Raw genomic sequence first — 71,808 nt, forward strand, 5'->3', positions numbered from 1 at the left:
AATTTTAAGAACTTTATAATCTTGCCCTTAAGCCAGTGACTAGAATAATTATTTTCATTGGGTTTTATCCCTCAAAAGTGTAAAATAGTTTTGATTGTTCTCTCAAGAAAATAGGGGCAGTAGACATGGTGTTAAAATGCAATGAATAAAGTCTAATCAGATCCTGGAAACACAGAGATGTTTCTCAGGTAGACTTAAGGATCCTGCCTGGGTCCCTCAGCTGTGAGCCCTGGCTTCAGTGAAAGAGTATACTCCCAGCAAAAGTGGCGAGGAGAAATCTAAGTAGTCTGCGAGAGGAAAATACTCCATTACAGTCATCTTTGACTCTTTTAATTCCCTTTGCCATTCTAGGTCAGCAAAATTTCAGCTCTACCACCATGGCCTTAGGTCATCCTTATCCAAAAAATCTCTCCATTTCAACCAAATAAGGATAACAGTGACTAAATATATACTGTAGGGAAAGTGCATTCTGTGGTGCAACACTAAGCCTTAGCTGCATCCTGGGAGCGTTTTGGGATGAAGCTTCTAAACAGAGGACAGATGTAGCAGTGGCAGGCTGTCTGGTTGAGGGATTAGGACTGCAGGTTGGTTGTGGAAGACTTGTCTGCCTTGCTGTCTGGAGAAAGTGTAATCTCTTCTGCAATGGGAAAGGAGACTTAAGTTACACGGGTACCAAGTTTATCCATTCTCTGCGTATCAAATGGGAGTTTTGCATTGGTCGTTCAGAGTTTTACATGAAATGATGGAAAAATCATAGAATTTTAGAGAATCCATTTTTCATGAAGAAAAGTTTTAGTAGACCGATCTTAAATAAGCAGCACTAATAAGATGAGAGGCATAACTTGCCCCCTGGGAAACTCTTTCTAATCAGTGCCGCAAGTATAGAAAATTACAAGCCTGGGATTCACAGCCTGAGATGATTCTTATGCTGTCTGCAGAGCTAGTAAAGACTCTAGATAATTTAACATATGTGGATTTGGAAAGGTGTGAAGGGATAGAATTTCTGAGTCGTGGAGGACTTTGCACCACAAGTTTACTGAGGAGAATTTTGTATTTGGAAGATGCGTTCTTAGCTGAATTTATTGCCAGTAGCAGTGTAGGTGGAAGGGAAACATCTTCTCTTTTCTTACCTTGATTAGGTATGATTTAGAAGTGATGTTTAGACTAGAAGGGTGACTCCTGCTAGTAACATGAGATTATATAATGAATGGGTCACGTCTACCTTTCAGGTGGAATAGGCAACTAGTTTGACTTTGACCTCATAATAAAGGGAATTTGTTGGACTTTGCCAGGCCTCGATAAGGAAGTAGTCTATCAAGATCATTCTTTAATGTTTTTGCACCACAAAGATTTTCCTGTCTTTTTTTTCAGGGGAGAAAAAGAAAAAAGCATGAACTGTAAAAAATTATTTGTTACTTCACTGGCATCTGAGTCAGGTGAAGGTATAAAGACAGAGAATGAAATAGTCTTTCATTGGGCAAAGAAGAAAAGATTTACGTACTTACAGAGCAATGAATTCCATCAGTACTATGGAGGTATTTTTATCTTGTTAGGATTAGTTAGCTTAACTTTAGACATGATCTGCATTTTAAATACAATTAAACTTAGAACAATATTTTGTCTCCTTTCTCTACAGGTTTGCTGGTCCTCTGATACATTTCAGGATGCCACTGGTAAAAAGGAACATAGACCCCAGGCACCTGTGCCACACAGCTCTGCCCCGAGGTATCAAGAATGAATTGGAATGTGTCACCAATATCTCCTTGGCAAATATAATCAGACAACTGAGTAGCCTAAGTAAGTACATTGTCTTAATAGCTGTATTTGGAACTAATATATTTTACAGTCAAAGTTTTTGTGGCCGAAGTAGGAACGCCTTTTCAAATTCTCAGTAGAAAATTGTGGCTGAGCCTTGAAGGTACTCCTTTTGTGGGTAATGACTAGCGTGGACTTGTGTGAAAGAAAGCTAGGAATTTTTCCAGCAGCACATTTAAAGCTGTTCAGCCATATACTTCTGTTACCAGTGGAACATGAGAGAAAAAGATAGCTGGTAGTTAATGAAGTCAGTAACTGCTAACCTTAGAGCAATTCTTGAGTAGGGAATATGACATAATGAGGAATATATCACTGGTTGCTTAATTATCTTAACTTAAACCCTTGGTCATGTGATCATTCAGAAAAAAAAGTAGTTGCCTTTTAAAATGATAAACCCTGACATGTAATTGTTACATAGTATTTCAAACAGCTAAAGATTTTTCTTCCTCCTTCTCCCTTCTGTCAACGGTTTTTCCCTTGGTGCGCTTGAGGAGAGTGCGTACTTCTCAAGCTCTAGAACTTTGAAGGAGTTTTTCTGAAAAGGCTGGTTTTTGGGTTGTTTTTTCATTAAGTTACAGCAATTTTAAAAAACTGTCAGATGAACCAGCATGATAGCATTTTGAATTTCCAATACTACAGGCGCTTTTTAACCACTAGGCCATTAGTAAGACTACGAGCACATTAAATATTAAGATGTGCAAGTATATACATACACAATGTGAAAAGCTCCGTCAGTATCTTGGGGTCCTAGGTGATGTAGTCTAATTTGTTAATTAGATTGATTTAGTTATTGGTTTGATGGTATACTGTATGGTGACTCTGTTTTGGCAGCCTTTCAAAGCTGTTAGGGTGCTATTAAGTTGAAGACTTTAATTGAGGACATTGAATTACGCAATTGAGACAGGAATGCTTACAGCACATAAATATGAACATTATTAGTATAGCTGCTGCAACAGCAAGGAAAATTAACTTAACTGTTTAAATTCTTTTCAGTGAACCAAGAGCATATCAGATTAGGATGTAGAATATGATAACCATCAGTGGTCTTTCTTCATTCTGCCAAAAGCCCTTCTCAGACTAGCCACTCGTATACTAGCCTCCCTTTCCAAGTCACTCTTATTAATATTGTATTAATTTATTTTGATTTGCTTGTTTTAAAAATTCTTACTTGATTATATACTCCATCTATTTCTTTGTGTAGCTGGCATACTAAGTTTACATTTATTATTTACATTTGATATTTTCATTTGACCTTAAAAAAACCCCAGCAAATCATTTGGGTTTCAGTTTTAAAGAACACCAACTTCTCACTCAACATCATGGTTTCTGTACTCACTTATTGAGGTTCAGCTGCCTTTGCTGTTTTCTTGGTCAGGCTTATGCCTGACATGGTGTGTACAACTGCTCAGGAGGTCAGGGTGAAGCAATACCAGCACAGAAAGAACTCAATTAAGGGAGGGGAAAAAAAGTATTGAAGAATATCCATTAAATGCTCCCGCATTTGTTATATGGCTTGCCTAATGTATAGCACAGTTAGAGAGATGCTTTCAAGGGAATGTAACCATAATTATATACTTTTAATATATTTTATATATATGAAATATATATATATTATATAAAAAGTAAACTCCTTTTCTGTAAAAGGAATGCGGTTCTATATGAAGCAGAGTTGCATAGGGATGAGCCCTAAATTAGCTGTTTCCACTTGACAGGCATTTCTGTCATGAACTTGTGACTCACTAGAGGTCAAAAAGGCATGTAATGTTGGAAATGACAAGGAAGATAAGAGAGGAGGGAAAATGCACTAGTTTGCTCTGCAACAGCAAGCCCAGAATAGGTAATTCAGAATTTTTAAAAGTTAAACTGATGAGCAGGACCTGTTACCTTGATCTTTTGTTCTTCCCTCCAAATATGTCATGGTGTTTGTAGGTTTTCTTGGAGCAGTGTTTATACCAACTGAACTAAGTTTTTGGTTTGTACTGTGTATAGTTTTAACAAAAAAAAAATTTTCCTACGATTAAATAGAACATGTTTTGCAAAATAATCCTTATTTTGCAGCAACGTTAAGGATTGCTCTATAAAAATGGAGATCGCGTTACAAAGGTATGAGTACCTGTGAAAGTATTTTGTTCCCAAATCCTTTTAGCTTTTCTGCCTGTTTGTGCTAGTAGCAATACAACTCAGAAAGATTTGGGAGTTCTGGCATTGGAATTTTGTCTCTCATGTGCTTAAACCCAAATAACCAGTCTTCACTTGGTCTGTCAGTGTTCCTGGTGTACAGCGAGGCCTGCTGACATGCAGATAAATTTTAGTAGTTGCCTGTGAGTCACAGCCAGCAGGCATGGTTTCGCAGCACTCCCCTGGCAACCAGCTTCTCTGCAGTCCTTCCCTTTTTATTTTCTGTGGATAATGTGTATGTTTGAGAATCAGCCTTTAAGTTGTAGAGTAAACGAGGCTTTATTCTGAGAGGGAAAACGAGTGTTCTGGTGGGATTTCATTTCCTTTAAACTAAAGCTGCTTTTGCTTTTGAGGGTAAAGTTATGCAAATTTAAATGAATGGTCTTTGACCTGATTAGCACTTAGTCATTTCTGCCTCTAAGATTTTTTCAGTTACTGGCCCTCAAATGGAAGATTAGTCTTCTGCCATTATGACTCTCAAGAGTAACCATTCTTAACCTTTCTTCTGATACTATATGGACAAAGAGCGCTGTGATGGAATTAGAGCCTCCAGTACTTTAAATGATACCAAAAAACATCATTTAGAAAAGCTAAGTGTAGAGATTTTTCATGTATACTGTTAGATCTCCATTCTTGGAGATATTAGTAACTCGACTAGATTAGTCAAGCAACTGGATCTAATTAGATCTGCTTTGAGCAGAGTGTTGGACTAGATGACTTCTGGAAGTCTTTTCAACCTGAACAGGACTGTGTTTCTATGATCTTGGATACTATGTGTAAGTAGGACATACATGCAGAAACAGTACCTCTTAAAAGCCAGGAATTCTGTTTTCCAGTGTTTCAATATAAAATGAAAAGAGCTTTACATCAGTGTGTCAGCAATAGCTGCTATGTGCCTCTATACAAATTCTCAATCCTTTCATAGTTTATTTGATGTGTTGCTTTTAATTGTTCAGCTTGAGAAATTTTTTGACCTTTAAAAGAAGCTGAGATGAAAGGACAAAATACTTATTTCTGCTTTGAGTGATAGTCCATGCCTTTCTCCCTGGAGCATGAAAACACACTAGTCTGTCTTGATACAACCTACAAAATTGCCAGTAAGTAATTTTTTTTTCCCCTGTCTATTCTCAGTCTTCTCTAACTTCATAACGGGATCTGGCTTCTGACAGCTTTTCTTAGCACTGTGGCAACAGAAACTCTTTGGACAAGAGCAACAGCTGTTTCAGTTTCCTAGCCATTCTTCCCTGTATTTCTTGCTTTTTGACTATATCTGCTTTGAAGGAAAGCTTACCTATTTTTTTCATCAATATTGCAGATAAATTAGTACTGCAGTACTGCCTGAGTTCTTGTGTGTTGGTGTATGTCAGGCTATATAGCATTCCCGCATATGTGAAACACAACCAATAGCACTGTGCAGCTGTGCCATTGTTAGAAGATGGATAAATAGTTCTTTTGTTTGCGTGTAACCTCCTCATTTTTTCACGGCTGTTGACCAATCTTGTTTTTCCTTTTATGCAGCTGTTCCCTGTACACAGAATCTCAGTACCACATAAGAAACCTAACTGATGGGGTTTGTTCTTGGCCCTGGTCTCTGACACCTCCATCAGGGGAGGAGGACATTTCTCCTTTTAAGTGTGTTCCTTTAATTTACATTGCAGTCATTCAGACCAGAACTTTTAATGAATCATAGCAAGATGTCATTTCCCTTTTTTCCTTCTACCTCTGTATAGAGACTGCTGCATAACTCTGCTAAGATGGAGTGCCTTTTATGTTAGTGAAAAAATATTTCAATTAACATTGAACCTTCAGTACCTTTCCCCTCTTTCTGTCTTTTCTTTGTACTATTTCCTGGTTTTGCCATGTTCTCCTAGTTAGTTATTTCTTCCCCTCACCCCTTATTTGTTAGCTTTCAGGAATGAAACCCTGACTTTCGAGCATATTATTTCGCTCCCTTTTTTCCCCCTCTCAGACACTTTTAACTCTTCTTCCTTATTTTTTGCTTGCTATGCCATCCCCTAGAGGGTTTTAAACAGTGCTCATCTTGTGAGAGACATTTTCTCACCTCAGGAAAACCTTCACTTTGCCATGGCTTAAGGTGTTAACATTCAATAAGTGGGAAATGTTTCTCCAGAAATACTTAGCAGCAAGGTCTCTGGACTGCAACTAATCTTTAGAATCAGGCCTCTTCAGCTCAAAGACAAGCCTCTCTCTCTTCATCCTGTCTGGACAAAATCTTCGGCACATGGTGAGGCCCCTGCGTGTTGCTTGATTGGAGGTGGGTCTCTGCAGATCTGCACCTAGAGCTTCAGTCAGTATTCCAGAACCAGCAGAATCCCTGCAGCAGGTCCTGCCCCAGGAGTCCTCCTTCTCACTGTGCTCGTAAGCATATTGAGTATTCTCTGTGAATTTTCTTCATTAGTCACCCTTCTGTCTTCATTATTACTATGATTGCCAGGGAATGCTAGAGAAAATGTTCTTATGCACATGGGGTAAGGGAACTGATGGACTTGAAAACTAAAGGCTTACTCAGCTTTTCAGAGACCTCCATTCTCTCAGTGTCTAATTTCTTGATGTTGCCTCCCCAGCAGTGTCAGTATTGCCAATGTGATGCTGTTTCATGTCCACCTCGAGTGATAATGAGGGGATGAGCCAATGGTCAGTAATTTCTCATTGAAAACAACTATGTATTAGCTGAAAAAGGTCCTATCTGTCATTAATTCCTTGCCTACATAGAGCAGTGAATTTAGGTGATATTAAAAAAGGAAAGGAAGAGCAAGGCTTACCTGTGAAATTATCTTTAGGACTGGTGCCTTCAGCATCAGGTTCAGCTCTCAGCAGTCTTTTTCACAGATTTCTGAATACCTAATGGATAATCTCAGCCGGTTTACTTGGTGGTGTCCTCAGTGGGCAATAAGAAATGCTATCTCATACCTTCATGACTGGACATTTTTGAAGGCTGACTTTTTTCTTCTTCAATGTCAACAGAAGGCATCAGACCTCCTCCAGAGATGGTCTTTAACAGAGTTAGTTCAATACTTTTGATACTCTGATCAGTTGTCTGAGAAATGCCTCGTTCAATTTTGGTGGCTAAAGGAACCAAGTAGTTTCTTCAGTACTCTGATATTCCTGTTAGCAATCTTTAAATCCAGTCCTTGTGGACTGCCCTTACAGCTTCATAATGATAGGTTCCTAATTACCGTCACTGAACTAAATTTAGTACATCGTTTTTCAGACCTTGCTCAGCCATAGCCACTGAAGTTCTGAAGGATCTACCAAGGTTCTTATCTCAAAGCCTGGGAAGACTGTTCAGTCTCCTAGTTTTCAGTCCGTCTCCTAGCCACTGAGCTGTGAGATTGAAGACATCCTAATGAGAAACAAGCCTAGGGTTTCAAGGGAAACTCAGATATACCTTGTTTTTTGCTAAAACAGTCTATTAAGTAAAATCAATGTAGTGAAGATCTGAAGCTGAATCAACAGGCAATAGATATGTTAAATTATGTGTCAGAATTAAGGGAGGAGGAAAAATGTATTAATAGCCTTAGAATAACTTTCTTGTTTTGCTTTATAAAGGGACCGTGGTTATATATTTTTATATTTGGCTTATGCGATAACTTATTATCCTGAAAGAATATTTTCTAAGATATACACGATATTGTATAGGAAGGAACTATTCAGTAGTGAATAATGTAATTTTGCATAGTGTAAGTATATTGGGAAGGGATTGTGCACTAGGACATCAGACAGGTTTTACAGCTGCTTCTGTTTATGCTTTTCTTTTTTAGAAAATGTACTGGGCAAAAATATTGTTTAGTGTGTGAATGGGATTGAAATAATAGAAATCAAAGAATGGTAGCATATAGGTGGGAAACAGACCGAATTATTTGCTTGTTTTTTCTGATATTTTATCAATTTCTACATATTTTTAAAAAATCAAATTGCCAAACCTATATTTTTTAACCGTAATAATATTTTGAAGTTTGTATGTTTCAATATATCAACATATTTACTATTTTAATATTAAAATAAAATGTAATAATATTAAATTTGATTATGTAACACCTCGTTATACGTTGCCTTTAATAATGTCATGAGATATTTAACATATTAAATATTTGTATCATTTAATTCCACAGCACCCCCACCCCACCAAGCTCCAGAAGTTTGACAGATTAGTTAAGGCTAAATTAATTAAGATTAATACTTTTGGCAACATTGAATAATTGTCTCATTTTGATTGTCGCGCTTGATGCATCTTGCATTGACCTGGGATTTACCAGTCATCCTCTTGAATTTCCCAAAATGATACTGTTTTATGGTGTTATGCACTTTAAGTGCTCAATTTATTTATCCTGATGGCTACTTGAAATGGAGACCATGGTTCCTAGAGGCTGCTGATGCCATAACCGATCTGCGGGATGCTGTTTCAGGTTTAAATGCAGTTGAAGGGTTTGGTACTCTTTTTCTTAAAAATTGCAAAAGGATAGTAAAGAAGTGGCTTCTTCCACAAGTCCTGCTTCAGGACTCATGTCCCACTCCTTGCCTGAGAGCCTGTAACTAAATCTGTTGGTAACTGATCTGGTGTTGTAGAATGATTAATTTAAATGTCCTTTCCTTAAGGTTTGCTAACGGATACAGCATAGAGAATGCCATAGTTCAGGTGAATTTGAGGGACTGGAGGGGGCTGCTAATTTATGCCCTGAGCTTGCAACGTGTTGGTGTGGTTCTAGGAATTTGTTCAACACAATATATAAGCCTTGTAAGACGTCTTTTTGCCACACTTTGTTTAATTAGCCTGAAATAAGGCTCAGAACCTTATGTGGTGATTGTAGTCGAGTTCAGTTCGTCTGATAAATACCCAGACCCACAAAACAAGACAAAATTAATATTTCTTCTGCCTTAGTATCGCTTCATATCCGTGTATTGGATAGTTAGAAATTATTCGTTTGTGCACAGAAGCCAATGCTGGACAAATGTTTAAGAAACTATGGGGGAAGATTTAGAGATAAAACAAATTAAGAGAAACAAATGGTGAAAGAGGAGAACTGTGAAATTGATCAGTTGTTTTTTCAGATTTTATAAGCCACTATACACTTACTGCCGTGGTAATGAACAAGAGTGGATGATACATGTTTTGGTGGTTTTAATGTTTTTAAAAATGAGAAAGGTAGAGAGCAGTATTATTTTTATTCTATTTTCAGCTAGTAACTACTAGCTAGTATTCTGGTTTAGCTCATAGGTCTGTTTTAAGTGTCAGGAAAAGAGTTGTTCAAAAAAGGCTATCAAAACACACACACGTTCTTGCGGATGGGAAGGACAACAGGTCACTTCCAAGACATTTTATTTGGCTGTCACAAAAAAGGACATTGACTGACACCAGAGGGAGCTGCATTCCTGTATCCCTTTCTTGTTGAAGGGTTAATTGTGAATAGAGCCCTTTGAGACAAGAGAAAAAGTTGGGAGAATAAGAATAAGCTGAATAGTCCATTCCCTAATTGAAAATAAATAATAAAGAATTCTCTTATTTAAATGAAAAAACTTGTGTACCGTTAATAAAAATAAGTGCCAGTATGATGGGCTGAGAAGAACAGCTAGTAATAATTGGAGGGAATGTGGCTTGCCTTTTGAAAATGACAACTTTTGGTGTATTTCTCGTCAATTAACCAAGTTGTGCAAATACAGTGAAATAAGCTTTTCACAGGTGTTGAAATAATTTATTTGCAGAAGTCTATATTGTAATTTAATCAAATAGGCAAACAAGATCACTGGTCTTTCTAATCTGGTATTATGTATCCAGCTGTGGCCAAGATCCTAAGGCGTTATTATTTTAATTGTCATAGTCATAGTCATCTGTCACTCTCTTTATCGTATTGCATGAAACAAGAGTAGAGTTTTTCATCAAGCAGTCCCATAATTATGAAAATTTTCTGAAGTGTTAATAATACTCTGGAATATTCATTCTCTGTAATGGAATTAATTTTGATTCCTTATTCTTCTAACATATTACTTATAAATCAAGTGGAATGAGATCAGCTTTGTTTACTAATGTAATTTTTTCTCGTAAGATTTTTTTATTTATTTGAGTTTTTGTGACACTTAGGTCAGTGTTATCACTTGTAATTGTATCTTTTGTAGTCCATTCAAAATTCAAGAGATATTCATCTGGAATACTCACAGAGAGAGCAACATAAATAGTGGATTATAAATGTTGTATACATATATATATTCACACATAGTATTCTTTTGAAGGGAAGTTTTACATTTCACTAAAAGCAAACATTTTGCTTTGCTTGAAAAAGCGTTTAGTTAAATATACTTCAAGCTAAATAAAGAGGCTGCCAACAGGCATGTAGGTAGAGACATTGTGGTTGGCATACCACTTCAAATGTGACAGGTTGTTTTTAATGTATTTCCCATTTGAAGATTAGTGTTCATAAGCATAGGCAAATTATTCCGTGCAATATGTTTGTGGCTGTATGCAACATAATGAAAAGATTTTTGAGACAGATTATTTGCAATTGGAGCTCACTAATGAGATAGATGAATTGTAAGCCTGATGAAATGATACAGATAAAACAAACTGCAGCCTTAAAATACACCTATAAAAGGGAAGTTGTTGGATTTTAGAGCCCTGCAATTTACTTTTTATTGTATGTATGAAATTTTACAATTTATTTTAATTTTAATTTGCATGTCTGAATGTTATGTGAGTTGTCTAATTAAGATGAATAATATGTCTGAATATATTATCTGAAATACATTAAATTTAGAGTAAATGTGTATTAAAAGTTTAGTAATCCTGCTTTTAGTGGATCATATTTTTAAGTAATTTCTCTTGCTTTAGGTACAGGTTAAAGAACATAAACTTTTCAGAGTTTCAAGACATGTATTAGAAAGTCTTATGTTAGGTGAGTTGCCGGCTAAGAAGACTTTGCTGACTTTCCATCTCTTTTACTGTGGCCTGGTACTTAAAGACAGAGGTTCCCAGAATGGCTGCATCTTTGATCTACTTCTCAGTGTGGCTAATAGCAGATGCTCCAAGAGTATCATGTATGATACTCCTACTAATCTCCCAGCCTCCAACTCTTTCCAGTGTGGATGCCTCTTCAACCAGCTGAGGTTTCTGCGTATTTATTAATGCTTAGCGTCTTTCTTTTGCATGCATTAGTATCATTGACAAACTTTAATATCTTTTTTTTTTCAGATCACTTACAGATTATCTTTAATAGTGTAGGTCCCAGTACAGAAACCTATGAAAACTCACCTTTCTCAACTGTGAAGACAGTTATTTATTCCTTCCTATCCTCTGTTTGGTACCTTTTGAGGAATTATTTATCTGTGCCATGTCTTGTCTTTTTTTATGATCTGGCTGTTAAGTATTCCTAAAAAGCTTTATTTAGAGCCTTTCAAAACTCTTGGAAATCTAACTAGATGATAGCTCTCCATCCATGTGCTTATAAACATTTCGGAGGTGTATTGGGTTTGCATGGCAAGGTTTTGGTAGTGGGGGGGCTACAGGGGTGGCTTCTGTGAGAAGCTGCTAGAAACTTCTCCTATGTCCAATACAGCCAATGCCAGACGGACCCAAGATGGACCTGCCGCTGGCCAAGGCTGAGCCCATCAGTGACAGTGGTAGCACCTCTGGGATAACATGTTTATGAAGGGGGGAAAAACACCTGTGAAACTGCAGCAACAGTCAGAAGACACTAGTGAGAATATGTGAGAGAAACAACGCTGCAGACACCAAGGTCGGTGAAGAAGGAGGGGGAGGAGGTGCTCCAGGCACTGGAGCAGAGATTGCTCTGCAGCCCATAAAGACCATGGTGAGGCAGGCTGTCCCCCCGCAGTCTGTGAAGCTTAACAGTGGAGCAGGTATCCACCTGCAGCCCATGGAGGACCCCATATTGGAGCAGGTGGATGCCCAAAGGATGCGGTGACCCTGTGGGAAGCCTGTGCTGGAGCAGACTCCTGGCAGGACCTGTGGAGAGAGGAGCCCATGCTGGAGCAGGTTTGCTGACAGGAGTTGTGACCCCGTGGGGGACTAGTGCTGGAGCAGTCCATGAAGAACCGTAGCCTGTGGGAAGGACTCATGTTGGAGAAGTTCATGGAGAACTGTCTCCTGTGGGAGGGACCCTGTGCTGGAGCAGGGGAAGAGTGTGAGGAGGAAGGGGCGGCAGAGACAATGTGTGATGAACTGACTGCAACCCCCATTCCCCATCCCCTTGCGCCACTGAGGTGGGAGGAGGTAGAGCAAATTGGGAGTGAAGTTGAGCCTGGGAACAAGGGAGGGGAAGGGGGAAGGTGTTTTAAGATTTGGTTTTATGTCTCATTACCCTACTCTGACTTTTGATTCGCAATAGATTAAATTAATTTCCCTAAGTTGAGTCAGGTTTTTGCCAGTGGCAGTAGTTGGTGAGTGATCTCTCCCTGTCCTTATCTTGACCCACAAGTCTTTCATTATATTTTCTCTCCCCTGTCCAGCTGAAGAGGGAATTGATAGAGTGGCTTTGGTGGGTACCTGTTGTCCATCCAGGGTCAACCCACCACAAGAGATTTCACTTTACAAAAGCTGTGTTGTCTCTTCAACAAGTCATTCAGGTGTCTGCTAATACAGTTCTTCCTAACGATTTATACTAATTTGTCTGGATGTCAGGCTTGTAGCTCTCAAGATGTTCCATGAGAAAATTTTTGGACCTTCCTGCTGTACTTACCACCTTTCAGCATGTATTAAGGAGATTTACAAATTGTTACTAACATTTTACTGGCCGTTTTGTCGATTTAGTTTTGTAATTTTTGTATAGTTACTTCAGTTTCTTTGAGCCTTCCACAAAGAAGAGTTGTGGCATGAGGATCTCTCCAGTTCCTTTCACTGAACACCAATGGAAAGTGTCAATTTAGCTTATCTGAAGTGATCTTGTCTTCTCTGAGTACTCCTCTATACCTTCGTTACCAGCTGGTTCTACAGACTCCCTGGCAGGCTTTCTTGTTTCTCATGTCTTTAAAGAAATATTTATTATTAGTTTGGTAGTTGTTCCTCAGACTAGTTAGTTTTTGGGGTTTATGTTTAATATGTCAGAATTTATGATCCTTTCTATTTTCTTCATTTGTACATTTCTTCTGATATCCCCTTTTATAGCCTGTTGTTGAGAGTCGTGCTGGTTTTCTGTTGTCATTACCTAAGTCTTAATAAATGGTATGTGCCAGCCTTGTGCTACCCACGTGGTAGCTTTTGATGTCTTTATTTAAAAGTGTCCTCATTTTTATGTATACTTCCAGATTTATTATGCACCAAAGGCAAAGTTTTCATAACTATCCTTTCCTTTTGTACCTGTCAGAACTTGTATGCAAGCCAGGTGGTTAGAAATTTGTGAGATTTATACTTCCAAACCCAAAGTAAGTGCACAAACAGTTAAGAAATTACGTACACACAGTATGGTAGAAAGTTTTAAAAGCTATCATGTGGTATTTCAGAATGTGGCTACAAATTTTGCTAGGCAGTCTGGTGGGTTTTTTCAGTGTCCCTGGCAGACTGCCCAAGTTGAGTCTGGAATGCATTAGAAGCACTGCATGGAGTACTCGGTCTGTGGAAGAGAAACTTGTTACAAGTCCTTTCCTCGTGGTACCTGAATCTCCTGCTCTTAGGGGCTAAATGTGTGATGCCCATTGAAGTGAACAAAGGAGATTTTTATTTTATTTCAGTATAAATTAATCAGTTACTAGATTTTTGATCCTTCAAAGTAGAATTTATTATTTTAGTCTGTGTTTTTGAATAAGCTGTTCTAAGTAACCTAGATGTAAGTATCATCTTCCATTTTTGAAAGGTCCTCTGAACAGTAGGAGTGCAAACTGTCCTTCGTTTTGAGAAATATTGAGGTAAATTCCACTTGGAAAGATTAGTTATTGCTCATACAGGAGCAGCTTAAGGTGCTGGAAATCATCCTTTTATATATATATCCAAGAAACTAAACAGTCTAGTTCGTTGCCTATCAGCATAGTTAAATCAATTTATACTAGCTGAATATCTGTCCTGGAATGTATTACATAATTTCATTTCTGATAAATAAATTACAAATTAAGTATTTAGTTTTTATTTACTTTTCTGAAGCATTCTTAATGAGCTCAGTAAGTACAGGTTGTTACAAGTGATACTCAGGCATCTTAGATGTCCTGTCTTAAAAAAAAAAGTTAGAAATCTTTTTCAAGGCAAACTTACTTGGCTGTCTTGTGATATGCTTGAATTTTTTTTTCTTATTTCAGGTAAATATGCTGAAGATATATTTGGTGAACTTTTCAATGAAGCACACAGTTTCTCGTTTAGAGTCAACTCCTTACAAGAACGTGTAGATCGCTTATCTGTCAGTGTTACACAACTTGATCCAAAGGAAGAGGAATGTAAGTTAACTCCTGCATTGAAGATTTCTGATTTTGTCACCCAGACACTATTGATACAGGAAATGAAAAAAATAATAGTTTATAAGGACACAGAGCAAAGCATCGTGAGAGGGAGGTCCATTTCTTTATCTGCTACAGCTTTCTTTTATAGCCTTAAGCAGCTTTCTGAGCTCAGCATTTGCATGGTTACTGAACAGTACTGTTACCAATGAATTTGCGTAAGAACTGCTACAGGAGCATGTATCACTTCAGTAGTGTTATATATCAGTGTTAACTATTAATAATAGGCAATATTATGTGAATACTTGGAGATAAGTCTTTACTGTCTTTTAAATCTTCCTGCTAATTCCCATGGAATGTTAACTATTTGTCCAAGTAGGGGTTTTGCATGTAACTTGTTACCATCTTACTTTTTGTGTGAAGTTACAGTTCTATAGCTCCATTTATTGACGCTATATATCCCCTTGGATTCTTCCTAAATAGCTTTAAGTACTCTAAATATTGGTTAGCACTGAGAAAACAAGTACTTCCTAATGTTGATAGGATATGGCTTGTGCCTATAAGATAGAATTTGTATGGGATTTAAATGATGCGTAGGCTTTGTGATGACCACAAGAACACTGACCACCTAATATGTAAATACCGTGAAGCTTTTTTGCCTTCCTGGATATCTTTTGGGTTATAGGTGGAACTATGAAAGGTCTTGTAATGCCAAGGAGTTTTAGAGTGTTCTAGGCTGTATGGCTAAGACCTAGAAAGCAGAGCCACGTCCTGTCATGAAAAATAGCTTCAGATTGCTTGTGGGATCCAATTTTAAAATATAGAAAGCTGTTTCAGTTCTGATTCTCTAGGTATAGTAGTTGTTTCAAAAGACAGCTGTTCAGAGCTAGTAGCAGATTTTCCATGAAATCATGACTTGCCTAGGGGAATTCTTACATTAATGGGATTTTCCAAGTTTCTTGGCAACTCAGCATGAATCGTACACATACACCTCTTTTTCCGATAAAATACCATGTTTGCTATGACTGGATAATGACAAAAATCCTTCTGAGTACAGTAACAAACTCTTGTAAGAGCTGTAATACTCCAGAGTTTTAATGTCATTTCTGCATTTACCTTTCACGGCCTAGGTTTTGGTTTAAATCAGACTGGGATATATGTTGATGGGGCATATCTAGTATGACAACCGTTTGCACTTCAGGAAAGTGGAGAGATCATTTAAGTCATTGAGTTAAAGCATCTAAGGCTGTTACAGGATAGCAAGATGGAAAATTGTACTTTCCTGTGTAAATGGCCTTTGACAAGTTTGGCTGTAGGTTTTGGTACTAAATATCCATAACTATGTGATGTTAGAGAGTTGCTAGAAATATTTTTAAATAGTATGTAGTCCCAACTGCACCAGATCAATAACTTTTTACGGTACTGTGTATACTGTAGCATTTGCTAAAGTGTATAGCTAAAGTAAGGGACAGACACTCCAATTAAAGAAAACAGGGCTGGAAAGAAGTCTATTTGGTCAAGACTAGGGTGGCTAAACGTGACTCGAATCTGATACTCTGGATTTGTCTCTCACGCCGTAGAATAACAGTGACTGCTAGTACTTCAGAGGAACACATGCAGTCCTCTATGTCAGGAACTATTAAATTACTATTTTTATTAACCTAAGAATATCCAGTCCTTGAGCCATATGACTCAAGGTGTTCCTTATTCACAAATGTCTGCCCAGAATGAGTCAGCAGATGAGGATAAAGTTGATGAGAGGAAATTCGATTTATTTCCTTAAAAATTAGGGGTCAGGAAACTGTTTCTCCTTCAGTATCCTCTTTTGGGCTTGAAATTTAGAAATTCATCACAAATAGTTTTGTTTTAGGCCTGATCTAGGCTAGAATAGCTGGGGGATGTTAACGCATGAAGGTGTGGGGAAAACATTTGGATTTACCTTTCTTAACCCTCTGCAAGAATTAAGCAAATTTCAGTACTTCTGCGCAGCTAAGAGCATGTGTAAAATGGGCTGTACTTGTAAAATGAGTCTCATTTGCTAGTTCTTTGCCAGCAGGCAGTAATAGAAGATTTAATGTGTTCCTTTGGGCCTATGCTATTACACAAGAGGAAGAAATTAAGATTAATTTAAAGCTAAGTGGCATGAACAAATCCAGCCCAAGTCAGATTCATTGAACGAGGAGCAGATACTTGACAAGATGTTTCTGGCAGAATCAAAGTAATAAAAAGCTCTGATTTTTTTTTAATAGTCTGTGTGTTTTCTCATTTTTAATTATTACAGTATCTCTGTGAAAGAATAAAACCAAATGAAACCAGTGTCAGGATTGTATCTTGAAGGAACTAACTGCGGGTGCACAATCTTTCTGTCACAGAAGAATCGCTATGAACTTGGTTCAGTTTTAAAATTACTACACTGTTTTCAAATACTTGATTTATCAGAATTATTAATTTTATATTGCAATAGATTTTTTTTACATAATTTATTCTTTTTACGTATGTGTGGGGTTTTTTCCCCTCAGAAGAGGTACTGAACTTGCATACAGACAAAAAGAAATCCTCTGCTTTCCTTCAGTAAACTGAACTTTATTTCAATTGTATGGGAAAATAGCCTATATGTATTCAAGAGTTATCATATCTGAAGTCTTTTTAGGACTGGGAAAACACCGGTTTTCCCACCAAAAAACCTTGCTATGGAGGTGAAGTAAGGTTGACAGTTTCAGTAGCCCTGTAATATAAGATAGCCTCATAGGTCAGAAAATAAACCCTAAGAGTATGGTTTCTTTGCAACTATTTTTAATTTCAGTATTTAATTTATAAATAACATTACAACTCTCTCCATATACATGCAAGTTTTATAATAGATTTTTGTTATTTTACCACATTTTTGTGAATTTATTTGTGCTATTAAGCTTGAAGTACTACTACAAGTAAATAATTTAATATCTGTAGAAATCTGTCAGTTTTTAAAAGAACGTTCATTTCAGCTTTTATTTTCTTTTTTGAAATGGTGATACACAGTACAGCTCTATGTACAGTGTAATGAAGTATTAGAAAATAATTGTGTATCACTCAGAAATAAATGGTATCATGGCAGAAGGAGGATTTATAAACTAAGTTTATCTGCATATTTTGGTATTAATTTAGTGGTTCTTTAAATGAACTGCCTAATTCTATTTAAGTCTCAAACTGGAGAGGATTTTAATCTCAAAGGCAATGTATCAAATCCTTCATTTCTACAGTGTATCTGTTAAAACTGTGACAAGCAACTTAAAAAGCTTAATGGCAGAAGTGCTATGGGTGAGCAGCCTGGCATGCTTCAGGAAAGGAATCAAACAATGTTGTGAATTGTATTTCAGTAGGTTTCTGGCTTTCAATAGGTGTGGTGGTTGTTTTTTCCTAAACATTCTAGAAATACTGCCTTGTCCTAAAAAGCATAGTTATTCAGAAATTCTGCTGGGTTAATGCTAAAGAGAGATTTGACGTTTTGCTATAGACAGAAAAGGTGGCGTCTGGTGGGGAGAAACCTAAAAAGCTTGACAGCTAATTGTGGTCTGTGTGCTTCTGAAAATGGGAGACTCGGTCATCTTTCAAGTCAGGATACTCAGACCACTGTGAGACTTAAAAGGGTAGGGTAGTAAATCCCATTTTAAGGGGCAGCTTGCTCACCATCTCTAGCCTCTGAAGAGGAATTTGGTGACTTGAGTGTAACTGTAATCAAAGTTAAGATCAGGGAGCACATGAAAATTCGGTCGTGACCTGCATGTGTGATATGTTAACGTGGAGAATAACACTATCGTCAATTCATTCATAAGAATTTTTACCCCCAAAGTCAAATAAAGAAAAAGACTGTTAAATTAAATTGTATAGCAGATCACTTTTCCTGGCACATCTCCACTTAATGAAAGTTGGATTTGAATGCATCTCCCTCTCAAAGGTCTATGCAGATGGGCTGAGCTCCCACTGCTCTCTGTGCTTTTTCTCCAATTTTCTTAGCCCTCGATTCAATTTATGGGTTATTTAGTAAGTAAATCAGTTTTAAATTAGTGTGTCCAAGGCTTAATAGTTCAGTGGTAAAGCCATGATACTGCATAATTTGTGTTTTGTATATAAAAAGAGGGATCTGGACAAAATGTCGTTTGCTAAATAATGGGGTGGTTCTGTTGAGACTCACCAGCAGATTCAGTGCTTGATGCAGCTGGGTGATTTACATCTTCCCTAACGGGCAGCTCAGGGCTCCCTGGTTCTACACGCGCTGCATTTAAAGCAGCTTCTGAGTCCTCTTAAAAAGATTACTCTAACATTAATGTCTTTGTTTACCCATAGTAGTTAAGCTACATACGTTCTCTACCTGAAGAGTGCTTGAGCTGTTTTGGATTATTTTTAAGTCAGTATTTCAGAAAATTTGAAATTCTTGTGTTGGGGACAAGCCCAAAGGAGAGTAGTTTCTGCTCTGCAGAAGTAGTCTCTGCCTAGCGACTATTAAACCTGCAGTGACCAGTCAGAAGTATTCTGATGGCAGAGAAACCCAATATGAGTGCAATTCTAAGCGAAGTGGATAATCATTACAAATATAAAATACATAAAGTAAAAATCAGACTTCAACATTGCAGCATCTTTAGGAACTGAATCACACAAATCTTTATCTGAAAGGAATTTTCAAACCCCCTCCAATTAATTACCTGTTATCAGAATCTTATGACTAAGTTATTCGTTTGATATGGTCATTCATTCTTCCCTGCACTTTTCAAGTCGCTGGGTAAGATATTGAACAGAGAAAGGGAGTTGTGGCAACGTGAGTCCATTGATTTGTGTATAGTTTCCCATGGTCATTCAGATGTGCAAGGAGTCATAGCTGTGGCATTCAAGAGTTCGTGGCCTTAAAAGTTGTCAGGATGAAATTCTGCAGAAAGTATTGAGAGGGAAAGTTTTTAAAAATAATATCTATTATTTATGTATTTATTTATTTACCACCTTTAGGAGAACGGTATTTTTTGGCCTAGAACCTCGTTGTAAATTGTACGTTGGAGTGAGTGTAAAAGAATAAAAAAAAAAATCTACTAACTTTTTTTCTTCTAGTAAGGTAAAATAAAATGTAATATTTGATATCTTTGAAATGTAAATGTAGCTACTTTCTGTCAGTATACTGATGTGCTCCATACCTGACTTTTGCTACAAATTGAGGATTGCGGTTTAATGAGAGGCTTAACAGCAGGTAAAATGTTGTTGTATGTGTGTGTGTGTATATATATATTACTGTTGTATTCTTTTATTTAATTTGTAGTCCAGCCCAAAAGAAGCACAGTTAGTGGGGTGGGGGTTTTCTTAATTTTTTTTTAGGGTGCAATTTAAATACCTTTTTTTTCCTAGTTCATTGTTGATTATAAATAAAAATGGAGTGGCATCTCTTTTTTGAAACCAATGTACAAAAGGTTGGCAGCTTAGCTTTCTGACAGAGATAATTTTTAAATTATGTGGAAAACATTGTTGTGTACAGAAAGACTGGCTGATATAATAGGTCTTTTTGTACAATCCAAACAACAGACACAGTAAAGGTAAACTGGCATTTGTTCAGATTGTTGAATGAATGTTTAACTTAAATTGTGAACATCTCAACATTTAAGGGAATTATTTAAAACCCCATTTTATGTTCATTGCAGTAAACACAAGTGGTATAGCAGATGGACTTTCAGGAAAATATCCATATGAAACTTAGGATCTTGGGCTATATGAAGGTTCTGGTGCTAGTTAGGACTTGGGCAACTGGAAGCTTAAATTTATCAGCATCAAGTCAAATGCCTGCAGCACTTCCAGCTCCTGCTTCAGTGTCTCATCTCTTCTTAGCAATTTGTTTGACCTGTCCTCTTGCTGTGCCAGTTTGTCAATCAGCCAAAGCTAAGTGGCTGGATGACCAGCCAGATTTTCATGTATTCTCCCCCCTGAGATGGCAAGCCACACAGGGCTTCTGTTTCTTAGCCAGCTGGCAAGCTAAACAGGTGGCTTTGTAAGCCAAACCATGCACAGCCCAGGATTACGCTGTGCTTGCAACATGGGATTTACCTGATCCCTGTCTGTAGGTGAGTTGTATCAGTGTTGTGATTCTCAGTATTTTCCATGCCATGTCCTTTCATTTCCTTAGTAATGTTGTCCTAATGTAGTCAGTTGTTTTGAATACTGGCATGCTTTTCAGTGAGTGCCGGTCATTGGATATCAGCGCTAGAAATGCTCTTAGCTGTTTGAAATTCCCCTGTGTTCTCTATCAAGACCTTTGCTGTGTAGCTTAGTTTTAGAGAGCAAGTAATCTATGCTTATTGTTGGGGACTGATTGAGTATCAGGTGTGTTATCCCCTTGTACAAGTTTACAAAAAGTGGAGATGTAAATGAGAAAATGGAGATTATAAATTAGACCAACTGTATTTGCTCACTGAAGAGATTAAGGAATGAAGAGTTTATAGAACATTGTACATCTCAATAATATGATGTCACATACTCTGTGAGCATTTTAACATTAAAACAAAACTGTATTTATTTATTGGAATAAATTAATTTACTTCATTGCTTTCAGAATGTACACAGGTTCAAAGAGAAGTATGCTAACTTTTATTTTTGTTGGTATAGTCTCTGGTAAGTGACAGACAGTTTAAAGAATTGCAGGATTGCCAAGCAGCTCTGAACAAGTACATGTGGTGAGATTTGTAAAACCAAACAGCTGAAGTATAAAAGAATCTAAGACTAGGTTTTTAGATGAGGTAAGCCCAGTTCTTCTAATTGTGAACTTTTGCCAGCACGTAACAACCTGTATTTCATGACAGGTACAAAATATATAGGGCTTTTTATGAGTGCAAAAATACCTGCAGAAATTGAGGCTCCTAGCTGACATTCATACATTATAGTACTTCTTTCACACACTTAAAAAGGCTTCTCAGCAGCTAATTAAATGCATTAAAAAGAATAAAAGAGTGTAATGAAAAAGAACCTAAGGGTAAAACAGAGGAAACTTTTCCAGGAGCACGCAAGCTTGCCAACTGTAATAAACTTCAAAAGCTAAACTGAAAATCAAATAAATCCCATCTTTAGCCTCACAAAGGATGTTGACAATATACTTAGGTAGGAAGACAGAACATTCCAGGAATTGCAAGCCCTCTGGAAAAAATCCTGCCTTCTGCCCCTTTGCAATCAATAGAAATCCAGCTCTGTGTGTGTGTGTACGTATGTGTTAACAGGAACTAGAGTAAAATGCAGCTTTCAGCTGAAACAGATTCGCTCTTTTAAAAAATTGCTGCCGAAGGCCCTGGTGATGTGGGAGGGGGTTGTTCTCTCATCTTGAGTAAATGGTCATTACTATTAACCTGTTCATATAAAATACACATAATTACCTGAAGATCAGGGAGGGAGAGAAATATGAGACTGGACAGGTGCACCGTTTCCACAATTAAAAGTGCAAGTTTCAGCAGTTGTGGTCACATTTCCATTACTCTTTTTCTAAATTTTAATGATTGTGAAATAGAAAAAGATATATGGGCTTTAAAAGCAGTAAGTCAAATATATTTCAAACCACTGTTTAATCTATTGTGTTCACCTAGTGTTGTTTTCCTTTGAATCTTACATAAAGATAATTGATTATTCCTAACTATTGTGCTTAAAACTCAAGGTGTCTCATTTGAACAGACTTGAAGTCTCGTCTTGATTAAATAGTCTCATTAAAAAATAACTGATTAAAAAATTTGACTAGTTTCAATTGTTGGAACATAGTATCACCTCCCATTAAAACTCACTGATTTCAGTAGCATAAGCTTAAGTTATTTGCTGGTTTGGCATCTCAGTGGGCATTCAGGGGAACTGCTACCTACATGCAAGGAATGCAGTTTGGCTTTCTGGTAGTATAAAGGTAAAATCTGTACATCAAGATAGAGAGTAATTTTTTAGTACCAAAAGGGCTGTGAAATGGAATTGGTAAATGTTATTAGGTACTTCTGAACTACAGAATGATATTTTATAGCTACAGTAAGCGATTTGTTGAACTGCTTTAGAGAGACAGAGTTCTGATATCTGTCCAGAAGAGCGAAAATTTCCTGTGAAGCTAAATGGAGGATAATGTACTAGAACATCACAAGCATGTTTTTCACGTAATCTGACAGTATCTTGCCGTGGCAGTATTGCTAGGTGAATTTATATTTGCTGCAAAATGCGTAAGATTCTAGTAGTAATGCTTAACATTTATATTCTAACCAGCATTAAGCAATTCTAGATTAATCCAAATAAACTACCTGTGGTGTTTGTCTTTTTTAAATGGCAATATCCCCTTTCAGTGTCACTGCAGGACATTACAATGAGGAAAGCTTTCCGGAGTTCCACAATTCAAGATCAGCAATTGTTTGACCGCAAAACTCTGCCTATTCCTCTGCAAGAAACTTACGACATTTGTGAACAGCCTCCTCCACTTAACATTCTCACCCCTTACAGGTTAGTAAAATAAAATTAAAAACCAGTTTCTAGGTTATTTTATGTAATAGAGATGCTGTATCCAAGCACCTTGCTCATGGTGAGTAGCACTTGGATATTTAAGGAGCCACACTAGAAAACTGTGAAGCTGCTGGAGGAATACAGGCAGCAGAAGACATTATAAGCATTAAAACTTTACTCACTTTACTCAAATTTTACACCAGTGTAACAATGGTAAGAAAAGGCCATTTTTATTATCTGTATTTATTAAACTATGTAATGCTCTTGGATGAGAAGTGAAGAAAATAAGCGGTTAAGTATGTAGAAGGAAAGGTCTTTAATGGAAGTGAATGTCATTTGCTGTCCCGAAGTCAACTTGAATCAGTACGTGAACACGAGCAGCCGTACAAATTTACTCATTATTTTAAGAGCAAGATTTGAGTCATTGGAATGGGAGTTCTCTGATTTATGATACTCTTTTTTTATCTACAGCCTGCGTTAAAATTACTTTTCTAAAATCAGGACCTTGAATGCAAGGAAAGATAGTAAAGAATGATGGCACAGGAGGTCAATGTTCATCTTTTTAATGTTCTTCAGTAAAATATTTCAGGGTCTGAGATCCTAGGCATTTTGTAATACGCTTTTCCTCTGCCTTAATGTTTGGATTCATGTGTTGTCAAATAAATAATATGCTCTCTGTGTGTCATTGTATTTCAGGGATGATGGAAAAGAGGGTTTGAAGTTTTATACCAATCCTTCATACTTCTTTGATCTGTGGAAGGAAAAAATGCTGCAGGACACCGAGGACAAAAGAAAAGAAAAGAGGAAGCAGAAGGTAAATATGTTAGCTTTGTATAGTTTCTGGTTGTTTTTTCCTGGAAAGGGTTTGCTTGCAGATAGGGTACTTTTTTTTTGGTTATGCAATTAATAACAATCGAAACTGTACAGAGTCATCTTCATTCAACTAAAACTGCTTGTATTCTTTCAATTCCATCAACTTTAACAAATAAATATATAATAACAACAATATAGAAGGGCCTAGAGCTTTCATGCTGTCTTAATGTAACTAACAGCAGGTTTGCCAAAACTTGTAAGTCTTCTAGCAATGTCTCAAAAAGGAGAAAAAAGGAGGAATACAGCAAGAATAAAGAATTTCCCTGGTAGACTTTTATAATACAAAATTCTGACAGTCTTACAGGTGGAAAAGCTTGAATGACATTCTAATAGATATGTTTACTCTAGACTAGAAGGAAATTAGTAGGAATAGAGCACTTTGTTTATGCTTTCTTAAAATTAAACACTTTTAATGCTACTTTTTTGTTTCACCATTATTCTGTATATTTCATAGATAGAGACAGTAAATATAAGTGTCAGATTCAAAATTTCATTTCAGACTTAGAGAAAAAAAGCTACTTATACAGTTCTCTGTATTATTCAACTAATTATCCACTAGATAATGAAGATGAATAAGGGGGTGGAACATCTCCCTTATGATGAAAGGCTGAGGGAGCTGGGTCTCTTTAGCTTGGAGAAGAGGAGGCTGAGGGGTGACCTCATCAATGTTTATAAATATGTAAAGGGTGAGTGTCAGGAGGATGGAGCTGGGCTCTTCCCACTGATGGCCAATGACAGGACAAGGGGCAACGGATGCAAGCTGGAGCACAGGAGGTTCCACATTAACATAAGGAAAAACTTTTTCACTGTGAGGGTGACAGAGCACTGGAACAGGCTGCCCAGAGAGGTTGTGGAGTCTCCTTCTCTGGAGACATTCAAAACACGCCTGGACGTGTTCCTGTGTGATCTGTTCTAGGTGGTCCTGCTCTGGCAGGGGGGTTGGACTAGATGAGCTTTCAAGGTCCCTTCCAACCCCTAACATTCTGTGATTCTGCCTCTTATGGTTTACATATCATATTTAGACCGAGAGTAGATTTTTCCTGCACTTGAGTTGGGATTGGTTTTCATTATTTTGGGACTGATGTTTAAATGCAACTAATTAAAAAACACCGTCTTAGTTGTCAAGTTTTGTTTGCACAACTCTCCTACAGCAGAAAAATCTAGATCGCCCTCATGAACCCGAAAAAGTGCCAAGGGCACCTCATGACAGACGGAGAGAGTGGCAGAAGTTAGCCCAAGGTCCGGAGCTCGCAGAAGATGATGCTAACCTCTTACATAAGCACATTGAAGTTGCTAATGGCCCAGCTTCACATTTTGAATCAAGGTTTCTTTTCATTTTTTCTCTCCTTTATTAAGTATGGATATTCATACTACATAGTGAACATGCTTGACAAATGGTAAATGATGAGATGCTACTGATATTCTTGAAATGCACTAGAAATCATTGATTTAGCTTAATCAAAACTCAGTTTTAACATACTTGGTCAGTGTGTCCTTAAAGGAGTAGTTGTTATCTTGTTATTTTTAAGAGTGGTATGTATCCTTGGAATTCATTGTATCCTTGAGGACATGTTGTTGTCTGCAACTTGAAGAAGGTGTAGTGTCACCATTGCAAGCTTGCATCCAGGTGTGTCACTACATTCCAATCATGACCTACATAATCCCTATTATTCCAGTCTCTTGATTTTTCTCAAGCAGACACTGCCAAGACTATATGGTGGGTGTGATGCCAACAAATGTCCACTTGGAAGTCAAATGAGAACCCTGAGCTTCCCTTTACTCCTGAGCAGATCCAAGATTTGATTGACGTTTCTGGTTATAGTCGATTACAAAATTCAACCTGTTGGATTCTCATTTCACAGCACGTATTTGCTGGTGGCTAAAAGCAGCATTTCACATGGTAAACACCTGCTGCATTTATGCTTCTGGTTTTGTGCAAAACCAAGTCCATTTGACCAGCCAAAAAATATCTGATAGGAAAGAGGGCTGACGAGCAATGTTAGGAGTTTTGGGGGTATGTTTTTTGGGTGTTGGGTTTTTTTTTTTAATTAAAAAGTATTCATTGTCCTCCAAAAAATAGTTTTCCCCTATCCTTCGCTGGCCAAAAGTGCACCGTAAGAGATTATTTTGTTTAGCTTTGTAAGGCTTTCAGACAAACTTGGTAGTGACAGTGGATAATTATGACAACTCTAGGAAATAGTGCTTGCTGTCTGAAAAATGGAAAAACCTCCTTGTAGAAAACTTATCTCAGTTCAGAAAGCAAAACTGGTCTCAGTGCATTTCACTCAGTAGGGTACAACTCAAGTTATGGTGATTAGCATTTTTCTGGGAACAACTTTATAGTATCTTATCTTTGTAAACTGCTCTGTCAAGTCGTTGGCAGAAACATCTGCTTTCCTGCTGTCCTTCTGTGGTCTTGTGCATCAGATTCCACATTAGACACACTTGTTGCAGGACTCCTTTTATACCCTGGCCTAAACCTTGATTATCTCTGTACCAGTAATGCAATTATGAGTAATGCTGTAGCACTTGGGAGCACTGCAGGTGCAGAGCATGTTATTCAGATACAGAACAGCACTGTGCTTTTGAATAACAGAGTAAGAACTTCACCTCCAAAGAATTTGATGGGTGTTCCATGAATGTTATAAAACAATATGGTCGCATATATGTAGGGATAGAGGATCAGAAACGATTACTGAGCATAATGTCTGTTTCATAATACACTCTGATATACGTGTATTTTTGATTGTATTGCTACGTTTACTTAACTCAGAATAATGTGACTCATAAACACTAAGATCACACACATACTGTAGAAATTGTCTGATATACCTGTCAACATCATTAAACCCTTGAGCTGCCAGAAGCAATGGCATGGAAAGTGGGATAAATTACTAAAAAAATATGAAGTACAATGGGCAGCATTGGTGCAGAGAAGATGCTTGAGTTCAGAAATCACACTGAAGTATAGAACAGTAGCTGAGGGCACTAATATTTACTTTTACAAGGTTGCATTGGATCATTTTTCACTGTTTTCCTACAGATCTCAAGCATATGTGGACCATATGGATGGATCATATTCACTTTCTGCATTACCCTATAGCCAGATGTCTGAACTCCTGAACAGAGCCGAGGAGCGAGTGTTGGTCAGACCACACGAACCACCACCGCCACCTCCAATGCATGGAGCAGCAGATGTGAAACCTGTGCCTCCTTGTGTTAGGTATGAAGTGGTCGAGCCTCATGCAGATTTATTGGGGAGTTTTAGTTTTCCACCACCCCACTAATAGTCATTAGTATTATTTCCACGCAGCCCAGGCAGTACACACATCCTAGGGGCTGTGTCAGTCCACAGCCCTGACACTTCTGCAGCTGCAGGGCCACGCAGGAGCTGGAGAGAAAGGTCGGTGTCTGAGCCCCAGAGGGTGCCATTGTGGAGGCAGGCCTCAGCTTGCCATTTATGTCTCCTTCTGAGTTAAATTGGCAAGACAAATAACTGTATGGAAAACAGTTTATGTGAAAGATGTTGCAGTCTCAGGATTTTTGGACATTTGCAAATCTGAAATTCGTGCAACTGAGCTGTGTTTTGAGCCTACATGAAAGGGAGAATGTATCACAGTAAGACAGTCAGCTGTCAAAACTATATGTATTGCAAGTGCTTTTTTTTTTTTTCCTTCCCCCAAGTGTTTTTATTTTCTATTTCTCTATGCCTTTCCAGAACTGGATGTGCAGACTGTTTTCTAGAGTATGGCTCTTGTCATTCCCCTGTTGTTTTATAGCCAAAATTTTACCTTATGGTCAGGTGCATACAAGTTGGAATAGAGGACAGAGGACAGTTAATTCAGACGCAGTTGTTACATCAGCAAGATGTTAGTCTCTTGAAAAGGATGTCTTTTTACTGTTCAGAAGATTATACACAGAAATGCATAACTCTTTAATTTTCCACAACAGCTGACAGAAATTCTCTAGTGGTCTTTCAGGAAAATAATTTTACTGGTCCCTTTTGTTTTCTTCAATTCATCTATTCATTGCACAACGAGTATCTAGCATATAAGTATAGCTCTCTGTACATAGAATTGATGACCTTTGATATTAGCCTCACTCTTCTTGTTCATCAAACCTTAAATACGTATTTCAAACATAACATCCTCATTGCTTGTACTGTTTGTTTTGTTTTTAAAGTTCTGTGAATTGAAGTACTTAATCAACTGCTAGTTCCCTTCCTTCAGAAAAATAATTTGGATTTACTTAGGGATGGGAGTGGAGAATTATACTAGTATAGGAAACCTTTGATAAAGATGTAGGTTTGTATAAGAGCACAAACTCGGTTAATAGCTGTATTTGAGCAAAGGTCTGTTGGAAGACTGATGCATACTCTGTACTGAGAATTAGATTTCCTTGTATATGAGGTATGGATACCTTGAAGTCATCATAGTACACAATGCTTTTTAATGCCCAGCTTCCAGTATTCCTAAGTTGCAGAAGTGAATCTATTACTATTTTTTCCACTGTCCAGCTCTAATAACTTTGTCTGTTATTGGATGTTTCAGTTCTACTGCTGGCTTGGTAGAAAATCGTCCTCAGTCACCAGCAACAGGCAGAACACCAGTGTTTGTGAGCCCCACTCCTCCTCCTCCACCACCACCACCTCTTCCATCCACTTTGTCAACCTCATCACTAAGAGCTGCAATGACTTCCACCCCTCCACCCCCAGTCCCACCTCCTCCACCCCCTCCCACAGCTGCTCTGCAGGCCCCGGCTGTGCCACCTCCACCAGCTCCTCTCCAGATAGCTCCTGGAGTCCTACACCCAGCTCCACCTCCAATTGCTCCTCCCCTAGCACAACCCTCTCCTCCTGTCACTAGAGCAGCCCAAGTGTGTGAAGCTGTACCGGTTCACCCAGTTCCTCCACAACCTGAAGTACAGGGACTTCCTCCACCACCCCCACCTCCTCCCCTGCCTCCTCCTGGCATCCGACCCTCCTCTCCTGTCACAGTTGCAGCCCTTTCTCACCCTCCTCCTGTCCTGCACCCTCCTGCCACAACCATTGTCCCTGGCTCTCATGCCCCCCTAATGCCTCCATCTCCACCGTCCCAAGTGATTCCTGCTCCTGAACCCAAGCGCCATCCTTCAACTCTTCCTGTAATCAGTGATGCTCGAAGCGTTCTGCTGGAAGCCATACGGAAAGGTAATGTTTGGCTATTAATGGGCAAAAAAGAACGGTCTCAGGAACGTGCTAAATACAGATTAGCTTTGAGAGATGGAATTGGTTCACATGTGGAAGATCTTAGTTTAGAGGAACGCATCTTCAGTCTGTTTCTTGCGTTCTGTTCTCTCCAGTGTATGTGTTGCCAAGTAGACAGATCTTTTTCAATTTGGAATTGCGCTTATCAGATGTTTAGTTTGGATGGCAAAACTGGTTCTCTGTGGAAGTTCGATTTAAAAAAGAAAGTACATGGGTTTATAGATGGTCTGTGGAGATTATCTCTTCATTTCTGCTTACCTGAAAATGTAGCTATTTCTGTTAACCTACAGATTGTGTAGAAGGCAAAAACATTGGTTTTCAGACCGTTAGATAAAAACAGGCCAGATCTAGTCTGCCACTGCAATTCTGACATTCCTCTCTTTAAAAACTTGACAGAGAGCTTCTGTCTGAGGGGGCCAGTGTCCACAGCCTTCATGTTGCTTGCACAGCATTTTGTGAATCATGAGCTAAAGACTTTGTATAACGGTGAAGGAGGGTAACATGTTTGTGATTTGATGTTCTTCAGGTATTCAGCTACGCAAAGTTGAAGAGCAACGTGAACAAGAAGCTAAACATGAGCGCATTGAGAACGATGTCGCTACTATACTTTCTCGTCGCATCGCTGTGGAATACAGTGATTCAGAAGACGATTCAGAGTTTGATGAAGTGGATTGGTTAGAGTGAAATTATCACATTGCTGTACACTGCAAAATCGAATGCTAATGTCCATTGTGGTGCTTGTTCTTTGAAAGTTTGATGGTCATTTCTAGTGTTTTTTGTATTCTTTTCTTTACATAATTAATCCATGTTTTTCTACTTTTCGGTTTACAGAAAGCTCCTAGTGCATCTTTGAAACTAAATGTTTTACAGTGGCTTTTCTTACACGTCTTTTTTGAAAGAACATACTTCCTATAGACCACTAAGTATTAAGCATGGGCAGCTGTTGGTAGAGTAGCAGTTTCAATTTTTTGGCATATCTTAACTGTGCACTTTGTGAATTTTAAGTTAATGAAGGCAACTGAGATTGACATTCCAAGGGCAGCTGTATGTACTAATAAGCCTTATTCCACTGCTGATAGTGTTTTAAAACATTAAGCCTAGCTATCAAGATATCACTGCCTCGGATTACATCTGTACACTGAAAGTACATATAGTTAGCAGCACTGAACACACTGAAAGGAAAATGGATCTTTGGGGGGTTTTATTATTGTTTTATTGTTGTTTTTAAATAATTATGGCCTTATTTGAATGTTTAGAGATGCCCCTTCCCCTCTTCCCTCCCAGGTACATATTGTGTGGTACTATTTTTGCCTGCATAATAAAAGTTTAATTTTTTTTTTTCTTGTGAAATCTTTTGACTTAAACATGCTGTGTAACTTATGTAACTGTTAAAATAACAGTTTGATTTAATAAATGGTTCATTTTAAATGTTCCTGGTTGTTGCTTTTTCAACAAAGCCTGCTTTTCACTGGTGTGCCTGAGGGGCCCTTGGACTTCAAAGATGTAATCTGTGGTCTACAAAGTTAAAATAAGTATTCTGCACTTGATCTAAGGAACCATATTAAACAAGAAAACATGTCTCATCAGGTGCAATCTGTATGCATATCTACAAAACAAAGCTGAAATCTTACTGTGATCCATTAGTGGAAAAAAAAGTAGAAAATTATGAGCTTGTGGCTTATATGATTTAGGGTTCTTTTTTTAAAAAAACTTTACCATCAACGTATCTTGGGAAGAGAAGGGGAGATGCCACAGTCCAAATCACAGTAAATGAAAGAAGACAAAGAACATGAGTGATATTGCAAAGGTATTTTTAAAGTGGTAGCTAGCAGCGTACGGCGCCTTGCGCAGGGCTTTTGTGTTTCCCTTCTCTGGAATAGCTCCTTGAAGTGTGAGCACATAGTCAAAAGCCTATTGAAAAGGGAAGCGTGAGAGTGCAAGAGTGCTCTTTACCTTGCCAACTCGTTCCTGGAAGATGGAATTGTATAATAGAGGAAAACAAGTGTTGAAAGTCAGAATTAGATTTCTGAAGGTGGAACATGAAATGTTCTACAGGCTACAGAAGCATTCACGGGGGCATGTGGTTATTAACCTTCTCTTGGGACTGGGCAAAACTCCAGAGGTGCAGACTGGAGTTGGAATACCCTACAGCAACCCTTCCAACTTTACTGTTGCCATCTCAGCCTCCACTATAATTTTGTACATGGCCTACTATCGTCAAGACTTTTTCCGCTGCAACAGTAATGCCTTTGTTGTGTTTGTGGGAGAAAAAGTATTGTCACAATTTGTGAATCTGCATCTTTATAACTGGATGCAGTTCTTCTCTATACGCTGTTCACTTTGGTTGTCTTCACATTCATGCCATCTCATTTATTCTGCCATTCTCAGTTAACTTTCAAAGTGCACATCATAGCTTATCATAATCTTAAAGATGTCAGAATCGTTGCTGCGTGAATATTTGTTGGGTTTTGATCTAGGTGTTTCCTTGGATCTCAGTAATCCTAAATTGCCAAATCTGGCCCAGTAATGATAATCTGAGAGATCTCAGTCACACAGCTGTGAAGGACTGGGGCTGTCAAGCCAAAGGTCAGTATACACATCTGCAGCTGCCCTTTACGCAGGGAGCCAGATCTGCACTTTAGGCAGCTGAAAGATGAGCTTGCACCTAAATTCTGTGTGTAGGTAGTTGTGCCATTCACAAAATTACTTTTCAACTGATGTTTATACCTGTTCTTTGCTGAAATCTCTGAACTCCTGATTTTCCTGGTGGATATTATAGGCAGCAGCCTACATTGTCACTTAAATGGAGCAGCAGCATGTCTGCGCCCGGGCTGTAACTGTTCAAAGTAGAGGATCTCCTCATTGCAGCATCGTGCCTGCACCGTAGCCGTGCTCTGAGTGCATCCAGGTGCTGTGAACTGGGAATAACTTGCCTAAAGCAAGGAGACAAGTTAGCAAAACCAAAAACAACAACAAAAAAAGAAAACAATAGAAAGAAATGGAAGCAAAAAGGCCCTGACACGACTGCAGCTATCCCATCACTTGAAGGTATAAAAGAAATGCTTATTGACAAATGGTTGTTATTGACCTGCTTCGCTGTCCCGGTGATTAATAATATCCCTTCCAAACTGGCACCCAGGGCAGACAAAGCACTCATTTAATATGACACAGTCAAGCGAAGTAATGAACCTTGTCTGAGAAAAGTCAAGAGTTAAATTCAGTTAACATTTCAAAGGCAGGATTCTTGGCCTTCTGCCACTGCCACAGCTTTCTGCCATAGCAACTAGTCTCCAGATAGCAATAGTGTGATTCACTAGTAGCGAGAGGTGATTTTTGAATTAGAATATTTGCATTTATAGATCTACTCTGAGCGAGGCATTTGCAATCTCAGTGATTTGTGTCCCTCTTACTGTGGTCTCCAACTGCCCTTCTCATTTGGTGGAACGCTCTGTAGTGGGCTGCTGGGCTGTTCATGCCTGTGATTAGATGTGTAATAGATTATTGATTGCTTTGTCTTGTGAGGTACTAAATCAAGTCTTCTGTATCGAACTGTTTACAGAGCCTGTTGTTTACTTCTGTACATTTACAGCAGCTGGTTAAAATCAAAGGCTCAAAGTCTGCCACAAAAATAGCGTGTCAGTAATGTTCAATATAAGTGAAGAGAAACCTTTGTTCAACTTCTCGCCTTTCTTGAACTGTAATCTAGGACAGTTAAAAATTATCTACCTCTCCTACCACAAAATGAGGGAAAAAGGAACAAAACAAAGTGTAGAAAGAAGAAACAGAACGTACTTGGTGGCAGAACTGGAGCAGAAGACTAGGGAGGTGCAAAACTGGTCACTGGGGTTTTTTATCAAAAGATAAAAGTAGTGACAATGACACAGCCATCATGGACAGACCAAAGATAAATAGGGAAATGGAAGAGAACACGTACTGAAGAAACAAAAATTACAGAAAGACATAATTCTGCTTCTTTTTTTAGTGGTGTTGTGAACAGCAACCATTAAATACCAGATAACATTAAGGGATGATGTTATCTCCCATTAAATTGGGATTAAAAAAGCAGCAGGCATTTAAAAAAATCTTTAGTCAATAAAATCATCCTTCCGTGCATGCAGCACAGGGGTGCACTCCTCAGCTTTCAGGTGGACACTGACACACCATCTCCTGTCTGATGAATGCACAGACTTAATACAGAGTCGGCTTCATAAGAAGCTCATGCCGTGGGACCTGAGCGTGCAAACAGGTACCAACAGCCCCAGACTCGTTGCGATGGGCATTCTCCACGAACCTGGGACCATCTTGGCTTGGATGCAGCTGCCCCCCCTGAAGCGCATCCCCGCTTGCTTTACCTTGTGGCCGTGAGCCCTCAGCCTGCTCGGAGGATGCAGACAGAAACACAGACTCTGCAGTGGGCTGCCACATCTCAGTCTCCCCAGCTCATGGATCACAATGGCAAGTGGGGGGTCAACACCAGCTTCAGAGCATGGTGCAGAAACCCCTGCCCGACAGCCAGGTACAGCTCTCTGTAGAGTTGCTATCTCAAAGCAGCGTACCTATAGCTGCACGGGACTATGTCAGCTGTCAGAGCCCCAAAACCCAGCATTTGCACAAACCAGAGTAGTTCCAGCATGAGGCATGGAGGCAAAACCTCAGCACAGCATCTGCAGCCAAGGTCTGCATCAGCAAAAGATCTGACAGAAATTCGACTCGAGCTCCATCAAGTGTCTGCTCTGCCTCCTCAGCTACAGGCTAGGAAGAGTTTTAGACTCTTATTCTCTTTTGCAGGTGGCAACATCAAACACTGTGAGAGGACTCACAACCAGAGGCCAGGGGTAGCAATAGTGTTCTTCCTTTTTGGGGCCGCTCAGACGCTTTTCCCCTCTCTTTTCCACTCCTGATTACTTTTGACACTTAAATGATTCTCGGGGGTGGTAACCTGTCTGCAGGAGACCTTTCACACACCCTTGTGGCTGCAGCTGTGACAGACCTTATTGATTCCCAAACCTCTTCTTGGGTACATGACCAGCCCTTGGTAGATGTTAGTGCCCCCCCCGTCTGTCCCTTCAGCTGCTTGGGACAGTGCTCCCTCACCCAATCTAGCCATGATGAGCTGGGGTAGGACTCAGTCCTTGAAAAGCAGGATCCTGGCAACTCAGGAATCTGCTTTTTGACAGCACGCGCGCAGGGAGCACTCCCGTGAGCGACTTGGCTGTCAGCTCTGAGGGCTTAATGAACGTCTGGCAGCACATCACCAGGCAGCTGTGGAGGAGCAGGCAGGGGATGGGAAATTCATCCCCATCCCAGCTGCTGCTAGAAGAGGACGCATGGAAAAGCCCTGGGAAATGGGCGGTGGGGTACAGAGCAGATCCCATGAGGCTGGAGTTGTGCACCCCATCCTGTTCCCGTTGGAGTGACAGATCCAATACTGCACAGCCCGTGCTTTTTCTTTGATCCCTGCCGCACTGCGAGCAGATGTCTTCCCCCCCTCCCCGCTAACCCCTTTGCCTGGAGAATGGGTCCTGTCATGTTAGTCATCACTTGTGCTCCCTGACTGCCATCAGCATCAGTGACAGCCTCTAAAGAAAATTGCATCCATTCCTTTTCTTTGACATTCATTCTTATTTTTAGAGTATTTGCAGGCTCTGGGCAATTGCTGCAACTATCTTCCTTTTGGCAACTCTAAACATCTCGGTACCTATCAGAGCAGATATCAAGCATCTCTCGCCAAACAGGCTTGAATATTCCCATCCTTGTGTTTCTTTCTCTGCTGGTTCAACAGCTTCACTTTCACATGCAAGACAGCTGAGGGCCCCCTACAGACAGGTTGTTTCCATTTTCCACCCCACCACCCCCACCCCCACCCCCCCATTTTAATGCCTTTCATGACAGAGTGTTTGCCATTGCAAAACCTGTGACATTTTAACACAGCTTCCTGGCAGTATCACTCCAAGAAAAGCTTCAAAAATTATGTCCCTTCAGTGTGATTTTAGATTGTGTTTTAGCCACTTCCACTCCTTCGCAAGGCATTTTCTTCACCACAATTTTAAAATCTCAGAACAGAACTCCTTGGGCCGCTGCAATTGCTCCCTTGAAGCAAACAGCCACACTCAGTGTCATATTATCACAGCTTGATTTTGCACTACAGTACCAGCCAGAAATAACTCCAGCAACAGCCCAAGGCTTCTAACCTCATGAGAAAGCAGCACGCAGCCCCAGTGTCGGCATGCCAATGTAGCTTTAGTGTTCCTCCATTGTCCCAAGCAAATGGTGCAGGCTGAATTTTCCTGGCTGCATTTTGGCAAAGCCAAAACCAGTAAGCATCACCAGCAGGACACGTGGCCAACATGGCCCCGTGTAGGGATGCAAGGACCATCAAGCAGCCTTGTCTGGGGGCTGCCCTCCCTCACTGCACCCCAAACAGGGATGTGTCTTCTGGATTTTAAAAGCACAAAGAAGTCAGTGATGCTCCCAAATGGGGCAAGTGTTTGCTGGCCAGCGGGATTCCTGGCAGTAATTCAGTGGTGGTTAATTGGAAGAAAAGATTAGGATAACTCCTTTGCTTCTGTATACTTTGTTCTCTGCATGGCCGCTGTGCCCCAGCACCTGCTGGGAGGAGTTTTGATGCTGGTGATTCATCTTCGGATGAATCAGAGGTAGGAAGAAGCAACTCAGCCCTTGTCCCCCCCACAGGGAGACCCCAGCTCTGGGAGCAACTGAATATATCTGGGCTTCCCAGGTGGCTCCCGCAGGTCACTCTTTGTGGATACCTCTGATAGAGACATCTAAGGTCACATGGAAAAGTTACCATCCTAAATCCCAGGGATTTTCAGGCCAGGCTTGGATGCCTCTTTGGATTTTAAAACCTGCCATGGACTTGTCACATCTCTGCAGCTTGCAAAATCCCAGGGTGTGAGGGTCTCCTGCAGAGGACCCTGCAAGTGTGGGGTACAGCCATCCTGGTCCCCACAGTCACGGCAATGCTGACTTCACACCCCCCTGCAACCAAGAGCTGTTTTTGGGAGCATCGGGGTCGAGGCCCTGCCCCAGCGGTGGCCGCGGTGCCCTCTGCCATGGGGCCTGAGCAGGTCCCACAGGGGCAAACTGAAGGGGCTCACGTGGCTGCAGCCACACGGGGCCATCACCCCGCCTTCAGGCTAAACCAAAATCCTGCTGGAGTACCCTGTTTTCATCTGCACCAACTCCCAGCTTGGGCACCGCCAGTGGCACCTGTAAGAAGGTGTTTAACAGAAGTCTGATGGCAAACTATCCTCCCCTCCCAACACACATGGGAGCAATTACTTTTGCAGGGTTTTTTCTCTATTTTTAACGGTCCTTGTATTCCCCATAAACTTCATTAGCTGGATTTATGCGGTCACTAAACTGCCTGATACAGTATTATATTCACAGTGGGAAATTGTGTGCCATTCTGGTGAAAATGAGCATTTCCTAGTTTTGTCAGCACAGAGAATGACATTATCAGGGAAATAATAACCAGCTGAACTGAAGGAGGGTTTGATTCATAGTAATTACTGATTATATGCAGATTACTTTATGGCTTTAATTCTTTGGTCTCCCACTGCTTGCTTGCTAAACCTCTAAATAAATAAAAAAAAAAGGGACTGAGTGTATGAGTGTCTTGTTTGTAAGGTAAATTACAGACCCTAATTTGTTGATTACATGAAAGGAAACAGAGCTTTGCACAGCCGGGACAGCAGCGAGCCACGCTTGCACGCATTGCTGGCTGCAGCCACTTCTGTGCTGCTCTTGAGCACCCAGTTCGCAGCCCCAAGACTGCAGCCCTCACCTGTGCTTGTGGCTGATTTTACTGGGGCCACAGCAGGGGCTGGCCCCCATAAAACACTTGTGAGCACAAGAGGGGCCATGTGAAAGTGGCTCCTTGCTCCTCCAGCCTGCACACCACACCCCCCCACCCCAACCCAGTCTGCCCCCTTTCTACTTTCACCTCTGTGCATCAGGTAGAGGTAAGAGGATGTATCAAACCATTTGTGCTCAAAATGCCCCTAAAAATGCTTCTTCCAATTCAGTGCAACAAAAAGGCCCTGCAAACCTCCAATTTTAACTAGCACCATGCTTTAAAACATCAGACACTGATTAGCAAACTACGGGCTGCCTTTGACACAAAGCTATCCAAAAATAGAGGGGTGCATCGCTGCTGTTTCTCAGCCACTCCAGCTTTTCCAAACCAGCTCTTCTCCTCCGATTTCCTACAGCAAACCTTCAGCAGACTCACAATCTCCAGAGACGAAACAGCCCTTTTGATCATATATATTATTCTTAACATCGCGGGAGTGAAATTTCAGCCCCTGCTCTCTCTGTAACGGAGAGATGGGGAGCAGGGCTGTGATCCTGCTGCCCCTGGCTGCCTCCCTGCCTGGCTGGGGAGCACGGCCATCCCTGTTGTGCCTGGGTGGCGTGCTGACTGCGTGCTGCATTTGTTCTTAAAATACGTGTCTATACCCACTTAAGTGATAAGCAGGTTGCTGGAGTTTGCATCCAAAAATGTCGGAGCTGGCTCAGAAGCGCGGCCAGCAGCTCGGTGCTCCGCAGGGCTTGGTGGGCTTGTCTGCAGCCGCTCCTGCCGTGTGCCGGCTAGGATCTTCCAGCTGCAAGCTCTTTCTCTAACAGATGAAAGGGAAAGAGAGGGAAAGCGCTGTAATTACCAGCACAAATGACAGCCCTCTGTGCCAGCCCTGCCCGCCCGAGCTCCCTGGGGAAGGCAGTGCAGAGGAGCTGGGGGGAGCAGCGCCCACCAAACCCCTGAAGGGTGGCCTGCAGTGGCACTTGCAGCCCATGTGAGCACTGTCCCCATCGTGGCGTGGTGCAGGGCCAGATCCAGGCTCTGGGATGGAGGGTTGGCACCGACCAGCACTCCCATGGGAGTCTCCAGAAAAGCATCCTGTCCTCTTGGTTGGTACCAGCCATGATGACTCCCTCAGCCTGACCACGGGGCGATGCTGTTCCTTCAGCCCACGTTATCACCCTCGCTAGTAGCAATCCCCCTCCTGGGTGCAAAATTGGATCCTTGGCTGTTCCTGAGTGCCTCAGCAGATGAAACACCCTGACTCTCTGCCCCACTTGCTGCAATGAACAGCCCCACTCTTGGGTTGGTGTCTTCAGATGTGGTCCCCATTCCTGCCGCAATGTTAAAACAGGGGTGTTTTAGCCTTTAGCAGAGAGCTGGAGGCGGGCAGGTGGAGCCATCAGAAGGCTTTTATCTGCCTGTGCACAATGGATTTCTGAACTTTTCCTTCTTTCTCTGCAGGTCATAAGCCTTTAGAAGAATGATATATACTACTTTGCACTGACCAGTAGAAGCTACTCATCCCCACATTTACCATCTTATTTCTCTGCCTTCCTTCGGTGCAAGAATAATAGTTAAAATGTAATCATAATGAAAACAATATAATTAAAAGAGAGCTGCTTTCCTTTCGGCTGTTTGCTGTGGAAAACCTGCCCCTTCCCTGTCTGGCCCTGTCGTTTCACTCTCACCCACTATCAGATAACATTTGATCAACCACCGCAAATTAGCAGAACGCAGGCGGGAGATAATTCCTGTGCCGGAGGCAGCGTGCGCTGCACTTTGCTTCGTCTCTGCTTCGTTTCCGAGCTGGCTGCCGCCGGGGCTAACTATAAACCGCTGCAGGGCCTGCTGGCTCTGGGCCACGGCGAACCCCAAAGCCTCAGGAGCTCCCCCGAATTCTTGCCAGGAGGCAGCGGCCGCAGCCGCGGAGCGGGGCCCCGCACTGAGCGGGGGATGCGCATCGGGAGGTGGCAGCATTGTCCCGCCTGGCGGAGCCCGGCCCCGGAGAAGAAGCGATTTTTATTACTTTTGCTTTCAAGGCCGGCGTTCGTATCTCATACTTACCATTTAGCACTTAATCCTATTTTTAGCTAGCCCCTTCTTTTCTTTCCCTTTTTTTCTTTTGTGTGGTTTTTTTTTTTTTTTTTGTCACCCCAGCCCCGGTGAGGACGGGCACCGAAGGAGAGGGCTCCCAGGTCACTCGTGTCACCCACGGGATGCTTGCTGCAGGACCACGGCCATGCCTGCTTGAGGGGATGGGGGCTGGATGCCCCCAGTGGGAGCTGTGGTGGGGGTCCCTCCAGCCTCTTGCTCGCCCTGGGATGGGGGAACAAGCCCCCCAGGAGTCCTGCAAGACCCCCTAAAGTGAGTGAGAAAACCTTCTCCTCTGGTCATCTTGGAAAGGGCCTGTGGCACTGCTACTGCTCCATCAGCAGGTCTGCACCACGGGTGGCATGAAGCCCGGAGGACCCCTGAGAAGGGACTCAGCACAGCAGCCAGACTCACACCCACCCCTCTGTGCCTTCTCAGACCTGCTGCAATGCAGGCTGGGTGGGTGCCACAGCACCACCGTCCCAGTCTCCTTCAGTTACTGGGAAGGCCAGAAACCACAGGAAAAACAGTGAGAACAAAAATAATGGTTGGTTCCTCTCACAAGAGCTCTCAAGACCGTTCTTTTACAGGAGGCGGCAGCCTGATGTAGGAGTGATGCCTGTCTGCTGCTCCCTGAAGCAGAGCTGTTGCTCCTCCAGGGGATTTAATCAATCAGACCATTTCTATCATCTGCAGAAAATGCTCCTAAAACTCAAAGCTTTTTCTTGCCCTTGGTGTGCCAGCTTCAGTCTCCTGCAGACCACAGATCAGTTCAGATCAAAGGGAGCTTGAAAGCACTTTTAAAAAAGCACCCAGACCATTTTGGATAACCTGAGTTCTCTTTTCCAAAAGGAGCCATGATGCTTTGGAGCCCAAGAGATCATTTGGAAGTGCCTGTGCCATTTCTGCCATCAGAGCATAGCTGGTTCGAGAATATTTCCCCGTGTTTGCAGAAAGCTCCTGAGTGGAAAAACATCCAGCTCTGCCATGGTAAGGAGCACAAGCAGCCATGCTGCTAACCCACAGACAAGATCCGGTGTTGGTGGGCACTGACAAAAGCCGCTCTCCTCAAGCACCACCAAAAAAAAAAAAAAAAAGAAAACAGACTCATCTCTTATTTCAAGAATTTCCTGGGACATTTCCAAAGGTGTTTGTGAAATACTGTGACCATGGCCAGACATTGTAGACATAGCCCAGCACCGTTAATGTCTAGGATTCAGGTCTAGGAAGGCAGATGGGACGGTGCTGGCATTTCAACATACAACAGCAGCAGAGCGAGAGGCCACACCTTGATGTAAAATGGTTGTAAACTGGCTGGAGGGATGCTGGTCCCAGCAGAGCAGCAGCACAGTCCTCAGGCATAGGAAAAGGCACTAGGAATTCACCCAAGTGCTTATTACTAAATAAACTAGACTGGCCAGAAATGGCAGAAGGCATATGGTGTGGGATAAGTGAGCTGTTCCCTAAGGATGAGCAGAGCACCATCCATACACAGCTATTCCTCTGCACTGAAACGGCATTTCTGCAGAGGCCCTTACCTGCCAGAAGGCTGTGATCTTCTCAGCATGGTCGAGGAAACACTGGAGCCCTGCTGCTGGGGTGCTCAGTGCTTCTGCACCCCTCCCAGACCAACATCCTTCCAAACTAAATCCTCTCTCCAGGGCTGACCCAGCAGAAGGGGCCGCAGGGAAACATCCATTGTCCCTCCTCCTTTTCTGTTTGCTTTTGCAGCATTATTTTTAGTGGCAGGCTGGGGCTCCCCAAGCAGCCTCCCTGGCACAGCTCTGGCAACAGACACCACCACTCAGTGCATCTCCAGAGGGATTCACCCTTGAGCAAAAGCATCCAGGCCTGCTCCTCTCACTTGAAGCCCAAGCCCAGAGCCCTGGTTGTAGCCCCTGGTAACCTCATGTGTGCAACTGGCATGGCTAAATGTCTCCTCCCTAATGTGGGACCAAACACCCCAATAGAACAAGTGCTCTAAGACATCCGCACAGGCTTGGGGCTGTCTGGGAGTGTCTTGCATCTGAATCCCACATGTGTTTGCTGCAATGATGCTGACAGCCAGGCAATGCCAAGGCAAGGTGAACCCTTCCGGCTCTCAGGCACTACACGGCAGTACTGGTCCACAGTGCTCAGAAAGTCGTTTTTTTCCAATGAGTTTCCCTGTGCTTTCCCCACCCTGCATGACCCTCGAGTGCCATTTGGGGTTGCACCACCAGTGCTGCCACAGGGCCATGGCTGCTGCGCTGAAACACTGTGGTCCTGCTGACGGGCACTTTGACATCGGCCTTTTCGCTTGCACAAAGATGGCAGAGTCACTCATGTCGCTAGTGGAGAGAAGAGCTGGTGGAGGCTGCTCAAGAGTTTTGGTCTCCATATGCAACTAGAAACTAAAGCAGGTACTTGGTGCGGTGCTGCCATGCCCTGGCATCTCCTCGGGGCACAGGAGTGAGTGGGGCTGTCCAGCTAAAGTAGGTTGCCATGATGGGGGGCTCTGGGGAGCTCCACCCCAGCACTTCTAGCACTCATGGGTGCCCCGTCCAGCTTGTGCCTGAGACCCGGCGCTGGGCTCCGCCATCTCACCCACTGTGGCAGTTTCTCTGCTCCTGGCAATTTGTCAGGTCAGGCAGCACAAGGGATCCACTGGAGCTGCCTCCCGGGGCAGACCCCTGCCCTGGGGCAGAGCCAGCCCTCTTCCAGGGGTGCCTGGTGAGTGTCAGAGCTCACCTCCAAGTGCGCATCTTTGCTGGGTCCTTGGTGTTATATATAGCATATACGCGCTGTGCACACTTACGAGCTCCCACCAACACATGAGTCATTTTACGGTGTGCTGGATCGTTGCCATCACATAAGTGTTTGTATTGGGGCGGGGTGGTGGTGGTGGTGGAAACTGGGTCCTGGCCCCCCGCTGCACTAGGCACAACACAGCCGTGTAAAAATAGTCCTGCCTGGAGCTGACTCCTAGGTCCTGGTTTAAGCATTTAAATAGAGGAGCTGATGATGTGACAAGCTGAATGCTGGCATCTCCCAGAGATTTTGGAGGAGCAGCCTGGGAAATGGCTTTCATTCTTCTGTGGAAATGCTGGAAAGCAGAAAGCATAGTTTTGCTGAAAACATTTGCAGTACTCAAGAAAATTAAAGTCCACAACTGAATTTTTGAATATCCATTTTTTCCGTAGGCATGAGATGTTGCAAAAAACCATACCTTTTTAATCAGGTCTTTGAGGACAGGTGGGCTGCCACAGGGGTGTTTCCTGTGAGCATCACCCAGGTTAAAACAACAAGCACCCTACAGGCAAGCACCCCAAGAAATCTCCAGACTCTTACTCATCGCTGCTGTACCTGTCTCTTAACGTGCACCCGGGGCTGGGGAGAAGTAGCCTGCGTGGAGTGGCTCTTCCCACCCCTGGGAAGGATAGGGGAGTGGCAGGGACGATGCCAAGACCTCTCTGCATTTCAGGTTCGCAGGACAAGGCCCAGCCTCCATCCAGGCAAAGCTGCTTGTCCATGGTGACTGGCTCACAGAGGCGCTTCTCTGTGTGGAGCCATCAGAACAGGCTATTTCACAAAAGGAAACCAGTGAGTATGTATAAATTCAGAGCTGCTGCCCCACAAGACCATCCACACGCATGGGGCGTGGTGTTACTCCCTGGTTTGTGCCTGTGCCTTTCAGTGAACCTGGACAAGTGGCAGCGGGGCTGAGCTGCGGCATGAGGCAGCGTGGCTTCAGCCGAGAGGCCAGCCTGCCCAGAAATAAACACAGCTGGCAAGGCAAACAGCCCCCTGGGTCCCTTTAAATTGAATAACTGATCCCTCTCTTGTAAACGTTTCCATGCAAACAGTGGCAGCCATACCTCTATTGGTGACCGGATATTGAGGCATCAGTGCCCGTGATTTCTGCAGCTTATATACGTGCAGATCTTCCTTTTACAGGCTGCAATAAATCAGGCCAATGATGTTGGCTAAATTACTAGTTTTGTTTTGGCTAGTTGCCTGCAAATTACAGTTTTACTGTCACTGATAACTGCACTTATTTCTGTGCCACATACCTTTCTAACATGAACATTTTTAGCAGTATGGAAAGAAAATGCTGTAAGAGTCTCCCCTCCCCTTCTCAAGGCGAAGCCAACACAAGGAGCCAGCTATAAAACAATATGAAAACTCTTATTGCAATCATGTGGTTGTGCTAAATGTCTCTATTAACCTGATGTTCACAGAAAAGCAAATACTCTGAAAATATTAACAAGGGTAACATATTTTATTTGGCAGCTGATTACACATAACTGCTACGTGCTTTGCTGTGACTGTTTTAGAGCTGGTTACCAGTAGCACTGGGTATGTGCAGCGGAGAGAGTGCAGAGAGAGCGTGCTACAGATGTGTGCTGCCAAAAATGAAAGACCTATGAGTCAAGTCCATAACCCTAACCCAAACCCTGGTCATGGAGCAGGACCACATACGAGGGACTTGGCCAACCTACTCACTGCTGAGGACACAACACTTAGAGTCCTGCAGCAAACCCAATGCTGTGAATCTTGTATCCAGCTGCACCCATGGCAGAAATGTCCTTTTGGGGTAACAGCCATGTCTGCGTGGGCACTCGCTGCCACACGCTGCCCTGCCTGCCCCAGAAACAAGTGTCTCCATGGCCCCCCTCACACCATTTCTGATGCCCAAGGTGCCTTCCTGTATTCACTTCTTGCTCTTTTCACAGTGCGTCCATGAGATGGTCCTGGGGCTCACATTTCCATAGAAATGTGCACCCAAGAGACCTCGTCCTAGTGAACTTGCTCTGTTACACAGATCTTCTAAGCCATATAAAGGCTTTCAGTCAACAATTATCTAAGGTAGTGAATGAGTAGGGTTTCTGCATGAGGGTGACCTGTGCACCACACAGCTCTATGGGTATCGGATAGCATCTTGCTCCTGATCCGTATTCAAAATATGTCCTGTCAGCATCCCTCAGAGGGTCCAGAAAACTGGCCTTATTTTAACCAACAAAGTTTGACTAATTCAAACTCAGCAGCATGAGCACCTGAACAGATTGCCTCCCCCCAGGCTTTCTACAAGGTTCTTTGTCAAAAGTTACTGTAATGTAGATAAACATCTACTGTTGTCACCAAGCCTATAGCTTTGACAAAGGCAGCTATTGATTTTGTCTGATGTGATCTATCCTTTATGAACACATGCAGCTTCTCATTCATCAGCTTGTTATCTGCTACATTATTACATATCGATTCCTTTATTTGCTTTGTATTTACCAGCTGTAGAAGTTGGTGGAGTTTTTTGGCAATTTTGGGGACTAACCTTCACAAAGACTCTTTGCTTTACTCCAGTTTTCTCAGCAAAGCTTGGTCAAAGTTTATGAGAGGGATGGCATTATTTTCTGCTCGTTTCCACAGGTTGCCTGAACGGCCTGAGCAGAAAGGGAACCCGGCGATCCCTTAAGATCCCTCCTATCCTGACCTTTCTGTCAAAGCCGTAAGGTCTGTCCTCTGAGGTTGCAGACACTGACTTATGCATGTATGCACGTGCACACCTACCTCAATTCTGCTGTCAGACACCACTACACTACAATTACCATTAATTAAAACTAATAGCTGTGTCCTAACGACATGGACTAGAATTTGACCCCATTTGTTCACTCACATTGTTATGATTTAATTTGCAGTCTCTACAGTGCTATGCCAGTTGCTACAGAGCACGTACAACAGACCTGAGCACCTCAAGGAGATTTTCTTCCACTCCCTGCTATTTTTGGTAGCACCAGCCCCTGCTCACTCGACGCCCTTCTTTCTGCCTGGCAAGTGGTTACTCACACTGTATCGATGGGAAGGGCTCAGATGAGTGGCGGTGACCAGGGGCTGGCAGTCTGCTATTAGGAGCTCGCAGTGATTCAATAACCCTTCCCTCCCATCAGTTGTAGCTAACCTGGAATAAAGAACGTCTCCATGGAAATCACTTTACTTGGGACATTATTCCTAGACTGTTATTTGTTTGCCACCAGTTTCCAAACCCAGCTTTAGCTGAAGAGGAAAGATAGTTCGATTTACTCTGTGATCTTTTTGCAGGGCATCTCAAAGAAAAAGAGTGCTTCAGCTTGTGCCTGCAGGTACGACTGTCCTCAGATGACTTCAGTTGTTTCTCTATAACAGCTTGGAGGTCAGGTGGGTGTAATTACTATAGGAAATGTACCAAAGCACCTCCTACCATGAGGGATGATTTGTAGCACTCCCTTCTAGCAATGGGCTTGCATGTGAGGAAGTCCAACAAAAGAAAACTTGATTTAAAAAGATGTGTGTATACGCACACACACAAACTCAGAATTCAATACTTGATTAAGAAGATGGTGACACTCCGCAGGATATACTCCAGGGAAAAATCTCACTGTATTTATTTATAAACAATTCTGTTCATATAGGCTCCATTCTGGTGTTTAGACATTGTACGAGTTGGGAGACTTGCTGGCCCTAGGAGGCCAGCAATACATAACAAAGTAATCACAAAATATGTCTCAAACAGAAGGTAGAGAGCCGTAGATCTGTAATATCTGACTACCTGCTACTCAAGTATATGCAAATAGCAAATTAAAGAAGTAAGTGTGGCTATAACAGTGACATACCAAAATAGCGCTGGGAGTGACCCCACAAGTTTACTCAAGCTGTCTCTCTGCCTGGGGCAGACTCGTTCTCCCTGTGTTGTTCCTGGTGGATGTTTGTGACTTGCTGTGAGAGATTTCCAGTGATGGAGTTCCCCACAACCTCCCTACACAGATTGTTCCCGTGGTCCTTTATTTCTGTCGATTTTCCAGCATCAAGCCTGACTCTTCCTTGCTGTCATTTAAGCCCATCGTTTGTTGTTATACAAACCATGGATGTTGGATGCACAAGACTTCCTTCCACTTTTACAGCTGCTTTTATATATTGGGGCATTCCCCTGAGCCTTCACAAATGCTGAGGCGATGCTGTTGACCAAGCTCACCTCATAATATTCCTCCATGGGTTTGCTACGTGGCTGGTCACTCCTCATCCCAGATTTGCATTGCTGATTTTCCTGCTGAGTTGCTGTGCTTGCCCCGAATAGACTATCTCTTTTTTTCCCCCCAGACTCTCTTTTAGACTTTATAAGATCATGTTGAACACCAAGTCAGTCCTCCAAGGTAACTGCAGCCCCTCCCAGCTGCTTGACAGCTGCACACTGAGTAAGTATTGTACCTGCTCCATCACTCAAGTCATTTATGAAAAATATTGAATCACACTTTGGCCGAGACAGACACCTGTGAATCATGACTCAGAATGTCCTCCTGCTCTGTCAGCACACCCCCTGTGATCGCTCTCACAGGTGACTTGACAAAGGAATTTCCCCCGGACCAAGCTCTCCACCCTTGCTTATGAAGCTAGCTCAATGCTCTCGAGACGTTACACAGAACAGTTAGAGTTTGTGTCAGGCTTTCTTCCTCTACTGTAGTTAGGAAGAACATTTGCATAAAGAAGTTATATTTGTAGAAGGAAAAAGAAAAAAAATCATCTCAACTATGGGAGAAGAGGCACAAACAAGCAATAAAAAGGCTCTCAGGCTTTGCAGATTCACTGGTGACGCTGCTTACACCAGCGCCAGGTAAGACCTTAACAATTAAAACCAGAAGAAGAGTAATATAACCATAAAGGTTTCCACTGTAGCTCTCTACAAAGGAACATTTTCAAAAGTTGGAAACCACCACTGTTGGGTCACGCCACAAGGGATCTTGCAGAAAGACGGACAACATCTATGTGATGGATGAAGTGTGCAAGCAGCTCTTGAGAACTGCAGCTTGACGGGAAACTGCATCGAGCAATAGTTCTCTCTCCTTTGCTTGGGGTGAACTGGGGGAATGGACCACAGTGCAGTGAGCATATCGCAGTTGATCGATAGCCCAGAGTGCTGGAACAGCTGAGAAATTGTTGCTATGGATTTATATAGGGTTATAAATTTTAAAGGGAAGCCACCTGAGACTAATTTTAAGAAACAGGAACAGCTTCTGTGTGGAAGCAAAGAGAGGTGATATCGGGACAAAGTTGTAAACATCACATTAAGGCATTTGGGAACGGAGCAAAGGCAAGATGTTGTACAAGCTAGCTTAGGTTGTTTAAAAGGTATTTTTGTTGCCGGTGGGTGATAAGTTCAAGGATGTAAACATGGATTTCTCAACCTCAGTTGAGCCAGCAAATTACAGACCGCGATTGGAGCCTCTCTGAGAGGCAGCAAGACAGAGGGGGGAGGGAGGGCCCCGAGCAGCACCACCATCTGTCCCAGACACAGGGTTTGTGTGACCTGAGTGGGAGAGAAAACAGGGAGCTGTGGAGGGGCGTCTGGTGGAGCTGGCTGGCGCAGATCCGCTGAGCTTGCCTCGTTTGCCCCCTCCCCTCCCGCAGCCGGGCAGCCAGGCTTGTGTGTCCACCACCAGAAGCGCTGCTGCAGGGGAAGATCATTTACCTTCACCACGGGGTCTGACCAATTCCTCTGATACGTGCAAAAGCAGTTTGTGGTGTGTCTTTAGACCAACCTGAACACGCCTGTGTGTTGGCTGTGCTCTGTAAGTGGGACTCCACCACTACACCCACGTTAATCTGTTCTGCTCCTACCCTGGCACCAGGAAAAAATGATCCACTGGGCATTGAGCTGCCTCTTGAAGATGTCCTTCAGGTAGCCCAAAGGCACAGCATGCCCTTTAGGATTATCCTGGTCACAAATCAGCACATAACAGTGAGGTGGGCTAAGTCTTTGGTGCTTGCTCTGAAGCCCTTAGGACTGCAATATACTGGGTATCCTGAAAAATACCACTCCTGTTCTGTCTTTTCACCTCTGGCAGTAGGTGACTTTAAAAAGGCAGAGAATAAACTCCACCAGTTGCTTACAGATACTTCTGAGGAGCACTGGGAGACAAAGAAAGCTGCAGATCTGACAGACCCAGCCATTTTTGTTGCATTTCTGCCAAACTGGCCCACGGATCTCTCGCATTTGCAGTTTTCCCAGGTGTAGCAAGAGCAGAAGTGGCACAGGAGTAACACTGTCCCCCTCAGTGCAGTCCCCTCTGAAGTGACATCCACCCAAATCCTCACATGTGAGACCCATCTGAGAGAAGTAGTAGTGCCATCTGACAAGAGAGGAAAATGGAGATGTGTTTGAGGGAAGGCAGTTCACACCAAGAGCAGGAAACCAGACATTGTCACAGTGCCTTCAGGGAAGAGAGATGGAAAGGCAACCTCTGGGGCAGAAATGAAGATGAAAGGGGTATCAGGGCAAGAAGAGGCAGCCACAAGAATAACAGACACATACAGATATTCCCAAAATGGGAACAGAAGGCATGCATCCCATCTGTGTTTTGTATACAAATACCTCATTCCAGGAGCAAAATGACTTTTCTGACGTTCTTTCATAGCTCTGAAGCGAATTTCACTGCTACCTCATTTTCTCATATCATCATTTTCCGCCCTACAGAAGAGGAGGATCACAAAGCACGGATTTTCATGCAGGTATACAGCTCTCACCTATTACTATGTAGGGATGTTCCACAGAGTGGGATAAGACACCTTCCATGCCTTGAACTGTCCGGTGGTATGCCGTACTCATGAGAAGTGGGGAGCACCCACAGCACTAAGTGCCACTGACACACTCCTTGGTTTGTGGCAGGGATAAAATGGGGAGGGTGCTGCTGGGGGGCTCATGCCCTGCTCAGCACTGGCTGAGGCACCAGGGAATCGCTGGAGAGGTGGAAACACAGCCACAGTATCTTGGCAGGCAAACAGGATAAGCAACTTGGCAGAAAACCAGTTCTGCTGCCTGCATAATAGAGAAGCTGGATTGACATCGCCAAGTCAAGTATCAGACACATTCAGCGTGTTTCTGCCTGCTCAGACAAAGTAACAGGTGAGACGCTGGAACAGGTTGCCTAAAGAAGTTGCGGATGCCCCCTCCCTGGCAGTATTCAAGAGCAGGTTGGATGGGGCTTGGAGCAACCTGGTCTAGTGTGAGGTGTCCCTGCCCATGGCAGAGGGGGTGGAACTAGATGATCTTTGAGGTCACTTCCAAACCATTCTATGATTCTATGATTTCAGACCAAGCATGGCAGGATGGAAGAGTATTGTTAGGAAGATTTTATGGATCTGACCAACGCTACAGACATGCTATGGTTAGGCAAAAGGTCCCAGTGTTAATGATAAGGGCAGACCCAGAGCCTTTCCTAACTTCTAAAAATGTCTAACACAAGGAGACAATCAGAGGTGTTCTGGTTGGCACAGTAAGTGCTGCGCGCAGCTAATGTAGCAGTGGGTTTCAGCAGACAGGCTAGCAGCCGGGGTGTTTACCTAACTATGGCTGGGAGAGTTGTGGTGCTTCACAGAGTCTTTATTTCCTGCAAACACATCTCCTGTGGAACGGATGCTGTCTGACAGCACAGCAACTGCAGCAAAGTATGCTAATCTTTCCAATTTCATTTCAAACCAAAATAGTGCAATTAGCTGTTCTCATTCACAAATAGGCAGTATCCAATTACTCTTAGGGCTTGCTATTCCAGTGTTACAAGTGAGGCCTCATGCAATAGATTGCTCTGCAAATGCCTGTCTCCCACATGCCAGTCTTTGACTGCCATGAGCAGCTCAGATCCCCAGGAGAAAGGAGTCCATGTTCAGCTGTGTCAAGCTGGGAAACCACTCAAAGTCTTGGGTTTATGTTTGGTGCACAGATCACACTCCATCCCCAAACTCTCCCTGCAAAAGTGTTTATTCTAACAGCACAATTCAATACCAACTTTATTATTTTCTTTGAGCCATTTATAGAACAGCAAGTGTACAGAAAGGTAAAGCCCTTATTTGTCTCCCATTCTCTTTATTTGCCACTGCAAAACAACATTTAAAACAGAATACACTACTGCTTGGAAAAATGATAAATGCTTTAGGAAAACCCAGCTTCCTTCTGATTAAGATAAATTTGCATAGTATAAAAAGTCAGAGACTGATACCGGGAAGCAGCAAGGTCCTCGTATTTATTGTTATATTCATTTTCCAACAGAAGAGACTTCTTTTGACAACATCTGTCTATTACCTAGATACACTTCTTTCTATAAAAAGCAAAACCAACAAGAAGTGACAAATCATATTTACCTGCAGGTATATAGTCACATTATCTCACTATGATGCAAGGGATAACATGTCACTGAAAGCGATGACTAAAAAAAAAATTCAGTCATTCAAAGTGTGTCATGGACCTAATTATATTTTATAGGCGATTCAACATTTATTTAAATCTACATCTTGGAGAATGTTTCCAGAGCCTCTCCTTCTGCCTTGGTTTTAAATCCAAGTATTAATCTGCATGCCATCATCTTGTCGGTGAGAAAATGAGTACTGATTCATACAAAACATGCCTTATCTCAAAAAAGGCAGAAGGCTCAATCTAATTTTTCAAACCTTTTTATGAACCTTCCCTGAAAAATCTCAATCTTTCAATTAAGCTACAAACTGAAGCAACCACACAACAAGCAGGCCACTTGGAGAAACTCCTTCCCAATAAAAACAACTTTGCTTTAAACCAGCTAGGAGCCAGACAGTGAGTAGCAGGAAAAAAGCATGAAAATATTCCCCCAGCTCAGAATTTCTTTCCTTCACCCAGGGCCAATTCACCTCTTCCTGACTGTTACAGAAGAGTCTGGGAAGACCCTCTGCCAAATCACGAGGTTCAGACTGGAGCCCCTTGCTTTCTAAATTTGCTCTCAGAGAGGAGTCTGGGTGAGGTTGGCTCCAGTCAGCACCTGACTGTAAAGAAGAGGTTGGAACTTAGGTTCTGCCACAGAGTCGGTTTATTTCAGCTCGAGCCGGGACACTCCAAGAAGGACCCTGAACAAAGAAATCCCTGGGCAATTGTACCCTTACAATCTAAGTTCTCTTCCTCTCACCAACGGTTCAGTCTAATAACAATATTTGGGTCTGGGGTCCTTTTGTGCTTCATTGGATGCTTTTTGTGTTTCCAGCTTTTCTTATCGTGAGGATGCAGCTTCTGTCGAGAATATGGGCACCTTATTTGCCATGGGATGCAGTTTTCGCTGAGAAGAAGGCTACCTTATTTTTCCCAGGATGTACTGTCTTGAGGCCTCCCTTCATATATGAAGTGCAGATTCTGCATAAGTTCACTACTTGTGGCCTAAGACTTCAGTAAATCTAGCTACTCATGCTATCAGGTTATGCTAAGTATTGTACCAAATTGCACAAAGCGGTTCTTTCTATGCGAAGCTTACTTATCTGAGCTAAACGACTAGTATTCCTTATCACGTGTTAAGCGAAGTCGCTTATGCTAATCAAAGCAAAGCAAGTTTCAATTCAGCCTAAATTTCAGCGATTACACAATTAATTCTAATATTCTACAGGTAAACTATTTTAATCCCCAACACCGACCCCACCCAGCCCCTCTACCTGAAGCATCACAGCCGGCCTGCCCCCACCATCCCTGCATCATTGAACCGTAACACCCTGTGCTAGAGAAACAAGTGTTTCCAACAGTGCTGATAAATCTCTGCTGCATAAAAAACCCTCTCTGCCAATATCCTGGGCTCAGCCTCTTCCTCTGATGGGGTGAATTTAAGCCTGTGGAAACATTGGCCAGTGCAGAGACAAAAAACTTGGATCATTCGTATCCCACATGGTGTTCCAATACTTTCCTACCAAATGGAGGCGTGTGAGAAACACAGATGTAAGGACACAGAGCTCCTCAATCCCTGCTGAGCTTCAGGGGAAAAAGCATCTTCCAGGCTGTTTGGGCTGTGAAAAAGCAAAGGACCCTGTGCACGTGCTGCTGCCCGGCTGTAAGGGCATGGAGGATAAAAATGTAAAGCAGCCAGTTAATTTGGTACTTGTAGGTCCGGTCAGTAAGCAAGATTGCTGAGGGGCCCACCTTTAGGAATGTGGCTTCATGAATCCTTTTCCAAATTCTGTATCTAAGCATCTAATTCTCACTTTTAAGCACTGACGCATCTTCAAAAATCTGCCATCTTAAGGATTTTACATGCTAACCAAGGAAAATAAGGAATCCTCTTTCCTTTCTGAGTAAAGTTGTGGAGGTAGATAAAGCCAGAATCAGGAGCTCAATTCACAGAGTATTGTTACTTTTTCTTGATTAAAGAACTGTAACTCCTATTTACTTAGTTATGAAGAAATGTGCATGTAGAGAGCTACAGCCTGACTTTGAAAAAAGTTCCCTTAAGAGGTATGCAGATCTGCTGACTCTGTTCAACACCTTCTGTAATGCCTGTGGGCACCAGCAACGGGCAAAAGCTGGGAACCAAAGTTCAGACAAACATTGGCTGTTATATTCCCAGGTATTTTCCGTCCACATTCTGACGCTCGCATCATCTCACACTGCTGTAGGAAACAGCACCTTCAGGAGATGCTCCAGTAACCAAAAGACCCATAACAAGGCACAGTTTTCTGGAGATGCAAAGGCACAAACCAGGGCTCGCGTCAGGTGACACAGTAGCGCAGCAGTCTGCTGGTGTGGGTGACATAAAGCACATAGAAAGACAAGGAAAACCCGTCAAACACGGACAGGCTGTAGCAAAGACATTTAGGACACCCCTTGGTTTCTGTGCCATTGGGACATTGCAATTTTTGTTTCTTTTTTTTTTAAATGGTTTTGGTCTTTTTTGTGTGTTTAGTGTACTATAATTGGATGCTAAATATTCGTGCTCTGTGCCCAAATATGCATGATAGAAACACAGGCTCCTTTGTTTGAAAACAAAGGAAAACGCCTGTTTTTCAAAGAAAGCAGCAAGAAGCACAGACTAGACAAGGCTGGCTGTGCTCAGGTGCAGAGGGTGATGGTAGGCGCAACGCCTGGCCTTCACTCTGGTCTTGCCTGGGCAGAGAGAAAACCTTGTGCCGCAGGGGAAGGTGTGAGGGATGGTGCAAAGACGCTCTGTGCCAGCACCTTGTCTCAGGGGCACAGAGGGCATCAGGGGAGGAAGAGCTGTGTTGTCTTGTAGGTGATTGCTAAGTCTGGTCTTGTAGCTACAAGGGTGAAAGGTTGATCTGGACTATGTTTTGTTCCTTCACAAGGCTGTATGGTAGGTCGGGCAGCTCAAGGGATCTGCCTGCGCTTGCAGTTGTCTACTTGAGGGGTCTAGGATTGATGATAATTCAAACTTCAAAATTCAAAAATTCAAATTCATTTCAGTGAAGAAATGTGTTTGGTCTTTCGTCTTGTGTGCAGCACCAATCCACTGCTGGAAGTGTGTACCACATTTAGCTGATGTATCCGAGGTACCTGCTGGAGGAGCTGTTTCCATGTCATGCATCATACTTTGAACCACTGCGACCTTCCCCTAACACAGATTTTAACGAGTTGGTCTTTTCTCTTGCTCTTTCTCTCCCACCACTTGTATTATAATGCCACCAAAGTAGAATGTTTAAAAAAGGATGGGAATCTGCTGGAAAACCCCCTTCACTATCGGGCTTTGCTGTAACATGTGGACCCTGCACAGAGACCAGACAATTGCTCCACCTCCCGCTGCCTTCTGACACTTCTTTGCAGCAGACAGAGCTGACACGAGCAGACCTGCTTCCACTGATCCAGTTGCACATGTACTGTCAGTGCTGAGTCAGCGCTTACAGCTCTCCGGGTGCCCCAGCAGCAGCTGGATTATTTCCATGCCGAGTTATTGCCCTTGATAAATGAAACAGCCCCTGGGGGAATGTTTTCCCTGGGAGAGCTTTTTGTAGTCGGAGGAAGGAGCTTAAACATCAAGAGGGCAGTGAAAGGCCTGTTGGTTTTGCACCCAGGGGAGTTTTGTGTGGCACTCCTGAGCAAAACACAGCAGCTCAGGAGCTGCTCTGTGAGCTTTCAGCTGCAGCAGGTCCCAGGGAGGAGATCACTTGATGAGGACCAGACAACGGGGAGACACCTCAAAACTCAGAGTGTCCCCAAAACAAACAAATCCAGCAGGGGTTAAGGGTTAAGGTGAGCTTCAGATGTGCTCAGCCTCTGTGCAGAAATGAATCACACCTGCTTGGTCACTTCTTGCCCTCTGAGCCACATGTCTCCGTCATGAAGCAGCAAGAAGGAGAAAATACATTTTTTTTATTATTTCTCCCCTTGTCTTTTTTTCTTTTAAATGACTACCACAAAAGCTAGCTGAAGAGCTTAGGAGCAGCTGCAGTATCAGAAATTATTTTTACCTCATTAAAAAGATTTATCCTTTTAAAATGAGAGCAGCAGAATGGAGATTAGAGCTTCTGGTGTTTCGTTGGGTGTTACTTAGTACCTGTGGATCATTACATTGATAAAAATATGTACAGACTCACTTTTCAGGTTTAAAAGTGTTTTGTCCTTTTGTTTGCTTAGCTAAATAAAGAGGTTTTGTTTGACCTGTGATTTTGAATCCAGCTGGCTTTTTAATATACGGTGACTCATACAAAGCAGCCTGCAGAGTCAGTCTCGTTTCCACCGTTACACCACTGATTTTGGCAGAAGCCGTGCAGAAAATCAAGCGGTGTGGGGGGCTTTCAGCCTGGCTCCCAACCAGGCCTTCCTCACCAGAGCTGTACTTTTCTTTCTGTAATTGCTCCCACTGAAATGAGGGAGATAATCACACAGAGCAGAGAGGTACTTCACGCAGGCCAAATTGCCAGGATCTGGCCTTTGGAGGCACTGCAAGTCCCGTAAGATTTTCACTGCTAGTAGTAAAACTTCAGTTTTTAATGAAAATTGGAGCTGAGGCCAAGGTCTTCCTGCCTCAAAATGGTAATTTTTTATAATGAGATACTGTCATTATCTTCGCTGATGTGCAGTAAAGCATCACTGGTTTTAGTGGGAGCAGGCTGGGAGCTCTTTAGACCAAGATAGATGCTATTTTATCTACTTCAGAATAAGCCAAATAATTTTTAAGGGCGGTAAAGCAGGAAATCTCATTTGTATTTTCAGTAAAGGCTACGTATACCATTACCAAACATTGTACCTGATCCTTTCACCCAACTCAGTGTGTGTTTTCTCCCCTCACAGACTGCACCGTTGACGTGAGAACATAAAACCCATTGAGGACACGGGCCTGCAGGGACAAGGAAAGATCTGTTCTCACCAGCAGTTAATTTCTAATCACTGCAATTTCTAATGCAATTCTGCAGTCTCTATGCAAAGTTGCCTCTTAATTTTCAGAAATACAAGATCAGATAGAGTACATGCTTGTCCCCCTGGCCGGCTCCCCCAGCTGTGGGGGGGCGTCATGGTGATGCACAGACCAGTGACTGGCAACGGGGGCTCTGGGAGTTTTTGTTTTCCACAAATCATTTCATGACCAAGGTAAAAGGGCCATTGACTGAAAACAGGCGGAGTTTGTGGGTCCAGATACTGCAAATGCAACACCATTTTCGCAAGCAAATGTCTGCCTTTCTGATAAAAAACCCAGCAAGGAGAATATAGGCATCATGTTATACACAAATCCTGGACTTCCTCCGTCAAGAATTGCAGCTCTTCTTATTGTGAAGTGAGATGTTATTTGGGGAGACAAGAGATTATGCAGCCTACCTGATGTTATTCTGCTCAGGTATCCCTGCAGATCAGGACTCACTTTGAAAACGAAAGGCTGTATTTTACTGCAAGGGTTCACATCAGTTCCACTCTCAGGGCTAACCACAACCCATCAAAATACTCTCTCCTCTTTTGCCTCACTCTTTCCCAGAATTTAAGAGTCAGCAAAAGCTTTCTGAATGCAGTATATAGAAAAAACCCCACATTTGCGTTGTCCCAACAAAATGAATGACTAAGATCACTGTAACTCAAATTTGCTTCCTAGAAGAGGGGAAGAATGCTTGGGGAAATACCTTAAAAGTGTCACATTTTTAACAGGAGGGATGCAGCTTTATTTTGCAGATACAGTAAATCGTTGGGGAAAGTGCTAAACTGAAAATGTGGTCATATAGTAAAAAAAAACTGAACAAAGTAAATAACATCTTAGGCTAAAAGTGGAAAAGTAACTCACCTAAGTCCTTTTCACTCCCGGATTAAGTGGTTCATTACTGAAGTAGGATTCTATCCATCTAAGTTTTCTAGACCTAAGTTTTATACAGGTTGTCACTGCATAATGAATTTGTGGTGAAAATCCGCAGTGCCTAGTAGAGTTAATGTCGGGAGGTGGCATCAGGAATGGTCTCTAGCAGGTTCCGTCTCCCTAACTTCAAGGTCTAAAAGTATGCATAAGAAATTTCTCTGAGGGGCTTTTAGAGCCAACACTGGTCTTCAGAGCGTGCACAGGGCTCCCAGAGCCTGCTCAGGTCCTACTCAGCATCTCACACCTGGGTGCAGGTTCAGTGCGCCAGTGTGAGGACCTGCATCGCGGTGTGGAGCGCTGCCTGCAGGAAACAGGCAACCCTGCCCTGAGGTTTTACTGCGGTCCACATAGCCGTGACAAAGGTTTGTGAGACTAAAGCCTAGCAGATAGTAAGTCCTCCAGTTTTGCCAGAAAGTTTTGCCAGATTTCACCAGTCTGAGGCACTTGCTGGTCTTTTCTCTCAGCAGTTACTACTGTGGGTGATGCAGCATCTTTGGCTGAGTCTCTGCAGGTTACCAGAGCAGGGCCAGGACGCTCCAGCCAGCAGCTTGGTCCCTGGCTTTGCAGGGGGAAAAAAGCTTAGGCATGCTCTGTGCCACCCAGATGCAGGGCTAGAGGGCAGACCTTACCCTCTTTTATTTACTACCTTAGACAGAGTGAATGAGATGAGGGCTTAAAGGGGGCGGGGGGGGGGGGGGGGGGGGGGGGAATCTTTCTCAATAGCAACTTTAGAGTTTTTAATCTAAGCAGCGTACCATAAGATCTGGTTTAAATCATATTTGTAACATCACTGTAATGGTGCCCTGATGAACCGCGTGCCTGAAGGCATTCATCAATTACAATGTCACACTTGTAATTATTAGAATTGATAAAAATAATGAGGCTAGCAGAGTCTGGAATACAGGGTTGGTTTTTTTAAAATGAAATATCTCTGTATTATCAGTGAAATGATACTGGTTTTCATACTGCTTGCACTCACATAAACACAAAATTACCGATTCACAGCCTCACTGAGTTTTGATGGATCTTTGTGCCCCCAGCTGCTCCAGCAGGCAAATGCATTGCCCAGTCATAAGCTGGGAAACACATTAGTCCAAAGTTTTTATATGGTACGATGCACATAAAAGTAATCTGTTTCAGCCCTCAAATACAAATAGAAATGATGGTGATAAACTGTAACATAACCAGGGTGTAAATGTAGCAGAACTATAAATAAATGAGCAGCAACACTGCTTCTGGAACCTGCCACGCGTGTTATTGCTCTAAATAAATCAGTTGCTGGTGAATTTGAACCTGAATGAAGAAATGTTTCTGAACTCTGATCAACATCGACCTCTGATCAGAAAACTGTATACTGCTCCTAGACAGGCAGACAGCAAAGATGCACTTAAATAAATTTTCTACAGCACACAGTCGAAAAAAAGGAGGGGGAGAAGCAATTCAGGTTCCCCTCAGAACTGCGGATGATAAGGAAAGTCAATATATTGTGGCATTCTACAGGCTTTTAGGAAAGAAGGCAGCGACATTTTTTTTTCTTTTTTCCCCCTCCAGCATTAGACTAAAAGAGGGAAAAAAAGAGCCCAGCTTAGAGTCTGATTTTTCCCCACAGTTTGATAATGTTTTAATGGAGCACTATGATAAAGGGCTAACTTAGGACTTGAAGAGAAAAGCTACTGGAACCTGGTGAATAACTGTAATGAACAGCCTATTCGACTGGGCTTTTTGTTTCTCTTCTTTTTTTTTTTTTTTTTTTGCTGGAGAATAAAAAATGAGTTTGTGGTCTTCATTTCTATCTCTTTGCTAAAGAAGAGAACAAACAAGCAAGCAAGCAGGAAGGTGCCGTTCTTGGTGCAGTATTTCATCTCCATAGTGAATGATGGTCTCTTTAGGCAGAATTACACGGGGAGCTTTCAAAAGTAAACAAAAGGACTTTGCTCAACTGGCAAATTTGCCAGCCTTCTTATTTCTAAAAACATCTTAACACACAAAGTTGTATTACATCTTACATGGTTTTATTTGTATACAAAATGTCATAATTTATCAATATTGTGCAGCAAAGTATAGATACACACATACATACAAACACACACACACTCCCTGACACACACACGTACAAATACAACGCAAACACAACTTTCTCTCTCTCTGCCCTTCAGAAAGGCAACACTGTATCGGCAGGTCAGCAGCTAGAAATAAGGTGCTATAATTAAGCAGTATCGGAATGTCTCCACAAATGTGATGTGCAAATTTATATACAACCCTTTTTTTTTTTTCACAGAACCCAAAACTCCATACTCCGAACCACTCTCAGAGACACAAACATGTATAAAGTGCTAATACTTAAGCATGTTTCCAACGACTTCACGACGTAGTTTGAAGTTTAGAACAGGCACTCTAATAGTTCACTGAGTAGATTGTCACTTGGCGCAGTATGACAGAGAGAAAAGTCACTCAGACATCACTGGGGGACCGGGAGCGAAAGGACACTTTAGCCTGAAAGCAGCCGCAGAAGAGCACCCACATGGACCTCTGGATTTCCTGGTTTCTGTAGGCGTAAATGATGGGGTTGATCATGGAGTTGTAGGTAGCAGGTAGGAGGGTGGCGTAGGTGTACACGGAAGGGTACTCAGGATCCCCCACTACGCAGTAGATGGCAAAAGGCAGCCAGCTGGCTCCAAAAGTCCCAAGGATTATAGCGAGGGTAGAGACGCCTTTCTTGGTGGCGACATAGTGCGAAGCAGTCAGAAAGTGCTGCTGGAGAGCTATCTGGTGGGCATGCCTGCAAACGATCTTGCAGATCTCGATGTAGAGATGGAGCATGATGAGGAAAATAAGAAAGAAAGAGGCGGACAGCAGCGTCACGTTGCTCTTGGTCAAGGGTCTGACGACGCTGCAGGCGGCATGGTCATGGAGACAGTTCCAGCCCAGGACAGGCAGCAGCCCCAGGCAGAGGGAGACCCCCCAGGCGCCCGCCAGCATGGTGTGGATGCAGAGCACCGTCCTCTCCGAGTAGTAGGTGAGGGCGTTGTAGAGGGAGAGGTAGCGGTCGACCGTGATGGCCAGCAAGCTACTCACGGAGGCGGCGAAGGAGGCGACGAGGAAGCCCACCGTCAGCAGGCTGACCGTTTCGGAGCGGATCACGTACTGGAAAACGAAGTTGAGGATGAGGCCGAGGCCGGCCAGGAGATCAGCCGTGGCCAGGCTGCCCACCAGCACGAACATAGGGGTGCGCAGGGCGGGCGAGTAGCAGATGATGGCCACCACCAGGGCGTTCTCGCAGGCGATGGCGGTGCCGGAGACGCAGAGCATCACGTCCCAGGGGTTGAGGGCGGCGGGCGCGGGGGGCCGAGACGACAGCTCCAGCGAGGCGTTGCCGCCGCCGCCGCCGCCTCCTCCAGCGGCCGGCAGCCGCGGGGCGACCTCTCCGCTCTCGTTCAGGACGGCCGCTGCCTCCATCGCCGCCGGGGCGGCCGCGGCTGTGCGGGGGCAGGGGCGGTGAGCGGGGGCGGCGGGGCGGCGGCGGGGCGGCGGGGCGCGCATTGCCGGGCGGCGGCGCCGCGCCCGCCCTGTCTGTGGTGCTGAACCCTCAGAAGTTTCCCGCCGGCCCGGCCGCCCCCCGCGCCCCGCCCCGCCCCGCCCCGCTGCCCGGCTACGTCAGCGGCGGGGCGGGCACGGGGAGTCCGGGGGGGACGCAGCGGGGTCTGCGGCGGGGGAGCGCTGGGTCGCTCCGTCGCGCTGAGGCAGGAGGGTCATCACCGGCCAGCGCCCCCCGCCCGCCTCTCGCTCGGCTGCGGGGCGAGCCCGGGGCACAGCACGGGCCCGGAGCCGGGGGGCTTGCGCGGGGGCGGAGAGGGGTGCGGGGGAGGGGGGAGAAAGCCCCTGCAGCTGGTGGCCGCGCCCGCCTCTCTCTCCTCCCCTGTCCCCCCCGCGCTTTGCAGCAGGTGTCCCCGCTTTGAATGCCGCCCACGGCGCGTTTGCGGGGGGCGTGTGGCAGGTTTTGTGTCCGTGCAGCGCTCGCTGCAACGGCCCTGAGCCCGGCGGGGGGGAGGCTTTGTGCGCCACCGAATGTCAGTGTTTCCAAACAGCGCTGTAAATCGCTGTGGAGAAGCCTGCTTTGCGCTTACCCTCTCCGAACAACGCAGACTCTAGGGTTAACCGTCTGTTGGCCAGCAGAGGCACCCGCACTGTTTCCTGAGGTCCCCCGAAATGATAAGGTCAGACCAGAGCGGCATAAAACCACCAGCTCTCTCCTCACAACGCACCAGTGGCCGAGGTATCCCCTCTCTAAAGGGCATGAGCCCATGAAGCCAAGGGTCACTGCCCCCGGCCAGTCGCTACCCAACCCAGTCCCGAACAAACGTGGGCAGCAGGTTGTTTCCATCTGCAGCGTGGCTTTCCTAGCCCTAAGGGGACAAGCCGAAAGGTTCCCCCCACTCCCCCGCCCCGGTCTGGGAGAGCGTGTTGTTCAGAAATCCAAGATTTCTGAAACATGAATCTCAGAATAGTTTCATTTGGCAGGGACCCGTGAAGGCCAGGTCTGGGGCATCTCTCTGGTCCCACCACCTGCTCAGAGAAGGGACAGTGACAACCCTGCAAAGGGGTTTCCTCAGGGCCTTGTTCAGTCAAGTACAAGTATCTCCAAGGAAGGAGATTGTACAGCCTCTCTGGGCACCCTGCACCTGTACTTCACCCTCAGCCGTAAAGATTTTGCCCTTTTGTCTAGTTGGACTTCCCTTCACTCCAACTTGTGCCTGCAGACCCTTGTCCTGCGTGGTGTCCCCCTGCCCATATATTCTCCCATACCTTGCCAGGCGTTACAATAGTGTTTGTAACTGCAGCAAAACCGGTTGCAAGAAGGTTTAAGAAGGGTTTGCAAGTCTACACGGCTCAAGCACTCAGTCATACACCCCCACTATAGTTCAGAAAATGTAGTGTTGTCTTATTCCCTTTGCCAAGTAGAGAATAGGTTGGGTATGGTCAACACTAACTTGGATTAAGATTAAGACTGAGACCACAAGAATCCCAGTGCAGAAACAGGTGCTACAAGGCAAGGCAAAAGAAGCTAAGGTAAAATCCAAGGTGAAGTAAAATTTTGGACTTGCCCAGAGGAAATCCTCCAATCTAGCTCCCAAACAGAGGTGCTTATTTCAACATTCATTAAAATGTCTGTGACAGAATAAATTATTCCAAACATTTTTCAAAATGGATTAAAAATGGTGCCATTCAAATTTAGCAAGTCAGGTTTACAAACACAAGCCAGCTGGGGTCCACAATGAAACTGTAAGACCTGCCGTATTTTTGGGGCATCTATAAAGCATAGAGAGACACATGTAATTTATCTGCTTTTCAGTAATGACATGTGGTGTGGAAGTTCTCGATTGTAGGTGATTTTTCACATCTTTGACCAACCTGTTACCCCTGGGAAAGAAGTATGTGACAGGTCTTTTCTATAATTTGGTGTACATTGTAAGGCAGTGTACGCTTTTTACGTTCTACACATACGTAGTTTAAAACCCCTAAGTTCTCAAATACTTTTTCCTTAACTGAAAACCTGAAGAACCCACGCTGTCGACGCAGAAGTCATTTCATGTGTGGTGAAACCTTGTAAGAGCACCAGGATCTCAGAGCAAGATGTAGGAAGAGTTTTTAACCTAGGAGCCAGTCCAGTCTCACACCCCTTGCCTGTTGTCATGTATTTCACTCAGTGAAAGAATTGCTCAGGCATCGTAGTGTGTCTCTGAAAGGGAGATGCATGTGCCCAGCTTGACTTTGCTCCTTGTTGTCGGGTGTTTTGTGAGTTCTGGCTCTCTAGTCCCTGCATTTCTCTGGACTTTTACCCTTTTAAGAGGAGGATGCTCTCACAGTCTATCGGGTTCTTACTGAACTCAGCGAGCAGCACTATACATCTCCCTCATCACCCTCAGGTTGCTGAGTATCCACTGGCAGGGTTAGCGACCAACTCCACGCTTACTAAAATGGTTACACCTCCTTGGAAACTGTTTATATTTCCAGAGTTATCATTAAAGGCCTTTTATCTTCTTAGTACAGCTTCTTGCCTCAATCATTCTAACAAAAGGTGAGCCAGCTGGATTGCTCTTCATTTTAACCGGTTGTGGGGAAAAGAAGATTCAAAGAGTAGATAAAGCTGGCATCTAACAGCCACACTCGTTTACCACTGCACCATAAGGACCAACAGAGAGAGAAGTCTGGCCAGACCTCCTGCACCATCATCAAGGTGTTTTCATTTTGGCTTCCTAGCTGAGACTGGATCCGCAGATCTCACGGGAGAATATAAAAATAAAAATCTATGTTTCAGCAGCACATACCTAAGCACAACATATGATATAACTCAGTAATTATCTCAGCAAATTTCTGAAAATTAAGCAGCAACTAAATTAAAAAGCTGCTGAAATAAACGATCTAAACCCTCTCTGCTTGGCTTCTCCATCTGTTCTGAGAGCTGAGCAATATTCCATTGTAATTTTAATATGTGACTACTTAATTTCAGTTAACTATGGATTATTTTGATAGTTGGTATTCTTTAATGATCAATAAGTAGGCTGAGTAAATGTTAAGTATTAAATGTGCTTTACATAGCATGAGTTGGAACCAAAATAAAAGCACTTCAAAATTTATCTTTCCAATAACACGCTGAAAATATTGAAAAGTCATTTTTCTTCTGGTGACAAAAAACAGCCTTAAAATAAAGGCAGGAGGAGGGGAAGAGAGAGGGGGATAACACAGATGGTGAGCTAACCAGCGCTGACATTTCAGAGATTTCTATGCAGCTGGTGTGAAAAGATGTTTTAAACACTTAGCAATCCATTTAGGCGCCTCTTCAAGTTTATAATTTTACTGACTCGGTGAACTCAGCCTCATTACCTAGTGTCACTGATGACTATCGTTAACAATACATCCTGGCTGATCTTTCAGATTTAGACACGTGTCCACCTGCAGACATGCTGTGTTGCAAAACCTACTGATGACACAAACCTCAGAGGGGTTCAGGCACCATTTAGAATTTCAGTCGCATCCTACACAGTCTCGTTTCTCCACCACACATCGTATTTCCCATGCGGCCCTTGACTGTGCTTCTTGATGGAGCGCTCATGATTGCTGTCAGCCCCCTTTGATGAGTCTTCAGCTGCTTGGCTGCTCTGTCCCTTACGCAGATACAGTCCAGAAAACAACATGCATGTCCGTAAAATCTCTTTTACTTGCACAGTAAGGCTATATGGGACCACAGAAACACACGAACGCAACTATCAGGCCTTTTCTAGCACATGCTTGGGATGAAAGTCATGATTTGCTCTGTTGCATTCACAAAGCTGCATTTCTCCAATAGATTTTATGGGTGCTTTGGAAAGTGGTACTATGTCTTATGTGGTCTCTGAATCACTAGCAGAAACTACAGGGACAAACTTCACATAAGCAGGTGAAAAACTGCTTTAAATAGTGTAACAAATACTTATTGTCAGGGATGAATTCAGACTGAATCTTAGGTTGAAACCCACAGAGTTTGAGCTACCACGCATTTCTGTTTCAGTGAGAAGAAAATGTAAATGCTGGTATGTACAGAAAAATAGACAGAAGCATAGCAAACACTGCTTTGAGCTTTCACTTACGGGTCTCGAAGGACTTTGCAACAATTTAAAGCAACAGTCTTCCTCCACCCCTTTTCTTTTGTGGGGTAGGATTCCTGCCCAGCCTTCCCTCTCCCTGCCCCATCCCACAGTTTTGGCAGCTGCCAGTTCTGCCTGTGGCTGACAGTGGCACGGTCCCAGGCTATGAGCCCTTCTCCTCCTACCACTCCCACTTCAGATGGGATAAGTTTTTGATGCAGCTTTGACCTCCTAAGATTAGTCAGGCAGGGACTCTTCCCTGGGAGACACCTCTTCTGAGTGCTCACCACCCAGAGATGTTTATTTATTTTTTTTTTTTCAGGTGCTTGAGGTTTGTATCATCTTTTGGTAGGGACCCAGTTACTACGAGAGCAGTTTAAACATCTGCTTAGCAGTCTCCACATCTGTCAGCCCACTTCCACCAGCCAGCCAGGCTAAGCCAGAGGCCCTGGCTTAATGTCCGAAGGAATAATGTTTGCCAGCAATGCTTGGATGCTAAAAGAGCTACACATGGGTTTGTACAGAGTTCGTTAGGAAAGGCACGGTCATTGCTTAACTTTATTAAAAAAGATAGCCTCTGGTCCACTGTGTTTATTTCTAGAGATTAGTGATGAATATACTGAAGCTAAATACACATATTTTGCAACTTTTCCTTCCTTGCCCTGCTTCTTCCGTTAACAGAAAGAAATGAGTAGCGGCAAAGGTCATTCATTGTTAGATGTGTCATCAAGTGCAATGGAACAAGGTCTTTTATTGTTTTCATTCTTTTAAACTTTTCCAAAACCTTTTTGCTCAAGTTTTTAAATGGCTTCAAACTAGCCTTTAAATTGTTCAAGGGCTTTTCTGCACATCTAAGCGAGGAAGTCCTGAGTTTACCTAACCAATGTCTTTTTACAACTTTGTAAAAAGAAGCTGCAAATTTATTTCACTAAAATGTCTGTGCTGTTACACGTGATCCTATAAGTTGCTGATTAGTTACTACGCAGGAGGGTGCAGATACATTTTTTTTCATTAAAGTTAATAGCAAGTTTGAGAATGTTTTTTCCAGATACTAGAATGCAAGCTAAAAATAAATTTAATTGTGGAAAAAGCCCTGTGCCAAACTTCCTCTCTGAAATTGCTGTCTCCGAAAATGCAAGAAGACAGCCCCATCGTCACTCACGAGCAATTTCCCTGCCTGCAGCACAGAACCGGCTCTGTGGGCCAGCCCCTATAAAGGGCTTGGGCAACGACAATAAAGTACACGCCTCCCACAAAACAGGAAGAAATCTGTTTCTAAGCCAGGAATCCCAATGTTGAGAATCCATTGAGCAGGTAGAGCTCAGAATAGGAAGGATCCAAATGGAAAAGGGAATAAGCTCAGCCTCGTCCACTACGGAGCTGGCCAGAGGGACACGCTGAGGAAGCAGAGCTGCACATTTGACCGAGAAGAATCTGCACTAGAACTTTCTACCCAAAATTGGTAGCCATGTCCTTGCTTTTAGAGACCTAAGCAGGGCTTATACATATAATTTTTTTAAATCTAGGGGAGAACGTTTGTCCAGACACAGCCCTCTAGGTACTCGCCCAGTGACTGACCCAGTCCCTGTGGAAATAGAGGGGGGGTTCTGATTCCGTTCTCCACATCTCCCCCGGGAATGAATTAGCTTTGTGCCCTACCAAAAATCTGGGCCAACAACTACAGGGCATTAAACAGTCACTGCATGTAATACAGAAACATTCCCTTCGAGACAGACCAAAATCCCTATCTTCACTCACCCTATGAGGCTGTAGTCAGGCTTTCTTTCCTGTGCTTGCTCTGGTACATCTCTGCACAGCCTCAGTACAAAATCAACTGTACTTAAGCTATCCCTGATAGGTGGCTTTCCAATTTACCCTTAAAAATCCCTTAAAATTGCCCTTAAAACTCCAGTGATGGAGTGTCCTGGTTCGGGCTAAACCAGAACTAATTCTGTTTTAGTGCTTTAACTTTTCAGTCAAGTCTCTCTTAAGTAACTGCACTTTCTGAAACAGCAGCACATTTTTCCAGACAGTGATGGCTTCTAGCAGCGATAAGGCCTGATGTTTATAGTTCGTACCAAGGAATGGGATGCAGAGAGGCCCTTGCTTGTACTTGTTCTTATAGCGCCCAAGGTCACTGTTAAGTCTTGTACTCCATGTTGGGGTGCCAGGAGTGAAAAGGGTCGCAAGCACGAAAAAGGTCTCACCTACAGGGAGGAGCGAACCGGACAGGTGACCCAAACCTGACCAAAGACGTCATATTCAGTATAAAGCTGAGAGATCACAAGGGTCAATCTCTCTTCTTTGATGGCCGACATCCGAGGAGGACTCTGTCTGTTCTTCTGTCTTCCATCCTGACCTGTGCATCCCTGAATCCAGTGCCTGAGTCCAGCTCCTGCATCCCATCCCTGTCTGCTGCCGAGTCCAGCCTGGGGCTGCCCCAGTGCCAGCCCTGCAGTGTGGTGGTGACGTATCATCATCAGGGTGGGGGGAGTTGGGTTCGGTATTGGTTTTGTATCTATTTGTATGTATTTGTACATATTGTATGTATTTCATTATTTCCTTATTCTTCTTCTTATCTTTTCTTTTATTGTTATTGTTTCATTAAAGATGTTTTAGTTTTCTTTTCCAAACCATAAAGTCTCTCTCCCTTGCTCTCTCTCTCCTTTTCCCTTTAGGGAGGGGAGAGGGGCTAATAGAGAGCGTCCGTCATTTGTTTGTGGCCAGCCCAGCCTCAACCTGTGACATGGAGTTTGTCTCACTTCCATAGGCAATCTCTTCTAAGGCTCAACTAACCTCCCTAATTACAAGATGGTAGCCAAGAAACACTGGATGGCCTTGACTCACTAAACTATAAGAAAGCCTAGACATCAGAGGAGATCTCATACTAAAAAAGACACAGAAGCAAAGATAGGATCATGTTTGTTAATGGTGAGAAAGCGGGCGAAGAGCTACTGCAGAGAGCAAGGCTGTACCTTCAGTAGTGGGACACAGTACGGGGAGAAAGCGAGGTCCCTGCCCATCAGCGGGAATGTCGTTCTAGGGTGCTTGGCCTAGGCATTCAGCATCACAGGCACAAATCCATACATCTCAGCCAAATGTATTATATGTCAAATTAGATATTAGATATTGCCTGGAGACATTAATGACTTGGGTTTAAACCAATAGCGTCTACATATATATACCCTTATTATTATAATGTTTAATGCTTTACGTATTTGAGTCTTCCAGATATGAATATAATTTCATATTTCCTTACGTGTCAGCTTGGCAACACTTAGCAAAGACATTTCTTCTAAGAGAACAAATTAAAGCAACTTCAAAACAAGCCTGTTATTGCTCAACAGCCTGGGTCCTGGCCAGCAAGGAGCGAATTGATGATTATTTAGCTGTGGCAGTAGAAGAGAATTGTGAATTCTCAGAAAATATATATATTTTTTTTCCTGGTGGTGTCAGATTTAATATAAAAGTAAACTGAAGATGAAAGTGGCAAAGTTGAATTTATTAGCATCGCAGGCTGCTTACAAGGCAGAGCGCAGGGGCCAGCATGTCTCCCGAGGCAGTGGGAAAGGCTGGGAAAAATCCATGGGCAGAGCAATGCTCAGGTGCTGGCAGCAAGCAAAGCCCATTGTCCTCCTGCAGGTGCCCAGCCCTCTCCCCTCCTCCTCACCCCTCAGGGGAGCACATGCTTGGCTTGGCAGCACCAAATGCAGGGGCAGAGCCCAGTGCTGTAATATCCATAGCTCTGGACCCTTCCCAACAAACGTTCATACTGAGGTAGATCATAAATAAGTAGTTTTCCAAGCAGAAGGACAATTGCTTAATCTCTGTATCCCTGCAGAGGGGCCTGTTTACTGAGGTGAGACTGCTAGAATGACCTTTTAATATACACTATTAGGTTTCCACTATTATTTCCAAAAAGCCCTGTGCGATAGCAGAATGGGTTTGAAACACAGTGCTAGAATACAGAGAGCTTTAAACTCAAAATGATGGGTTGAGTCACTAGCTAGAAGTTCATGAAAAAATGAGGGAGTTTGAAGAGCTGAAGGTAGTAAAGCACTCTGGGGTGGGAGGGAAGGAGCAAAATGCCAGTTGAGCATCAATACTTTACCATTTGGTAGCATCCACTTTTTTTTTTTCTAATCAAGGAAGTGGGTATATGTGCCATAAAAAATAATCCACACACACAGTGGCATGGTGTGCAGTGGCTGAGCTGAGCCTTCAATTCCTCTTCTTGGGAATCTTGGAGTAGGGGGTCGGCCTCCCTAGGAGACTGCTCCCCTCATGAACACCATTTCAGCCAGGAGAAAATGCAGCGAACGTCGCTTGCCACCAATAACAATGGCTTTCAGTGTCTAAAACCAGCAAGAAGTCTTTTTTTAATCCAGGAAGTGCTATATTCAGCTAGAGATAATTTGATAGTAAATTACATTCTGACAAAGAAGAGTTAATCACTGACCTCAAAATTAGCTGTTGCCTAGGTACCCCTGGTCAGGCTCTGTTGACATTTAGGTTGTGCAAACAGAATGCAATGCCAACCACTCAGATGTACATTTAGGGCTTTAAAATGGCTAGTTTTCCAAAGTGTGGCAGAGAACGTGAGTTTAATGGTGGAAATGTTGATGCCACGTGGACATAATTCAGATCATTCTGTGGGTGCTCTTGCAGATACAGTTCCAGAAACATTGTAAAAATCTCCAACCCCCCCCCCCCAACGTATTTTGTTGGGGAGAAGCCACCCTGGTTAAAAGAACATGCACAGGTAGCTCTAGCAGGTAAGTATTATATGCTGCAAACCTAACTAAGGCTGTTAGCACGGCTTCTCAGAAGACGGATCACCTTATGTAACTTTATCTTTCCCTCTGTGATGGGATTAGACCCCTGCCTTTGATAGGACAAACACCTCTATGCACAAAAATATACTTGGGTTTCTCCAAAGCGTGTGACTTGTGTGACATATTATGATGTTAGAAATCTGTGTGATGTAGTGTTAATGAGGCGTACGGTGTAGGGGTCAAAACCTGACTCACTGTCAGATCACAGCATGTAGTGCAAAGTTGGGTAGGGGGAAATCAAAGGCTCTTGCCTTCACTGATGTCTCCTAGTAATTATTTTTTTTTTCTAAATCATCCAGTATCAACAAACCAGAGAATAATTTGAAGAAAACCCCGACAACTGGTAAAGTTCAGAGCCAGCACAAAGATTAGTGATGTTATAAGGAGCAAGAAGACAAGCTACCGCTGTGGGAAGAGCAGGATCCTCTGGTTGCAGAGTTGCAACCCGAGCAGATGCACTTCAGTTACGACTAAAGGCTGGGCAAGCTGTTTGGGAACAACTCCCAGAAAGTCTCCTTGGAGAGTGGAGCCCTGTCTAGGAAAGCTGCGACTCAAAGAAAGAGTTGGGAGTTGACATGGGTAACCACTCTGACATCTAAGTTTTGGATTAGGAACTGTTTTGTTAAAATGGAAATTAGTAATAATTTTAGCTTGGAGGGGACTGAGGGGTCACCTCATGAATGTTTATAAATACATAATGGGCGAGTGTCAGGAGGATGGAGTCAGGCTGTTCTTGGTGATGGTCGATGATAGGATAAGAGGCAATGGGTGCAAGCTGGAGCACAGGAAGTTCTGCTTGAACATGAGGAGGAACTTCTTTACTCTGAGGGTGACAGAGCACTGGAACAGGCTGCCCAGGGAGGTTGTGGAGTCTCCTTCTCTGGACACATTCAAAACCCACCTGGATGCGTTCCTGTGTGACCTACTCTAGGTGGTCCTGCTCTGGCAGGGGGGTTGGACTAGATGATCTTTTGAGATCCCTTCCAACCCCTAAAATTCTGTGATTCTGTGATTCTATGGAGGGATGGGTAGGATTAAACTGGATGACGGTGGATGTCTGCATTGAGGTGGAGAGTCCTTCCAGCTCTGGTGTTGCTTCACATCTTTCTGCAGGGCTCTGCGTTTCTGCATTAGGACAATGGTCTTCAGCCCTCAAGCATCAAGGCTTCAGCTGCTTGCCTGCAAAGCATATAGCAGGGATTTTTTCTTCCAAAATAGAGTCTTAAGGAATTGTTTCTCCAAACTGCACAGCTGGCTTCCTTTTTTTGCATATTATCATCATATCATCAAGGTGATTTTCTACCTTCCTCTCAAGTATCTATATTGGCCAGCTGTGTCCTCTGAGGTGATATAGCAAAGATTTTCCTTTTCTTCCTTTTCACCCCAAAAGGTGGTCCTGACCAGCGGTTCCAGGCCAACATAGCCTCATATCTGATTGTAAGCAAGGATGTGGTTTGCATGCTGGGTTCATCTTCCTTCGTCAATCCCCTGCCATTAGAAGGGACTGAGGGATGCATGGAGCCCGTGGAGGCCACCACTGGTTCCCTCTGCTGAGGACTGAGCTCCTCAGGCAGATCACAGGGTGCAGCACATAGGGGAGCTCAGACTGCTGGTCCCTCCTTGTCCAAAGTACTATGGAAATGAAAAAAAAAAAAAAAAAGCAGCAAAGCAAAATGAAACAAGACAGGAGCCAGAGCTGAAATGTGTCATGTTGTTGGCCTGGGACCGGCCCAGGGGTTAGCTGCATTTTGTAAGGTTTATGAGCAGATGACTGGTTGTTTGCTGATTATCTGAGTGCCTGGAAGTAGCAACACGCCCAAATTCCTCCAGCTCTGTCTCCTGCATGCCCTCATCATCCTGAATGCTATGATACAGTCTCAGCCAGCTCACACACTGCCTGCAACTCCACCCCAGCATAAGTCAAACAGAAACCTGGGAGAGCTGCTTTTCTGTCCACAATATTGTTTCATTCGCATTACTTCTGCATTCAAGCTGCTGGTTACCCTTTAAAGCATGCTCCTGGGGGGCTTGCAAGGCAAGGTTCTATGTCAGAGCCTTTACAACCTTCGATGAGGTTGCAAAGAGATTGCAAAGACCAATGTGATGAAACCTGATTTTGAAAAACAAGTGATAAGGAATGTTAAAACCCATAAAAACCCTAAGCCTCTTCAGACCACACTGACTAATACCTTCTCAACATACCATAGCGGGGACAGGTGGAGCAGAGAAAACGCTTTAAAACAAAGGTGTCCCCGCAGATACCCTGAAGCTGGCAGGGTGGCGGTCAGCGTCCCCAGCTCCAGCTCAGGCCGCCTGTCTGGGGTGGGGGGCTGCTTGCTGGATGTGAGCTGCACTGTGCTCAGATTGGACTAGAAATCGAAAGAAAGGAAAAAAAGTCCTTCCCCTTAGAGGACTCATAGTCCTGCTGTGACCATGGAAAGGAAGAAAATGTCCCTGAGGTGACCTGCCCATCTCAGCAGGAGGCAGGAGGGAGCTGAGGTTGCCACTGCGAGACCGAGACCTCCCAGCCCCTCAGCATGGGGGGTGGTGGTGTCAGTCAGTGCAGAGGGTTCCTCAACACCAGACTTTTTGAACTGCGATGCTTCCAAAGCAGTGCCCACCAGTGGGGACAGCTGTGTGCACATTTGCCGTCCAGCATAGGGTCACTGATTTGAAAGCATCAACAGTTCAGGAGCAAAGCCCACCTGGTGTGGAGGAGTGTGACTCTGGGATACTTAGCTGCCCTGCAAGCTTCTGCTCCTTGCATGGGTTTTGGGGCTCGGGTTTTTTCTCCCTCAACCCAATGAATCACTGAGAGGTGTTGAAAGGGCAGATTCTTTGTGCTGCTTCCTTCTGCCAGTCTGCCAGCCTGCCACCCATCTCCTTGGAACCAGCCCCAGGTGCAGGCTGGCATGCCAGGTGGGGCTTGCTAACATTAGGTGTGAAGACTGGTTTGTTTGCAAGTTAGGAAAAGATTGCAAATTCATGATTTGCACCTCTGGGCTTCAGGTATTCCGGTCCAATTTTTCCCCAGTGTCCTTTGAAAAAGAAAATGTGTTTGAAGACAAGCCCAAAGATCTGCTCCGATGTCAGCCATATAACCTACCTCTGCTGCACATGCTTGATGCAACAGTAAGTGTGCGTTCCCATAGCAACAGGAGGAGTTAATTTAATGATATTATTAGGCCTTATTTATATGCACACACACACACACACACACGCTTGCACACCTGCACGTTATGCACGCGCGCGCGCGCACACACACACACACACACAGAAAAGGGAAATGAGCAAGTCCTACTCTTCAAGAAGATCCCTATGAGAATTCAGTCCTGTACATGAGGTTCACAATGACCAGAAGGTCCTGATTTTTCGCCTTACAGGTGCAAACCCAAAAGCTGACCAA

At 43.3% G+C, this 71,808-nt stretch overlaps 2 protein-coding genes across 2 annotated transcripts; one reads left to right on the top strand and one right to left on the bottom strand.

Moving 5' to 3' along the window:
* The first annotated feature begins 1,664 nt into the window (after positions 1-1,664).
* WASF1 (WASP family member 1) lies at positions 1,665-29,644 on the top strand. Its single transcript, XM_009956278.2, has 8 exons — positions 1,665-1,797; positions 14,248-14,382; positions 22,689-22,842; positions 23,539-23,656; positions 24,867-25,039; positions 26,759-26,938; positions 28,266-28,903; positions 29,487-29,644. The coding sequence occupies exons 1-8, from the start codon at positions 1,665-1,667 to the stop codon at positions 29,642-29,644; spliced, it is 1,689 nt and encodes a 562-aa protein (XP_009954580.1).
* Positions 29,645-58,396: 28,752 nt separating this feature from the next.
* On the bottom strand, positions 58,397-59,401 carry GPR6 (G protein-coupled receptor 6). Its single transcript, XM_009948825.2, has one exon. It carries the CDS (start codon positions 59,399-59,401, stop codon positions 58,397-58,399), a length of 1,005 nt encoding a protein of 334 aa, XP_009947127.2.
* Between the last annotated feature and the right edge of the window lie 12,407 nt (positions 59,402-71,808).

Source organism: Leptosomus discolor, chromosome 2, assembly GCF_034619465.1.
Source record: "Leptosomus discolor isolate bLepDis1 chromosome 2, bLepDis1.hap2, whole genome shotgun sequence".
NCBI classification, from domain to species: Eukaryota; Metazoa; Chordata; class Aves; order Leptosomiformes; family Leptosomidae; genus Leptosomus; species Leptosomus discolor.

What these genes read in the sequence shown, in the direction of transcription:
- WASF1 (XM_009956278.2), top strand. Translation starts at nt 1,665, where the DNA reads ATGCCACTGGTAAAAAGGAACATAGACCCCAGGCACCTGTGCCACACA. An exon ending in AACATTCTCACCCCTTACAG is followed by an intron (nt 22,843 to 23,538) that starts GTTAGTAAAATA and finishes ATTGTATTTCAG; the next exon opens with GGATGATGGAAAAGAGGGTT. An exon ending in GCTTCACATTTTGAATCAAG is followed by an intron (nt 25,040 to 26,758) that starts GTTTCTTTTCAT and finishes GTTTTCCTACAG; the next exon opens with ATCTCAAGCATATGTGGACC.
- GPR6 (XM_009948825.2), bottom strand. Translation starts at nt 59,401, where the DNA reads ATGGAGGCAGCGGCCGTCCTGAACGAGAGCGGAGAGGTCGCCCCGCGG.